The sequence below is a fragment of the Pinus tabuliformis genome, chromosome 3_1, assembly GCF_031772625.1.
Source record: "Pinus tabuliformis cultivar Carrire ecotype Pingquan chromosome 3_1, CPIR1, whole genome shotgun sequence".
Lineage (NCBI taxonomy): Eukaryota > Viridiplantae > Streptophyta > Pinopsida > Pinales > Pinaceae > Pinus > Pinus tabuliformis.
Genome location: NC_142301.1, coordinates 497,549,053 through 497,621,141, shown reverse-complemented (window position 1 = coordinate 497,621,141; position 72,089 = coordinate 497,549,053).

Sequence of the window (72,089 nt, the reverse complement as noted above, 5' to 3'; positions counted from 1 at the left end):
TGGGACAAAAATATCTAGTTCCTTATGCCATTTACTATACTAGTAAAAATTTGACTCCCATTGAATTGAACTATACTGTAATTGAAAAATAGTTCTTAGTTGTTGTTCATGCAATCAATAAGTTCAGACATTATATAACAGGCTATGAAACTTTTATTCATACTGATCATTCTGTGATTAGATATCTAATGAATAAACCTGTTACTAATGGCAGAGTTACAAGGTGGCTCTTACTTTTACAAGAATTCAATATTATTGTGTTGGATAGACCAGGGAACCAAAATACAGTAGCTGATTTCTTGTCTAGGATCCAGAATACTAAAGAAGATTCTGCTGTAGAGGATAAGTTTCCGGATGAATATTTATTTGCAGTAACTACTAAGACCCCTTGGTATGCAGATATTGCTAACTATTTGGTTATAAGGAAACTACCTCCACATCTATTTCCTAGTGAAAGAAGAAATATTATTCAGGAAAGTTCAAAATATTCATGGATTTCTAACGAATTGTTTAAAACAGGGCCAGATCTTGTCATCAGAAGATGTGTTAGGGAATATGAAATCACTGACATCCTCAAGGCATGTCATGTTGAACCATGTGGCGGACACTTTGCTGACAAAAGGACAACCTATACAATCCTCTCTTTAGGATATCATTGGCCTTCCCTCTTTAAAGATGCAAAATAATATGTCAAAAGGTGTGACAGCTGCCAAAGAGTAGGGAAACTGACCCTTTCAAATGAAATGCCATTGCAACCACAGGTACTCATCGAACCCTTTGAAAAATGGGCTTTAGATTTCATTGGACCTATTAATCCACCATCTAAACAAAAGAAGTATATATTAGTATGTACCGATTATGTCACTAAATGGGTAGAAGCCAAATCATTACTTTCTGCTACTGAAAATTCAGTTGTTAATTTTCTTTATGAGGATATTTTTACTCGCTTTGCTGTTCCAAGAGAAATTGTGACAGATCAGGGAAGTCAATTCACATCTAACCTGGTGGAGAAGCTAATGGAAGAATACAAAATCAAGCAAAGAAAATATACTCGCAGAAATGTTTCTTGAAGCCTTATGGGCCTACAGAACTACATGGAGGAATACAATAGGACATTCTCTTTATGAACTTGTTTATGGGAAAGAAGTCCTGCTCCCCATTGAGTTTCAAGTCAAAACTTTCAAGATGGCAGTTCAGTTGGGGATGGATCTATTCAGAAGCCCAAAAGCATAGAATGGAGCAGTTGAATGAGCTAGATGAGATCAGAAAAGAAGCAATCCTAAGAACTAATCTAGTTCAGTATCAAAGAGCTAAGTGGCATGATAAATACATCAAAGAGAAAAAGTGTCAAGAAGGAGACTGGGCATTGCTATTTGATTCCAAGTTTAAATACTTCAAAGGTAAATTTCGGACTCATTGGCTTCGGCCATATGACATTGACAAAGTCTTTAGCAATGGAGCGGTAAGAATCAAAACCATTGATGAATTTCAAACTCCTCTTATTGTGAATGGCCACAGATTAAAGGTTTATCATAAGCCACTCTTAAAAGAGGAATTTGTCAAAATGTTTCAAGATAGTTCTGCAATAAGATTGGTGAAGAAGAATCCTTCTTTTCCACTAGCCTAGCCTTTGTTCCTTTCTATTTCTGAAAAAATAAAAAAAATAAAATAATAAAAAATAAAATAAAATAAAATAATAAATAAATTAAAAAAAATTAATAATAATAATAATAATAAATTTTGTATAAGCCTGAAAACCGATCACAGATTGGCAGTGTTATACAAAAATACAGGGTGAAAATTAGAATCCTCTGACGCCCTATATTTTCCAAAAAAAATAAAAAAACTCTTTCCCATTTTCATTCCACTCCACTTCATTTTCATTTCACTCCACTTAATTTCATTCCACTCTATTTTGATTCACTTCATTTCATTCCACCAATAAAAGTTTTTATGACCATTCATTCAATCATCATTTATCCATCTTCATTCAGTCAAATGATTTTTGTGTCAGTTTCTCCAGCTGAAACCAATTTCCGCAGCCAGAAGCAATTTTCGCAGCTATCACTCTGTTTTTCAAAAATGACAGTTAGATGTTAGTTGAATAATCATGAAATCAAATGTAGGTATGACCGAGGACATATTATGAAGACATGGGGCATCTAAAGGCATCAATAAGGAGCAGCTGATCAAGGGTTAATGGACAAAAAATGGCAAAAATTCCAAGGTATGAATACAAATTTATTTGAAATAGCAATCAAAGCACATTTTTGCATAGTTATTAAACCATAAGCTCCACTATATGCAATGATTGGCATGATAGCCTCCATAACCATTCCACGAAATTCCTCCACGAACCATGCATTTATTTTCCAAACGGTCTTATGATTAGCCTTTGGATTTAATTTGTGTTGGTTGTATGTTAACACTCCACCTGTAATCATGAGGACGTAGTCGATTTGACTACGGCTCTTCTCAGCCGCACAAAATCTGCAGTCGTTTCATAAATATGTTCACGTCTACTCTGCAACCACTCAATTTAAAATTCTGTCGAATGCACTTTACTCCCCCTACTGTTCTATTGACATCACGGCTGCATTTCCACCTTGCTCACATAAGCCTTCACCCCATTTCACGAATTCACTTCCGCTACTTGTCCTCTGTTTTCCGCTCATAGTCACTGGTTTTCTCCATAAACTCTATTCACTCCCATAACCTAGCCGTCTCACTTCCGCTAAACCCTCCTCACGCAGAAAAATTTTAAGAACAGAAGGAAGGATGGGTCTGTTGTTGAGGGCAGAACTAGAAGGGTCCAAGTTTTTGGAAGGATACCCGTAAGTGAAAGACATACTGAAGAAGACAAGATGGCTACGGTTTATACAAAAATTCAAAGGCTACAATAAGGGGATTACAAAGACCTTTGTGAGGTCTTTTAACGGCCAGGAGGTGGAGATTGGGGACCTTAAGTTTACAATCACTGAGGCATCCATAGCAGTCGCTACAGAACTCCCGCAGGAGGGTGAACGCTGGTTCAAGAACAAGAGCTTCGACAAGAAGGCTTGGAGAGTCATACTACGCAATCCAGGTATGGATGTAACTATATTCAAACGGGGAATTCTTGTCCATGCTTTAAAAGAGGAGTGGGCCAATTTATTATTAATTATTCAAAAGTTCATTACCTGTGAAGGTCGTTTCGTGTCAATGTATATGTATCATACCTGGTTGTTGATGAAGTTTTTAGAAAACCAAACCCTCAATCTGCCCTACTTTTTATTGCTGAGCTTGAAAAAGATGTGCACAACAGTCCAAAAGAATATAGAAGACATAGAACCCCATTTGTATCATCATGGGCTTGTGAGAATTCTAATTGAAGACCAGTTGAAGAAAAAAAGGGACACTTGGGAATGGTTTTTAGTGAGAAATTACTTTCAAGAGCCACCCAAGGTACCTGAGAGTAGTACAGCAAGAAGGAGTAGGAGGAAGGAGAAAAGTGTAAGAATTCAAGACCCTCCTATTAGCAAAACCAAAGAAGTTAATCAATAAGAGAGGCTAGAAAGAAACAAGGATAGAAACCAAGGAAAATCAAAAGGGAAACGAGACATAGAAGTTGTATATCAAACTGCAGAGCCTTCTCAAAAAGAAGATCACCAAACACTGTCCAAAAGATTAGCTTATCTTCGAGAACAGGCGGCTGTAGCCAAGAAGAAACGAAAAGGAAAGTAGAGTATGGAGGAAGATACTAGTCCACAGCATGTAAAAAGAAGCTCTAGGCTTAAAGGGAAACTAAAGACAGTAAAAACCAAATGGCCCCACTTTATTGATTTGGGGGAGGAAACCCCATAAAAGCCTCTAGAAACCTCTCCTGACGGTAGCCCACACCATACTTCCATTTCACAGCCAGATGTTGACATGAGTCCCTCTCGGCAAAATTTTGAAATCATTCCTTCTCAACAGGGTTTTGCGGTCAGCCCAAGGAAAACTACACCCGAGATAGACTCGAATCAGTAGGAGATATATGAATATCTAGAATCCTTGGAAAAGGCAGCCACTGGCCCAAGCACTTCATCCACTCAGCCTCACACAGCACAAGAAGCTCTAGTCCAATCGTTGAAACAAGAAGTCTTTGAATTGGGAGGTTTTAAATAGACATATTAAAAATGAAAATGAAGCATTAGAGGAGCAACGCAGATTGGACAAGATCATTCATGACAACACTATGTTACATCTAGGACTGTGGCAGAAAAAAAAAAGGAAATTGAAGTAGAAATGCAAGAGGTTGAATACAACACTTATCAACCTCAAATTCAAATGCTTGATGAGGAAGCCTAGGATGGTGGTAGTACCAAGGAAGAGGAGAAGAGGATTGGATGTGCTGGAAGAGGTGTTAGAGCACATGGACTAAAGGGAGGATGATCAAAATTTTGGTTGCATGGGGACATGCAACACCTTCGTAGTGGGGGTATGTTGAGTCCCGAAACCACACTTTTCCTACACATTTTCTTAAACTTTTTCCTTCCACCTGGACCTCATAAGTTATCAACATCATTTCATATTGAGTTTAAAATAACACATAAAGTTGTTTTCTAGCTATGTTTTGTGTTTGCTATTTGAAGTAGATTTTTGCCCATAAGCTGTGGAATCTTGTCACTTTCCTCAGCCAGTCACACTTTCCACAACCTTTTTTTTAAACTCTATATTGCAGGTGTCTTCAGGAAAATCAAGCCACATGGGAAAGTTGGAAATGACGTGGATATGGACCGAGTCCTATTGGCTCAGTCGAATTCATCAAAGAAGGTCGTGGGCAAAGGTGGTCAAGCGGTGGTCAAATATAGGAGTCCTACAGCAACAGGACTTTGTTTACAACCACGTGAAGACTTGCATGGCCATTCCTAGATCTCTGGGGACATATCAACCCCTGTGGACTGCTCCATAAGCCGAATCCAATAGCCACCCTCAACAGATTTAATCATCACGGCAGAAATGGTGCTAGATCCATGGACATTGTCGTTCACATGTCCTCTATCAGTGCAGTTTTTAGGAAATTAGTTATGTAGCCTTCTGTTATAAATAATGTGTTCCCATATGCATAATAGTTAGTCTTTGTAATGTAATTTTGTTGTTAAGAAAGCCCACTGTGCCGTGACACTGTTTCGTTGTTATGATTGTGTTTTGAATATATGAGAAGATTCTGTTTATAAGCACAATTGGTGGTTGATAGCTGTTGCCCGAGGTTGTGCATAGGGCCCCTACACACGTCGAGGTTTTGTTTAATTCTGTATAGTTTCATGATGTGTTTCCTTACATTAATTAGTTATTCACGTGTATATATTGCATTTCTTATGGTATTAACGTTTTATTTCTGTCCATAATTTTACATGCTTTATACTGTTGTTAATGTTGATCAGTGTATTTGTTCCAGATTACAGTAGGCAACCCGAGCATTTGCATATAGTTTTCACAATGACTAATGACATGGAATCAGTCTCGTCCTTATGCTCATTTATTTTTCTTAGCTTTTAATTCCAGCATTGTTTTGTTTATTTCAAGATTGTTCATTAGTTTTATTAGTTAGATTAGATGTTAAATTTCTCATGTCATCATCAGTTACCTCCGAAAGCCATAGCGAGACTAATGGTGAGGGGTCAGAATATGAATTGATGTAATTTGATTATAGCTTTACTTTACTTGCACCTTTTTGGATTTCTTTGAGTACAATAGCTTAATTCATTTCTTTTGTATTTAGACAACAGCAGGGATAATGGTTTCATGATCAATAGTTCACTGTTTGTTTAATTAGAATAGTGGCACATTTTCATTTTCTTTTAGGAATTAATTTCATCATTGCACGTTCTAAGATCTTCTGAAGTTTGAAGTTTTGGAAATCATTTTAAAGGAAATATTTGCCTTAAATATTTATATCCATTTAGAATTTCCATTTCACAGTAGGAGATAAACTAAGATAAAAACCCCCAAAAACAAAATAAAAATCAAAAACGACAAAAAGTAAGAAATAGGTTATCTTGCACATATAGTGCGCCATACTTCAACAGTTTACGACTCCCGGATTGACAATTAATATAGCAATTTAGGACACTCTAAATTGACCAAACAGGTGGCATAACAGTGCATCCTAAAGATGAAAATTTGTAACTTGCTTCCCTTCTAGAAGTGTTCGGTATGTGTTGCTGAATTCAAGCTTGCTCTGGTAAAGATGCGACCACCTCGAAGTCTCGTGCCCATAAGAGTCAAGCACAGTGATCAACGCCATGACTAGTGGTCGGTTGAGGAAATCTGCAACATTATTGTTGTTTCCATTCTTGTACTTAACGTTCAAATGGAATTGTTGCAGGTATGTGTACCATTTCTAATGGAAATCATTCTGCAACTTCCCTTGTGTCTATTTGAAATTCAGGGATCAGTGGTCTGTGTGGATGACTATTCCCTTCCCCATAATGTAATGCTTCCATTGACGACAAGCCTACACAATGGAATTCATTTATTTGTCATAAGTGGGATAACTATAGACTGTGTATGAATGTTTCTCACTATGGTAAGCCACTGGATGGCCCCGCTGAGTAAGAAATTCAACAATAGCATAGTTAGAGGTGTTTTTCTCAATCTCAAATGGTTGTTTCAGGTCTGGTAATGTGAGAATTGATGCAGAGTGGAGGCAATTCTTCAACTCTAAAAATGCCTTCTATTGGATTTTGGACGAAAAAACTTTTCTTTCTCGTCGCTCTTGATTACTTGACTTAAAGGCCAACTGATATGAGAGAACCCCAAGTAGAAATTGGTAAGATCCAGAAATTTGTGGAGCTCTGCTAGAGTGGTTGGGACAAGCCAATCCAAAATGACTTGTATCTTGGTTGGGTCCACATGCACACACTTTTCATCAATGATGTACCCCATATATTGAACCTAGGTCATGCCAAAAGTGCATTTCTCCAAATTGGCACACAACTTGTGTTGTCACAAGGTTTGGAGGAACTATTGAATATGTTGGAGGTGCTCTTCCCAACTCTGGATGAAGATCAAGATGTCATATAAATACACCATGATGAATTCATTGGTGAATTGTTTTAATATGTCGTCCATCAATCTCATGAAGGTTGTGGGGGCATTCGTCAACCCGAAAGGCATGACCAACCATTTGAAAAGGCCCTCCTTGGATTTGAAGGTAGCCTTCCACACATTGGAGGATTCGATAGGTAGTTGGTGATAGTCGGACTTCAATTCAATCTTGCTAAATATTTGGTCCCCTTGAGTTGGTCTATAAGGTCATCAATCTGTGAGAATGGATACCTATTCCGAATAGTGATCTTGTTCATCGCTCGATAGTCAATAGAGAGTCTCTAGGTTCCATCCTTCTTCTAGACCAATACAATCAGACTCCCATAGGTTGATGAGCTTGGCCTGATGTTCCCTTTCTGTAACAACTCTTGAATCTGCCTGTTATTTTGTTGTACTTGAGATGTTCTTTTAATAAGTTTATGCTTCCTAAGCCACTATATAACCTAGTATGGGGGAGAGATTATAGTGGAATATATATATATATATATATATATATATATAGAGGTAAAGATTTGTATTGCTTACTAATAGAGATTTAAATTCTAAATATAGGAAATTTGTGTTGGTTGTCATTAGCAAAATAAGACCATATACACAACTTTAATTGTTCCAAAATTTAAAAATGAAGAAGAAAGTGTTTAACTGCAAAATACAAAATAATTGGGTAGTCTAGTTGGCCATAGCAACCTTTCATTAGCATGGTTCTAAAACCAAGGAACATAAAAGAAAATGAAAAGTAAAGACACAGATACACATGTATCTATCTTTTGGAATCTATGGCCTCAACATGTGTGGGCTCCTTGTTATTGCCATGAGAGTAGCTAGCATTAGAGAGAGGTTTAAAGTATTCTTCAATTCTCGTAAACAAGAACATAAAAAATTACAGATATAACCATAAATACAAAGATGTGGATCTAGCTAGAATATGTGGGTGGCCACCAATATCCACCTGGATCAGCCCTCCCCCCTTAGGAAGAAATGGTCCCCATTGCATGCAGAGCCTCCATGAGGTGAGGAAATTTCTGTTGAACCTCATCTCTACTGAACCATTTGCCCTAGTGAAGGAGTTGGCCTACTTTGACAACTCGATATCGTTGGATCCTTTTTTGGTGAGTGTTCTTGATCTGTTTGTCCATGAGTCGATTAGTTGTGGCATGTTCCATGCCGTCTGAGTTGAGCTCTATTGGAGTGAGTTGTTCTGCAATGTCGGATGTGTCCAACAATGGTGGAAAGTATGGTAAAATGCAGTCTACATTAAACACTAGGTGCAGGCCAAGGAATGGTGGGGTCTAACGAGGCGAAGCTACATTAAACACTAGGGTATACATTAAACACTATCCACCTTAGTGATAGTGTATGACCCATATTGGAGTGGGTGAAGCTTGCGTTGGGGCCTAGCGAGGCACTCCTTCTGTAAATGTAGCCAAACTTTGTCATCCACCTAGAACTTGTGCGACACTTGATGTTGATCATGGCACTACTTGTACTTAACATTGGATCTGTCCAATATATCACGGACCTGCTAATGGATGTGTTGAATGTGCTCAATGAATTTGTTAGCCTTGTCGTCTTCAAACTAGACGTGAGTCGAATCTACCTGAGTGGCTACAAATGGTTTGACCATGTCAATGGGACATAATGGATAAAATCCCAACCCTACATGAAAGGGGATGTGGTCTGTTGTAGCTATGATGGAAATATAAGAGACTTTCATACCATGTGCATGGATTCTTCGAATTTTACATGTGTAGAATGTGTACGATCATTCTATTGACAACCTCAATTTGACCATCAGTTTAGGGATGGAAAGTCGTGGACTTAGTAAGTTTTGTATCTTGCATTGACCAAAGGCTTGACCAAAACGCACTTAAGAATCTGTTGTCCCGATCTGAGACAATGGACTATGGGATCCCAAAGTGTATCCACCCATGCTTAGTACTGGCCTCTGTTGTGATACTCTTCTTTAGGCCACCATGATGGTCAACTTATAGAATTTGCCGACGACCACGAAAATTCATTCGTTATCGTGCTTAGTAGAAGGAAGGCCCGACATGTAATCCAAGGAGATGGATTCCCAAGGTCAAGTAGGAGTACGTAGAGGAGTATATAGGCCTTGTTTCTTGATGGTTGGTTTGGAAATGGCGCAGGTGGTGCAAGATCTAATGTACTTCCCAACATCCTGACGAAGTTTTGGCCAATAAAAATACTTTTATAATACCGCCACTATTTTCTCTATTCTGAAATGTCTAACCATACGACTATAGTGCACCTCCTAAATCATCTTGGCACGCTCACTTAGAGGAAAATGGATGTGTCCCAAGTGGAATAACAGTGCATCATGAAGGTGAAAATTTGTAACTTGCTTCCCTTCTAGAAGTGTTTGGTATGTGCTGCCGAATTCTGGCTCGCTCTGGTAAAGATGTGGCCACCTCGAAGTCTCGTGCCCACAAGAGTCGACCACAGTGATTAATGCCATGACTAGTGGTCGGTTGAGGTAGTTTGCAACATTATTGGTGTTTCCCTTCTTGTAATTAACATTCAAATGGAATTGTTGCAGGTATGTGGACCATTTCTAATGGCAATCATTCTGCAACTTCCCTTGTTTCTATATGAAATTTAGGGGTCGGTGGTCTGTGTGGATGACTATTTTCTTCCCCATAATGTAATTCTTCCATTGACGGCAAGCCTACAAAATGGAATACATTTGTTTGTCATAAGTGGGATAACTGCAGACTGTGTCTGAATGTGTCTCACTATGGTAAGCCACTAGATGCCCCTGCTGAGTAAGAACTTCACCAATAGCATAGTCAGAGGTGTCTATCTCAATCTCAAATGGTTGTTGCAGGTTTGGTAATGTGAACAATGGTGCATAGCGGAGGCAATGCTTCAACTCGGAAAACGCCTTCTATTGGATTTTGGAAAAAAAAATATTTTCTTTCTCGTCACTCTTGGTGACTTGAATTAAAGGCCAAGTGATATGAGAGAACCCCAACACGAACCTGCGGTAGAAATTGGTAAGACCTAGAAAGTTGCGGAGCAGTGCTAGAGTGGTTGGGACTGGCCAATCCTAAATGACTTGTATCTTGGTTGGGTCCACTTGCACACACTTCTCATCAATGATGTACCCCATATATTGAACCTGGGTCATGCCAAAAGTGCATTTCTCCAAATTGGCACACAACTTGTGTTGTCGCATGGTTTGGAGGACCTGTCGAATATGTTAGAGGTGCTCTTCCCAACTCTGGATGAAAATCAAGATGTCATCTGAATACACCACGAGGAATTCATTGGTGAAGTGTTTTAATATGCCGTCCATCAATCTCATGAAGGTTGTGGGGGCATTCATCAACCCGAAAGGCATGACCAACCATTCGAAAAGGCCCTTCTTGGATTTGAAGGCAGCTTTCCACACATCGAAGGATTCGATAGGCACTTGGTGATAGTCAGACTTCAAGTCAATCTTGCTGAATATTTGGCCCCCTTGAGTTGTTCCATAAGGTCATCAATCTATGGGAATGGGTACCTATTCCAGACAATGATCTTGTTCATCACTTGATAGTCAATAGAGAGTCTCTAGGTTCCATCCTTCCTCTATACCAATACAATTGAACTCCCACAGGGTGATGAGCTTGGTGTGATGTTCCCTTTCTGTAAAAGCTCCTGAATTTGCCTCTTGATCTCATCGTTCTCCATAACAAAGCATCGATAGATCAATCCATTGGGTAGCATCGCACCTGGGGTTAGATAGATGGAGTGCTTGACCTGAAAGTGTGGAGGTACCCTTGTAGGTGAGGAGAAAATGTTCGTGTACTCCTCCATGACCTTGTCCATTTGTTGTTGATGTGCGATGGAGCCTTGTCTTGAAGCCATGGCCACAACCTTTTTCTTTCCCTGAGGGTGTATCATAAGGAAAACAAATTTCCTAGTATGGGAAATAATCTTACTTAATTGATTTGCAATGATCAAATAGTTGGCGGTAGGCAGGGCTACCTCCGTTATCCTATACAACATATTGGCCAAAGTAATAATCATAAAGTGAGGTCTGGACTCATATACAACATGTCGCTTCCACAAGTATGGTTTTCCTAATAATACATCACAAAGATCAAGAAGAGCAACATCACACAGTACCTCATCTATGAAGGCCTTGATGTTGTAGGGAAGATGACATAGTTGGTTGACGTTGAGATCTCTTCCTTGGTGAATCCACCTGATGGTGTAAGGTTGTAGATGTTCTGTCATTAATAGGCCCAACCGCTTCATGACCTCTGTTGAAATGAGGTTCTTTTGTCTCCTGCTATCGACAATGAACTACATCGGAGAACCCTTCACCCACATCTTTGAGTGGAAGAGGTGTTCCCCCTCCTCTAGATCTTCAGGCTCATTCTTCTGGATCTTGGTGGTGGCCATGGTAGCACTGGGCTTTGTGTCAATGATATGCTTCCCTTTATCATTCCCATTTTTGGGTTCTAACTCAGAGTCAGAACCTGCGTCTGATTCAGAAAATTTCAACTCTGCCACTAGTGACTGCTTGTACCGACACTCACTTGTGTTGTGAGTGGAAATCTTATGGAAATCACACCATTTTCCCATGTCCTTCTTTAGATTCATGGTGAACAGTATGTACGGTGAGCCTTCTAGGGAATGCCAGTTGGAGGTTCATATCAAACCCATGATGATGGAGGATGAGCGACCACCCTTGGGGTCAGTCGTTCATGAGAAGTAGACAGATGTACAAACAACTAGCAAGGTAACGATATTCATTGACACTTGTCCTCAGGAGATGTTGGGGGATGACAAGACAATTTGGTAGGATATTGGTGGACTAGAGGAGCGTGGAGTTTCCTATCAGTCAAGGGATGTGGCAATGCATCCATCTTTAGGTCTACCCATTGATGAGGTGCAAATAGATGCAGTGGTAGCTAAGAAAGCTGCAACATATTCAGGCACCAACCCTCTCTAAGAGATCATAGACAGGGCTTGCAGCACAATTTACCCACTTTTTTCCATTAGAGGGAGAGAGGCGGGATTTATCGGACATGTTTTGATTGTCCAGGTAGAGCTTCAGGAGTTGAGCATGGACTAGTATCAGCATAGAAAATGTATTCCTTGCATGGGAATCCATGTATTGGATTGGCGAGAGATCATGAGCTGGTACCCTATTAATGGAGTATCATTTTTGGTCAGAGGCATTGTATTGCAAGAGCCGTTGGAGGTGAGGGATATTACATGCTTCAGTTGGAAGTAGCATGCAAGCTGGCCATTCCTTAGTATCTCAGCACAACATCAACATGATGAGATTGACCTTGGTCTACGCCAAGGGTTAGATTGAAGAGAGGTGATGAGTTGGTATGCGGTGGATGGAGCAGCATTCACAATTGGAGTTATAGAACAACAGGAGCCATGGAGCATTGGTGTTCCTTCTTGGTGGCATTGGGATCTAGCAGGATTTGTTGATGACAGGCTCTGTCAGAGATTGGTCTAGGATCTAGGCATCTATGAGTCTGTTCATGGTGGGTTGACACAAGAGCAGAGCATCACCCAATGGTTTGTATGGGATCCTGGCATTGGGTCTCAGTTGCATTGGGCCACCAAATTGATACATAGACTTGGATTTCTTGAGGGCAAGAAATATTGGGGTGGGAGGACTATCATGTCTCCATTTTTATTCTTATTCATAGTACATCTAAGGTCGATTTCTGGGGCAAGAGATGGCCAGGTGAGTGGAGCATGTTTATGTCATCAAGGGTCTCGATGGAGTTTTGAGGAGTTTTTACGGGATTTGATGGAATTCGATTGGCATATTTCATCATCCACACAATTTTCCTTTCGTTCTATCACATTCCAACAACTTTTAGAAATCAACATTATTATTGGGCATAACTTAATTAATTATGCTCAAGGTGGCATTCTGGAGAGATTAATTGATGGGACACCTTAGTGTAATAGATCATTGGAACCGTAACGAGAATATCTACAGGATGGGATGTTGAGAAGATAATTCCAATTACCAAAGAGAGTATGGTGTGCGATTTGCCATTTTCCTTAGTTAAAACTTACTTTAATTAGTCATTTAATTAAGGAAAAATAATTAATTGGAGAAAAATGGAAACTGAATTAAGTGAAATAAAATAAAATTAAAGGTCACTTAAGACAAATTCAATGGACGAGTTTCTAGAATAATAATAAAACAAGATGCTTCTAGAGGCTTGGAGATCTATCCATCGGATCTATAAAAGGGGAGGAGGAGATTATCTGGAGACATCTTGGTTTTGATATGGTTTCTTGTATGCAAGGTTGAGAACCTAGTTCTCTACTCCAGCAGTAGCCCCATGACGAAAACCCTTGGGTGATTTAGTGGGAGTGGGCAAGCACACATCTCTTCCCTTGGTGAATCCATTCAGGGTTCACAGGTTGGAGTGTATTGGTTTTTCAGTTAGTTTTGGAAGCTGATTGCGACATTATTGTAGATTTGTCTGAGGCCATTTATCTCGGCTATATGGGTTGTATTTGCATGTAAACCCCAATTATTATAATATAATAAAGCTGAGAATTTCCTATTCATTGTGTTCTGTGATTGCAGTGCTTTGTTTGCTTATTTTACATGGCAATCTTATGTTAAACGTATCTTAAATTTTGTGTGAAGAGCTTGTACCAATTTTTTTTGATTTGGAACATTACATCCTTATTTTCTCCTGTACCAAATTAGAGCATAAGCACTCCCAACTTGGTATTTTCTCTCTCCCATTCACCGAATCTTGATAGCTATTCTAGCTCTTAGCAAGGCCCATACAAGCTAGGGTTACCAAATCTTCTTCATGGACATTAACATTGACCTTGCCAAGTTCATCACGACATTGTTTAAACTTTCTCAAATACTACAAAATTGTGACATTCTTCTGTATCTTGATACTTCAAATTTTATCCTTAATTTCTAGCTTCCTATGGTCACTATTATTCTCTAAAAATTCTGTCATTTCTTTCCACATTGTGAACAAAGTATCTTTTCCATGGATATTTGAAACAATATGATCACGCACTCCCTCCGAGATTATTCTTCTCACCTTGGCTACATGTTTCTTCCACTCAGCAAGGTTTTGGGCATCAGATGCTTGTGGTTTTGCAACATCTGACTTGATGTATTCTAGCAACCCATTGTCATCCAATATTGCCTCCATGCAGTCCTCCCATTCAACAAAATTAGAGGTTCCTTCCATGGCATTCTCTAGCCTTAGTCCATTGAAGGCCATCTTCTTAGTTCTGAAGAAATCCTACTACATCAATCTTCAAATTTGAACCTCTGAGAAAAAACTTCAAATTTCCTATTCTAATGTGAATCCATCATTGATACCATGAATAAAGTAGTCTATAGATTTGAAACTTCTCATGAAGTTTTCATATAAAACACAAGACACAAACCTACACTACTAATTTGTATACATAAATTCACAATTTAGAACAAAAATATCAAACATGCAAGAAGAAATAACACACATGAAACAATTATTATTATCTGGGGAAAGTAAAATGCTAAAAACCCCAATGCTTGCTTTCATTAATCAAACGAATAGAGATTTATTACAATTATTTTGCTCAACTGAGCTCACCCTGCAAGTGCACAACGTATCTCTCTACTCACTAAAGGCTTCTAGTCTAAAAATGATGTTACACTACCTTGGAATCTCCACCTCAACTGGGTAACTCAAGTCCTCTGCATGCACTAGCTATTTTGAGTTAATTGATCAGTTAACTAGATGAACACTGAGTTTGACCGAAGTCCCACTACTTAACTGACCTTCCACCAGTTCCTCCAATAGTTGGAACTAGTTTAACTTAAAACATCCTGAAATGACTGACCTTGATTGCTACAAATTAGCAATCATGGAGGCAAAACTAAACTCTAATTCCTCCAACTTGAATTTACTGAGTAATTTGGATGACACAATTCATGTCACACAATTTAACATCATCCAAGTTGTTTGCTGATGTCGAAATTCGAATTTTCTCAATTTATTTAAGGCAAAATCAAATTGAAAATTTCTTGCTGCAACTTTAAACAATACAAAGAAGTATGGCTTGTGGGCTACTACAATGCACAAATAATCTATGTTTGCTCTATCTCCTATCCCTCTCAGTTATGGAACAAACGTACTCGAAATAATGTAATCCCTTTTCCTCATTGTGGCCTGGCTATAACACAATTTGATATTCTACCAGTGGTTAGGCTTGACTACCTCAACTCTTAACGAGAGTTATAATGTAGAATTTTCTAGAGTCTTCTTCATCATAATCATGTGGCTAACCCCTTTTCCATGAATACTAAGGGTTGATGTGGCACCATTTCGAACTATGATGGAGAAAATAGGAAGCACAACTTCTGAGAGATATAACTTTTACATACAGACTTCGATTGGTCTGATTCTTGTATTGTTGGAAAGACCGTTGTGTGTATAATAGAAAAAATCATGCTCATTATAATATTAGAAAAAATTAAAGAATAATTTTCAAGGATATTTAAAAATACCATATTATTATGACGATGAACCACGTTAGATGGTTCAAAAGGCATCTAGAAATTAATTTTGATGTGATCATCTCTTAAAAATTTCTTAGTAATCAAGAGATATATCACAATAGCATTATTATTAATATAAAATTTAATCAAATACTAAATAATATTAACAATAATTAATTCATCTATTTTACTCTAAATCCATAACTATATTCTATGAATTTAGGCAACTCATAATTATTCAAGAAAATTTTATTGCAAGATGACATTCATAAATATTTGGTTGATGCATTTCGAACCATGACCACAAATCTATGAATGTGACCCAACTCTAAAATTTTCTTGAATCATGACTATATTTTAGAATAGAACATCCAATTTTTAATTTAATTATAAGTAATTATTAGGTGGATGGTAGAGATTTAACCTCTGCTTAATATTCTTAATTGTGTCAAGAGACACTCTACAACCCAATATAGGGGATATGGTGTAATGTAAGAAAGTTTGTTAACATTTTTAGATGTCCTCTCAATATGTTGAATTTACATAATATGTTGAATTTATAACCCGTAAAGGATTTGTAAACATTTGTTTACATGTAGGCTTAATTAAATAAATAAAAAATGATAAAAGGTTTAAAGTAATGTAGAGTCCAACACTCTGAGAGAAAGTAATCAAAATAATAAATTTTAATTTATTATATTGTAGTTCTGATTTTATTAATAAAATTACGAATAATTTTTTTTATAAAAGAAAATTTTAGTATTGATGTCAAATTAAAATATATTATTTAGTAGCTATAACAATATTACCTTATAAATTAAAATAAATACTTACCATAAATTTGTAATATAACAATATTTGTAACCATAGATAGTCACCCCCACTTTACCATAGATATTATTAACTTGTAAAGAGGCTTTGTTACAATACCATGACTCATCAATACCACATGGTCAAAAACCATCTCTCATTTCACAATCGAAATATTTTATTGGAATTTAATTTTATAACATTTTTAAATTAAATCTAAAATCCAAAAGATTATAATTACTTTTGAGATATATCTAAACCTTCTATCACATTAAAATATATAAGATATAAATAGTAGTTATATATTAAGTTCCATTTTACCATATAAATTAAAATAATAATTTTGTAACCATATTTAAATTTCATTAATAAAATAACAATTAACCATGGATATTCACCCCAACTTTACCATGAATATTATTATTTTGTAAATAGACATTGGTATAATATCATGGGCCAATATTATGAGTCATCATTACCCAAAAACCATCTAATTTCATAATGGAAATATATATATATATATATATATATATTGTAAATATTTCATTTTACCGTAGTAAAAACAAAACTTGATATTATTATTATTATTTTGAATTAAGTGTTAATGTTGTTAATTATTAAAGAAAAAAAATGGTTTGAATATTAACATATCTTGTAAGTTCTCATAACAAGGAAGTTAGGGAAGGCAGTTGCTAGAAAACCCTAACTACCTCCCTGATTTTGAATGCTCCAAAGAGAGCCTGAGGAGGGGGCATGGAGTAGGGAGGAAGAACTGTGCTAAGAGGTCAAACAGAAGAATAGCTAAGTTTGGTGGTGACCAGATAGCAACAACACTTAGTGCAAAACTTGTAGAAGACATTAGTCTTTTGAGCAAGCTTGGGGGGAGACTTGGACCTGACGGCAAGTCTCATGGTTGAGAGGATCGAATTATGCAAGTAACAAAAGTGACATCTTTAGTTGAATTTCTCTTCTTCTATAGGGTTCAGGTAGGTAACAACCCTAGAGTAATCTGTTGACATAAGTTGTTGAATTTCAGTTTTGGTAACAATTATAACTAGATTTAGTATTGTACAGGAATAGTGTGTATCCTAAATTGGTATTGTATATAGTTTGTAACTTAAATTGATACTGTATAGGAATAGTTAATTACTAAAATTAAAATTGAACAAGAATATCTGAGACATGTAGGTAGTTAATCCTACATAGGAGAATAGGGCACCTAGATGCAGACTCGGAAAGATAATTATGATTATGTTCTTTTGCTAAAAGTAAAAAAAGAGAACTAAACAAGCACTACATGACAAATAATAGATCCGAATGTGTATAGCATAATGTAGATAAGCGTAAAGCTGCACAGTTCAGAATCTAATTGAAAGATGAGAAGAAAGATCGAGACCATAATCCTTGACAAACAACGGAAAGCAAACAAAGTAAAACTACATGAAAAGTACTATAGAAAAACATTAGGAAAAGAATGTTTTTAATTCCAATAAAGCTTCTCTGTAAGTTCCTACTCTTAACATTTACTGAGATTGGTATTTATAAATCAAATAATTAGAATAACGTTTGCATCATATAGCTTAAGCATGAAACACTTGAAATTATGTTACCATGCAACGAAAACTTGATGTATTATATAACAAGAGAACATGTGGTAAACAACCACAGAGACTTACAACCCAGGTCGATAAACTCCTCGAAAACAAAAGGATGCAAATAAAAAATGAGTGCTTCTCATATAATGAATATATTGTACAATGACCAAATTACAAAAAGAAACCCGTAACTCAAATGCTACACATTTGGTAGTTTAAAGCGGAACAAACATTTGGACCGGAGTCTTAACTTCTATACAATAACATTTTCGAACCTGCAATTTACCCGGCTCTACGAGAGCACCACTACCCCGAACTCGGGCAGGCAGAAATGGGTATATCCAAATTACAAACCAGAATTTCTTTAAACAACAAAACAAGAAGTGATTGGAGTAGCCGTAGACCATCTCTCTTGATTTTATCACAGGACTACCCAAATCCAAAAAGCTAAATGACTCAATAATGGTGGTAGTAGACAAATTAAGCAAATCGACTCATTTTATACCAGTACAATCCACCTTCAAGGTGGTACAGAATGCCAATATCTTTATGCAAAATATTTTTAGGCTACATGGGCTGCCAAAAACTATAATTTCTGATCGCGATGTAAAGTTTACATCAGATTTCTGGAGGACCCTGTTTGAAGGGTTAGGTACTCAATTAAACTTCAGTACTGCCTATCATCCTCAAACAGATGGGAAAACAAAATGGGTGAATTAGGTAGTGGAGGATATGCTAAGAACACATGTAATGCAACAACCATCCAAATGGGAAGACTACTTACGCCTGGTCGAATTTTCTTATAATAACGGCTACCATACCTCCTTACAAATGAGCCCATTTGAAGTTTTGTACAGATGTAAGTGTCGCACACCGTCCAGTTGGGGGGCACCAGAGAACAAGTTGATGTTGGGACCTGAGATGTTAAAGGAAATGCAAGAGATGGTTAAGAAGGTGTGTTCCAACTTAAAGGCTTCCCAAGATAGGCAAAAGAATTTCACTGATCGAAAAAGGAATTTCAAAGAATTCCAAGTAGGAGACGATATATATGTGAGAGTACAAACTAAAATGAGTACGTTACAATGGAGCAGGTGTGCTAAGTTAGCACCCCGATTTTGTGGTCCATTCCAAATTTTGGCAAGGGTCAGGCCAGTGGCATACCAACTCACCTTACCGAACCATATTAAGGTCCATGATGTTTTCCATGTCTCAGCGTTGAAAATATATGTTTATGATCCTAATCACATAATCAGTTGGCAAAATATACAGGTGAGAAAGCTTGTTAGGTAAGCCAAATATTTTTTTATGATAATGAAAAACTGGTTCAAATTACTATTTTGTTTCAGGTTGAACCAGAAGGAGAATTCTTGTTCAAGCCTCTGGTTATACTCGATCGTAGAGAAGTAATGCTGCGGAAACGAGCGATCACCCAGGTTAAAGTGCAATGGCAACACTTTGGGCCAAACGAGTCCACCTGGGAGGATGAACAACTAATGAAAGAAGCCTTTCCAGGGTTGTTTTTGGTTGGAAAACATTGGGACGATGTTTGATTTTAGGGAGGGGAGATGTAATGTCCCCAGAAAACTGTAAATATTTTATTTTACTGCAGTTAAAACAAAACTAGATATTATTATTATTATTTTGAATTAAGTGATAACGTTGTTAATTATTAAAGAAAGAAAATGGTTTCAATATTAACAAATCTTGTAACTTCTCATAACAAGGAAGTTAGGGAACGCAGTTTCCAGAAAACCCTAACTACCTACCTGATTATTATTGCCCCAAAGAAAGCCTGAGGAGGGGGCATGGAGTAGGGAGGAAGAACCATTCAGAGAGGTTAGGCAGAAGAATAGCTAAGTCTGGTGGTGACTAGATAGCAACAACACTTGGTGCAAAACTTGCAGAAGACATTAGTCTCGTGAGCAAGCTCGGGGCTAGACTTGGACCTAACAGCAAGTCTCATGGTTAGGAGGATCGAATTCTGCAAGTAACAGAAGTGACATCTTCAGTTGAATTTTTCTTCTTTTATAGGGTTCAGGTAGGTAACAACCCTGGAATAATCTATTGACATAAGTTGTTGTTGAATGTTAGTTTTGGTAACAATTATAACTGGATTTAGTATTGTACAGGAATAGTGTGTATCCTAAATTGGTACTATATATAGTTTGTAACTTAAATTGATATTGTATAGAAATAGTTAATTACTAAAATTAAGATTGAGCAAGAATATTTGAGACATGTAGGTAGTTAATCCTACATAGGAGAATGGGGCACCTAAATGCAGACTCAGAAATATATTTTTGATTATGTTCTTTTGCTAAAAGTAAAAAAAAGAGAACCAAAAGAGCATTTCATGACAAATAATAGATCCGAATCTGTATAGCATAATGTAGATAAGCATAAAGTTTCACAATTCAAAACCTAATTGAAAGATGAGAAGAAACATCGAGACCATAATCCTTCACAAATAGTGGAAAGGAAACAGATTAAAACTACATGAAAAGTACTGTAGAAAAGCATTAGGAAAAGACTGTTTTTAATTCCAATAAATCTTCTCTGTAATTTCCTACTTTTAGCATTTACTGATATTGATATTTATAAATCAAAGAATTAGAATATTGTTTGCATCATATAGTCGAAGCATGAAACTCTTGAAATTACGTTACCATGCAACGAAAACTTGATGTATATATAACAAGAGAACACGTGGTAAACAACCACAGAGACTTACAACCCAGGTTGATAAACTCCTGGAAAATGACAGGATGCAAATAAAAACGAGTGCTTCTCATATAATGAATATATTATACAACGACCAAATTTAAAAAAAGAAACCCGTAACTCCGAGAAACATGGCAGGCCTAAGACCTGCAACATTTCCTGAAACCAACCCTAAAGTATGGGTATAGTTAGGAGAACCTCGCAATACCAATCCTACGATATTGGAGACGGTGCATGAATTAAAGAATGAGATGGCATTACTACGGGCAAACAATGAAAGGATAATGCTGGAACAGGAAAAGATTGTGAAAAGCCTATCAGATAAGCAAAATCAGCGTCAACTGATTCCCAGCCCCGAACAAGGACATATGTTAGGAGAAAAAGAATACCGCACTAAGTATGTGGAAATAGAAGGGGGGGAAGAAAACCAAGAGGAGAAGTTAGATAATGCTTCTGAGCATAAAACACCGAAAAGGCAGAGGACATATTTGCAAGGGGAGTTTCAAAAAATAAAATTTCCACTCTTCAATGTGGAGCTGGAGGAGGCAGCTGAAGCTTGGCTTATTAACATGAATAAATATTTTCAACTATACGAATATGACCACAACTTAAAGGCCCGTTTGGCCATTTTCCAGCTACAAGGGAAGGCCACCTTATGGTGGGAGGAGGTAAAAACTGTACGAGGGGTAAATGAAGAAAATATAACCTAGGAAAATTTTCTGAGATTCTTTAAGGAAAGATATTTAACTGAGCAATTTTACAATGAGAAGGCAAAATAATTCCATGACCTGCTGCTTGGCTAGCAAACAAGGGATGAGTTTATTACCCGATTTACCTCCTTACTTCGATACGTACCTTACATATTAGAAGAAAAGGAAAAAGTACAACAATTTGTCAGTAGCTTACCCTTGTTTATGAAAGAGTCACTTTAGTTCGATAACCCAAAAATGATGGATGAGGTCATACGAAAGGCCAAGATATGCTATTAGCAAAGCAAGAAGAAAGGACAAGTTATGGGGAAGAAATGGACTGACAAGAAGGGCAGTAAGTTTGTTGTGGGCAATAAGGGAAATCATGGCAACATCAGCAAAGGACCTCCCAAGGGTCAGTTCAACAGAAATCTTCATAGAAATTAGTCCAGATTTAGACATTCCCATGAACCCAAACCCAGTGAGCAATCAGGCAGAACTGAGATCGAAGCGACAACCAGACCTCTAATGCAATGTTGGGGTTGTGGAGGGCCGCATTATATTAAGAATTTTCCTAACCAGAAAGGCACTGAACAGATTTCGCAGATTCACGAGGCATATACGATAGGAGACATAGCCCGGAGTATTCTAAAAATTAATGCTACGCTTGAAGATCATCAGGCAGAATACTAGCCGACTATGGTGGAATTTGAAGGTAAAATCTTTGATCATATTGTATCTGTTTTAATTGATACTAGAGCTATGTTAAGTTATGTTAGTCCTAAGATAGTTGAGCAATGTAAATTACAAATTGTCAAGTTTAAAAACCCCTGGCTAGTACAACTAGCAATAGGGGCAAAGAGACATATGTTCACCAAGATCACTAACTGTCCTTTGGAAATAGCAGGTCAACCTTTGGTGGCAGATCTAAACGTACTTCCCCTAGGATCGTATGACGTCTTGATAGGCATGGACTGGCTGGAAAAGGATTGGTCCATTATAAATTGTAAAACAAAAACTATATGTTACAAGAATGAGCAAGGAGACAAACAGGAGATGCAATGCATCCTGAGACCATTAAAATTACAACTAATAACTACCTCTCAACTAGCAAAGTGCATAAGGAAATAATGCCAGATTTATGATATTCAGGTTGGTTACGCCAATTCAAAGGACAAGTCTGTAACTCTGGAAAGTATCTCAATGATTCATAGTTTTACACATGTATTCCCTGAAGAAATACCAAGGTTGCCACCAAAGAGAGACATAGATTTCACCATTGAACTCGTGCTATGAGTAGCCCCGGTGTCCTGAGCTCCTTATCGATGAGCACACCAGAACTGACGGAACTAAAAATGCAATTACAGGAGCTGTTGGATAAAAACTACATCTGCCCCAGTGTGTCACCCTCGGGAGCCCCTGTGTTATTCATCAAAAAGAAGGATGGGACCCTACGTATGTGTATGGTCTATTGTCAACTGAATAAGTTGAATATTAAGATCAAGTACCCATTGCCTCACATAGATTAACTATTTGACCAAGTAAAAGGGGCAATGGTATTTTCAAAAATTGATTTACGATCCGAGTACCACCATATCAGAATCAAGGAAGAAGACATAGCTAAAACAACTTTTATGACCCTCTATGCACACTATGAGTTTGTAGTGTTACCCTTCAGGCTAACCAACGCCTCTGCGACCTTTATGTGTCTAATGAACAATATATTTCATCAATATTTAGATAAATATGTGTTAATATTTATTGATGATATATTGATCTATTCCCGGAATATTGAAGAACATAAGGAACACCTCAGAATAGTGTTGCAGACTCTCTGGGAACATCAACTGTATACTAAATTCAGCAAGTGTGATTTTTTCAAGGAACAGATTCAATACTTAAGCCACATTATTACCAAGGATGGAATTGTGGTAGACCCCGAGAAGATAAAGACCATAATGGAATGGCCAGTGCCAAAGGATGTAGCTGATATAAGATCTTTTATGGGATTGGCAAGATACTATAGACGGTTTGTGGAAGGATTATCTAAAGTGGCCTATCCTATTACCTCCCTATAGAAAAAGGGAAATTTTTTTAAATGGATAGCAGAATGTCAAAATAATTTTGAGCAGCTTAAGAATCTTCTCGCCACCGCGCCAATTTTAAGCATAGTAGATCCAAGCAAGGACTATGTGGTATGTATAGATGCCAGTAAGGAAGGGGTAGCTGGAGTATTAATGCAATATGGGAGTGTAATCGCCTATGAGCCCACAAAATTAAAGGAGCACGAGTAGAAATATTTCGCTTACGACTTAGAATTGATAGTTGTCATTCATGCTTTAAAGATGTGGCGTCACTATTTGATGGGTAAGACGTTTATGTTAATGAATAATCATCACAGCTTGAATAATTACTTCAAACAACCCACTTTAAATGTTAGGCAAGCTCAGTGGGTAGATTTTCTAAGTGAATTCGATTTTGAGATCAAACATCTAAAGGGAAAGGAGAACCGAGTAGCTGATGCTTTAAGTCAAAAGATACATTGTCTCTACGAAGTTGCTTGCAGCGAAGTGTGAACTACCTTCGACGAATTAATTAAAAAAGCAACACAGTAGGACCAGGAATATTAGCAATTAGGACAACAAGCTCAAAACACAAGCAATCATGAATATCAGCAAGGATATGTAATGGATTTCGCGGGTATGCTGAATTATAGGAAAAGACTATATGTGCCTAACCAAAATAATATTAAAAATTTGATTCTGGATGAATATCATAAGAGTCCCTATGCAGGACACCCAAGGTACCAAAAGCTAATTACAACACTTCGAAAGGAGTACTATTGGCCTGGTATGAAAAAGGATGTGGTAGAATATTTGACATGCTGCCTGGAATGTCTGGAAGTTAAAACAAAACATCAACACCTCACTAGGTTACTACATCCTCTACCAATCCCAGAAGGGAAGTGGGAGACCATCTCTCTTGATTTTATCACAGGACTACCCAAATCCAAATATCTAAATGACTCAATAATGGTGGTAGGAGACAAATTAAGCAAATCAGCTCATTTTATACCATTACATTCCACCTTCAAGGTGGTACAGAATGCCAATATCTTTATGCAAAATATTTTTAGGCTACATGGGCTGCCAAAAACTATAATTTCTGACCGTGATGTAAAGTTTACATCAGCTTTCTGGAGGACCCTGCTTGAAGGGTTAGGTACTCAATTAAACTTCAGTATTGCCTGTCATCCTCAAATAGACGGGCAAACAAAACAGGTGAATTAGGTAGTGGATGATATGCTAAGAACATATGTAATGCAAAAACCATCCAAATGGGAAGACTACTTGCGCTTGGTCGAATTTTCTTATAATAACGGCTACCATACCTCCTTACAAATGAGCCCATTTGAAGTTTTGTACAGACGTAAGTGCCACACATCATCCAGTTGGGGAAGGCCAGAGAACAAGTTGATGTTGGGACCTGAGATGTTAAAGGAAATGTAAGAGATGGTTAAGAAGGTGTGTTCCAACTTAAAGGCTTCCCAAGATAGGCAAAATAATTTCGCTGATCGAAAAAGGAATTTCAAAGAATTCCAAGTAGGAGACAATGTATATGTGAGAGTATGAACTAAGAAGAGTACGTTACAATGGAGTGGGTGTGCTAAGTTAGCACCCCGATTTTGTGGTCCATTCCAAATTTTGGCAAGGGCTGGGCCAGTGGCATACCAACTCACCTTACCGAACCATATTCAAGTCCACGATGTTTTCCATGTGTCAGCATTGAAAGGATATGTTTATGATCCTAAGCACATAATCAGTTGGCAAGATGTAGAGGTAAGAAAGCTTGTTAGGTAAGCCAAATAAATTTTTATGATAATGAAAAACTGGTTCAAATTACTATTTTGTTTTAGGTCGAACTAGAACGAGAATTCTTGGTCAAGCCTCTGGTTATGCTCAATCAGAGAGAAGTAATGCTGCGGAAACGAGTTATCACCCAGGTTAAAGTGCAATGGCGGCACTTTGGGCCAAACAAGTCCACCTGGGAGGATGAACAATTGATGAAAAAAGCCTTTCCAGGGCTGTTTGTGGTTGGAAAACATCGGGACGATGTTTGATTTTAGGGAGGGGAGATGTAATGTCCCCAGAAAACTATAAATATTTTATTTTACCATAGTTAAAACAAAACTAGATATTATTATTATTATTTTGAATTAAGTGTTAATGTTGTTAATTATTAAAGAAAGAAAATGGTTTGAATATTAACAAATCTTGTAACTTCTCATAACAAGGAAGTTAGGGAACACAGTTGCCAGAAAACCCTAACTACCTCCCTGATTATTATTGCTCCAAAGAAAGCCTGAGGAGGGGGTATGGAGTAGGGAGGAAGAATCGTTCTGAGAGGTCAGGCGCAAGAATAGCTAAGTCTGGTGGTGACCAGATAGCAACAACACTTGGTGAAAAACTTGCATAAGACATTAGTCTTGTGAGCAAGCTTGGGGGCAGACTTGGACTTGACGACAAGTCTCATGGTTGGGAGGATCGAATTTTGCAAGTAATAGAAGTGACATCTTCAGTTGAATTTTTTTTCTTTTATAGGGTTCAGGTAGGTAACAACCGTGGAATAATCTGTTGACATAAGTTGTTGTTGAATGTTAGTTTTGGTAACATTTATAACTGGATTTAGTATTGTACATGAATAGTGTGTATCCTAAATTGGTACTATATATAGTTTGTAACTTAAATTGATACTGTATAGGAATAGTTAATTACTGAAATTAAAATTGAACAAGAATATCTGAGACATGTAGGTAGTTAATCCTACATAGGAGAATAGGGCACCTAGATGCAGACTCAGAAATATAATTTTGATTATGTTCTTTTGCTAAAAGTAAAAAAAAGAGAACTTAAAAAGCATTGCATGACAAATAATAGATCTGAATGTGTATAGCATAATGTAGATAAGCATAAAGTTTCACAGTTCAGAACCTAATTGAAAGATGAGAAGAAAGATCAAGACCATAATCCTTCACAAATAGCAGAAAGGAAACAGATTAAAACTACATGAAAAGTATTGTAGAAAAACATTAGGAAAAGACAATTTTTAATTCCAATAAAGGTTCTCTGTAGTTTAAAGCGACATAAACATTTGGACCGAAGTCTTAACTTCTATAATAACATTTCCACACCTACAATTTACCCGGCTCTTCGAGAGCACCACTGCCTTGAACTCCGACAGGAAGAAATGGATATATCCAAATTACAAAACATTATTTATTTAAACAACAAAACAAGAAGTGATTGGAGTAGTCGTAGCTACCAGCCTCTCAAGACAGTTAACAGTACAGCTGGAGGTGCCCCAGGGAGAACTCAGGTCTTCTATCTGATTTTATAGGACTTGAATGAATAAACCCTAAAACATAGGCACAGGAAATGAACAAACAAACCCTAAAACACATGCAGAGGAATTGGACGAGTAAAACCCCAATACAAATAAGGTTGTCACTGAAAGAATGCAACCACATAAGTTCTGTATAAACTCATGAACTTCTCAGACAGAGTTGTTCTCCTGTCTACATATGAAACCCTATGATAGGTTTGAGACAAAAAACGCTCGCCCGGAATTTAATAAGCATTTAAAACTGGAAACCCTTGATAGCATACCCAACTGAGTGAGAATGCCAAGCACTAATCCAACCCTTGAATCTGCTACTCTGTCTACATTGAACAGGTCTAGTTAGAGAGAACTTACCTGAAATTCGTTTGACGATGAAATAGAGGTAAGGACCACAAAGCCCTCCGTGGAGAACTCTATGCATCTCATGCCCGCCTTTTCCATATCTGCAACCAGAAAGGGGCAACAAAATTAAACAAAAAAACATTAGACATTGAACCCTAAGCAAATCCAACAAAAAAAACAAATCCGTAGGGTCTTAGACCTTGTACTCAACTAGACCTTATTGCACCTAGAAAATGATACCATTTACACCCGTCATGGCATCCTCGGCCCTCAAGAAACCCTTGTGAGATGAAACCATGTTCGCAGAGCCGAGCTTACCACAAGCGGAACCATGGCGACAAAAACGAGCACCAAGGAACAAGGGTGTGTAATGAGACTCATCACCCGCGAGTAATGCGTTGAAGGTTTCTAGGACAAAGCACAGCCGTCAGATCAGGGACCAAGCCTCCACATCGTAGATGAAGCGAAAAGAACGAGGTAAGCAATACAGCTGGTGGGAAGCTAGATGAAAGGACAGAGCGTGCTCTTGCCACATCTCTATGGTAGAGCATTTCATTAATGCCAAATCAAAAGGGGAAATCCAAAACACAGTGCGACTAAACCATAAACGTTATAACAAATCACATGTGTAATTAATCTCTGACAGAACTTCAGTAAATTACGATTTATTGCTTACAGATTTGGGATAAGCCGTTGACGTGAGTGCGAAATCAATATATGACAATGACTGATGAAATTAAAATATAATCATGCTGTATTAGAATTTACAATTAGTGGTTAAAAAAAAAAAGTTTGATATCGTTATAATTATGCAAGTGTGACATTTATTTTATTATATTTTTGTGTAAAAATCGGTCAAATAGTATTATATATATATATATATATATATATATATATATATATATATATATATAAATTAAAATTTCCCACTTACACAAATTATATAAAAATAAAAATAAAATTTTAATTACTCAAATTACATAAAAATAAAAATAAAATTTTAAAAAATAATGAAATAAAATAATTTTTAAGAATTAAGATTTAAACGAGTCTATATCCATCTTAATTTTGGATATTCCTCAAGTTTTGCACTCAAAAAAGAAATTTGCACCTCGAGATATTTGATCCCTCTTGGAGCTTGATAGATTCGGAGTTAAAAATGTATCTAGGCTAGTAACATTCACCAATTAAAGACTGAAATTTATCTCCAAAGTAGTTATGCATATTTCCCCTTTTAATTAAATTGATTAATTAAAAAGTCGATATATGAACAAGTATTATATAAATTAAGTTATGGTTTTTTGACCTTGTGGTATTGATAAGTCATGGTATTATAACAAAACCTATTTTTAAATTAAGAAACTCCATGATAAAGTGGGTGAAAAACCATGGTGAAGAACAATAAACGTAAACATAAAATGATACGTAAACATAGAAATTTAACATGTAATGTTTAAACTTTAAAATTTTTAATCAAATGTCGGCCCTATTTAAAAATCAATCTAATTATTATTATGTATAAACACATTATAAATTTAAAATATAAGACATAGGTATGGTAAATAAATATATATATATTTTAATATTTACTCCATAATCCACTTTATATTTACGAACACTCAAAAAAGAAGTTTTATTTGGGTGAAGCCTATGGGCCAAATTATTATTAATATTATGCAAAAATACATATTAACCCTAATATTAATATTAATAAAAATAAATATGATCCCTGGTATTGAGAACCAATGGTATTGACCCATGGTATTCATGTGGAATGTAGCCTATTTAAAGTGAGAAATTAAACCAACATAGATCATCTTTACTCTGATTCTACTAAGCAGAGAGAGATCAAATATCTTGATATGCAAATTAGCATAGAGTGAAAAAAAAAAAATTGATCACTCTCAGCGGTTAGTAGATCCGGACTAAAAATGGATCTATGCTGGTTATTATTACTATTAACTTACAATTTAGTTAATTTTTATGATTTTTATTTTTTATTTTAGCAAAGTGTTCTATATCATAAAGTAAGTGTTTTGATGTTTATGATGGATTTATGGTTATAAGTGTTAATATTAACTATTTAATTTAAATTGACTTTTATTCCTATAACAGTCTTTTTAAATATATCCTAATAAAGAACCATATGGTGGGCTAACTTACCATTGATTTGAAGGATAAGCATTCACATATGGAGATAAGATGACTTTTAAGGGTTTGGAGAACATTCTTGGAAGGCAAAGCATGAGGACATGGGCATCTCCATGTGTGTGTGCGCATGCACCTTTTATGATCTAGGTTGATCTAGGTTGCTCCAAACACATGTAAAAGTCCAAGAGGATGCGCAAAAGGTCAAATTTCAAAGTGGTCAGATCGCTCCCAAACTAGCACCACATCATAGTGCTCGTCACCCCCTGATTCTAATAATGCAAACCACACTCAAATCCGAGGTTGTATGAGAATCTTATTTATTTGTTATCTATAATCTATATAAAAATGAGGCCTTATTTAAAAATAACAACTTCCCAAGAATAAGGTTTTTGTATATTTATTTTTACTCGAAATTTAAAGTCTTTTCGGTACACTCGAAGTTTTCGTATATTTATTTTCCTCCAAATTTTCGATGTACTACCGGTAGACCAGGTTAAAGAGACAGTAGAGACATTAGGCATCTGATTTCATCTAAATCCATGCCCACTCTCATTATCCTCTGGTTAGATCTCATTATCCTCTGGTTAGATAGAATCAACATTGATTCAGCGTTGATCTATGATTGAATCCAACATTGTCATCTACTGTCAGTGTGAAATAGGTAAAAGGGGTTATGCATTCAAAGCATTTGAAGGAGTGAAAGCACGTATGTATTTTCAGTTCTTTCATCAAAGCGCTTTACAGAGAGTGCAGGGTGGAGGACACTGTCGAGCTTTTCAATCAAATTGTACCTAAAGGGTGCTGCAAGGCAGGGAAAACTCGCGAGGCGTTGCGTTTGATATCTGTTAAGTTGCAGAAGGGCCATAAGCCTTACAATCACATGTATTACCTTCAGATTATGCAAACAAGATGAACTCCCATAGGCCAAAAAACCTACTTCGAAACGCACTTCTATGAAATGCCCACCAAAAAAAATCATCATCAGGGCAAGTATGTTGTTAGCCCTGAAGAATTTGCCTGGGCTTTAACTGCAATGTAATACACTGGAGTTGTGCCCGTTCTATCAATTTCTGATACAATAGTTTATTGGCCTCTTGGAGCTTACCTTCTTTCCATAGTCGGTCTATGAAGTGCTACATGTCATTGTGGGAGGCTCATGGCTATAACAGCCCTAAATTCGAACGCCTTGTGGGTTTTTCAGTGTCTTGCAGAGCCAACACAAAAGATTATGTAATAATATTTGGATTATGCAGTATATCCATGTGTTTCCATTCTGTCAAACACTTTGAATGCATAATCCATTTTACCTGTTTAACACAGTGACAGTTGATGAAAGTTTTCGAAGTTATTAGATTTGAAACAATGTCTATTTCAGTCTGTAAACAGACAAGGCTGATTCATTTTTATTCTGTGTGACTAGGCTCCTTACAAATGATTTAAGGTAATGGGAGTATGCATGGATTTAATGATGAAAGCATATACCTCAAGCTCTCCACTGCCTCTTGTAGGGCGTCAGACTGAATTTTTATAGGGGAATCTGCAGTGACATTCAAAATGTCGAAGAATGGCATATGCTACTGAATCTTTTGGGATATGGAAAGCTTTGTAGGCCACGGTTGTGTGTTCGCTCAAGAATAGTGAAATTGAGAGTACTTCATAATTTTTACTTTTTAATGTTTTGTGGGTTTAGTGTGAGTGGCTGGGAATATTTTTTGAACTTTTTTTAGAACTTCTGTATATAATTTTAAAACTTTATCTTCGATCATTTGTTGGTTCATCGATCCTCTTTCTTATTTAGGAGATTTTTTTTGTTTCATCCATATTTAAGGGACTACTATTTCTTGATATTTATTTGATCACAGTCAAGATCTCTGGTTTTTAAGAAATATATTTATATGAATTGACTGCCATGACTTCGTTTATTGTAAAATGTGGACAATTCAAGTGATCAGAATAGAGGGATGATTTAATATCCCAGTTTTTACATGAATTGCTAGCTCAATTTCAATTTCACTCTGCTAGAGACAATGCTTCCCATATGTTAAAAAATTCAGCCTATACCATCCCTCAGCAGACCTTACACGCTTTGAGTGCCCATATGTTAAAAAATTCAGCCTATACCATCCCTCAGCAGACATAAACGATCATTAAAACATCAGAACATCAGGTTTCAAAAGCCAGTGGAAACCTTCAAGCACCCGCTTTCATCTATTCTAACTCCATCCCCACATCACCTGCAATCTAAGCACATTGAATCGACATCATTTATCATAGTTTGTTTACAGACTTGTGAGTGACTCAGGAAGACATTGTTCCAAAGCTGACAACTCTGAACATACAATGAAGTTAAGTTCCAAGAGGCTAAGAAATTACTGTCCTAAACGTTCAAAGAAGGGAAAAAGTCAATGTTACATTTAGATGATCTGGTCCTTTCAAAGAGGGGAAATGGAGATTCCAATGAAATTCTAACAATAACATGTGCTTTAATGTTGTCAACTTGTTACGGTGCATTTATTCTTGATATCTCTAAAGAAATTGGAGGAAGTTAACAAACTCTCTTATGAAATTTCAAACAAATTTAGAATAAATGCACTGTATGTGACAACATTAGAGTTTTTTTCCCGGAACTTTCCAACCTAATCGACCCAAACGAGCCTTGGAGGGTATACGCAAAAATTATGGATATGCTGTTTCCTCTGTTTCGCAGAGTCCATCTTGCTCAACATGCAAAGCCGGAAGCCCTTTGATGCCAGTACCGAAGCCTGTGACACTTCCAGTTTTATAGTGACATTGATGTGAGTAAAGCAAACAAAGCAATGAGAGTGAATGAGAAGTGACCAGAAGGGAATGTTTATGAAGACCTAGGCAATATCTCTGGCTTGTTTATTTTAAGAAACTTTGTAATGTCGGTGTTCAGAATTCTATTCCTACACTTGTAAATTTTGGTTGCAGATATGTTATTATATTGAGAAATGTTGACATGTTTACTCGTGCAGGCTCTAATTGCTTCACTGGACAACGAGTTGTGCCATCTATACGAACTGAACTTGGATTAATAATAGGGTAACACAACTAGATAATTAACCAACTAAATAAGTAAAAAAAATATAACAATAATATAATATGTATTTCCCAATTCAAACTTTTATTGAGAAATGTTGACATGTTTACTCGTGCATACTCTGACAACGAGTTGTGTCATTTATACGAATATGGATTAATAATAGGGTACCATAATTAAATAATTCATGAATTAAATAACTAAAAAAATATAACAATAACATAATATGTATTTCCCAATTCAAACAAATTTATGTGGTTCAAAATAACAATTTGAAATTGTGGACCTCTATCATAAACAGAATATGGAATAGTATAAAATTAAAGTTGAGTTTCGTGAGTTATCTAGTTGTGTTCCCCTATTACTAATCTATGTTCGTGGAGACGAAGCAATTCGTTGTCTAAAGAAGGAATTAGAACATGCATAAGTAAACATGTCAACATTTCTCAATCATAAAAAAAAAAAACATAACTCTATAGCCAAAATTTATAAAACTAAAGTTGAGTTGTGAGTTATCTAGTTGTGTTCCCGTATTACTAACCCATGTTCATATAGACAAAACAATTCTTTGTCTAAAGAAGGAATTAGGACATGCATAAGTAAACATGTCAACATTTCTCAATCATCAAAAAAACATGACACTACAACCAAAATTTATAACAATGTATACTGGGTGGTAGGAATAGAATTATTGGCACTGACATTACAAAGGCTTATTGAGAAATGTTGACATGTTTACTCATGCAGGCTCTAATTGCTTTTCTGGACAACGAGTTGTGTCATTTATACGAACATGGATTAATAATAGGGTACCACAATTAAATAATTCACGAATTAAATAACTAAAAAAATATAACAATAATATAATATGTATTTCCCAATTCAAACAAATTTATATGGTTCAAAATAACAATTTGAAATTGTGGACCTCTATCATAAACAGAATATGGATAGTATAAAATTAAAGTTGAGTTTCGTGAGTTATCTAGTTGTGTTCCCCTATTACTAATCCATGTTCGTGGAGACGAAGCAATTCGTTGTCTAAAGAATGAATTAGAACATGCATAAATAAACATGTCAACATTCCTCAATCATAAAAAAAAACATAACTCTATAGCCAAAATTTATAAAACTAAAGTTGAGTTGTGAGTTATCTAGTTGCGTCCCGCATTACTAATCCATGTTCGTATAGACGAAACAATTAGTTGTCTAAAGAAGGAATTAGGACATGCATAAGTAAACATGTCAACATTTCTCAATCATAAAAAAAACATGACACTACAACCAAAATTTATAACAATGTATACTGGGTGGTAGGAATAGAATTATTGGCACTGATATTACAAAGGCTTATTGAGAAATGTTGACATGTTTACTCGTGCATGCTCTAATTGCTTCTCTGGACAACGAGTTGTGCCATCTATACCAACTGAACTTGGATTAATAATAGGGTAACACAACTAGATAACTAACCAACTAAATAAGTAAAAAAAATATAACAATAATATAATATGTATTTCCCAATTCAAACTTTTATTGAGAAATGTTGACATGTTTACTCGTGCAGACTCTAATTGCTTCTCTGGACAACGAGTTGTCATTTATACGAACATGGATTAATAATAGGGTACCACAATTAAATAATTCACGAATTAAATAACTAAAAATATACAACAATAACATAATATGTATTTCCCAATTCAAACAAATTTATATGGTTCAAAATAACAATTTGAAATTGTGGACCTCTATCATAAACAAAATATGGAATAGTATAAAATTAAAGTTGAGTTTCGTGAGTTATCTAGTTGTGTTCCCCTATTACTAATCCATGTTCGTTGAGACGAAGCAATTCGTTGTCTAAAGAAGGAATTAGAACATGCATAAGTAAACATGTCAACATTTCTCAATCATAAAAAAAAAACATAACTCTATAGCCAAAATTTATAAAACTAAAGTTGAGTTGTGAGTTATCTAGTTGTGTTCCTGTATTACTAACCCATGTTCGTATAGACGAAACAATTCGTTGTCTAAAGAAGGAATTAGGACATGCATAAGTAAACATGTCAACATTTCTCAATCATCAAAAAAACATGACACTACAACCAAAATTTATAACAATGTATACTGGGTGGTAGGAATAGAATTATTGGCACTGACATTACAAAGGCTTCTTTGTTTTCAACCTTTTTATCCTTGATTTCAGATTGTACTCCAGATTCTCAAAATGTTTCTCGTGCCTTCAAAATAAAGAAAAATAAATAAGCCACAGATATTACACAGGAATGCCTAGGCCTTCACAAACATTCCCTTCTCGTTTGTTCTCCTTTATTTATTTCAAGTTGTTTTTCTTGTTTTACTCACATCCTTCCTATGTGCAGTTCATAACTCTTTTGAATACTGCAATGCCACACAACAAAACCAAGAATCACAAACGCAATCATGAATTCAAATGTGATTCAACTGATAATTGTTTTGCATAGCTTGTTACAAACCCTAAAAAACTTTAAAAAAACCACCTAAGCATTTTATGGATTTTCAAGTGGTTTGTGTCTTGTTGAGGAGAAGCGAGAAGCCAATGGTGGACAGGGGCATTATGCATGCATTAGACAAAAATCCATGCCATACAAAGTCAGCCTCTCGGGTATTCATGTAACACTTTGCGCCACATGTCGAAAATTCAAAATTTAAATTTCAAATGGGAGGGACTACATTTGGTAGTTGATCCATGCTTTGAGCGTGAGGTCCAAGTAGGATAGCATGGTATGGGAAGGATGGTGGCAACATAGTCCCTTTGTTGATGGTGGTGATGGATCGTATCGGGGCATGTTTCAGCTGTCATCAAAAATTTGGACAAAGTCACCGACAATCTCTGATACATGCTATGGCATGTATGTATCACCATAAATAGCGATGTCACATCAACTCCAAAAAAGTCACACATATAGACTACCCATTTGGAATATTGTATGCTTCAACTAATAAGTCTATTAATTCTGTGTGACTAGGGTACCTAGCAAATGTTTGCAGGAGCTAAGGGAAGACATGGATTTAACATAAAATTCGATGCTTGAAGGTTTCCACTGCCTCTTGAAGCCTTCTGCTCTAAATTTTTAATGTAGGTGTCTCATGTGGTATTCAAAATTTAGCAACCTTTTAAATTGGTATGGACGATTATGTTCTTAGTTTTCTTGTTAACACATTAATATAGGTTCCTTGTGAGGTGTAGAATATTTGGTTTGATTGGAGTTTAGTGTCTACTAACTTTCAGTTTTAAATCTTATGGAGAGAAGTTGAATATGGAAGTTATTTTAAGGGAATTAAACAATTGAGGGAAACATCATTTTGAAATTATTATCTTTATTTAGCACATAAGTTAATATGTAATATTTGATTATGTGATAAAATTATAATTGTTGTTGTGTGGAGAAGTGTTGTCCAACTCACTATGGAAGAGATGTTGTAATGTCTAGTTATGTTATGTTATCTAATCATTTTGACCTGGTCAAATTACATAAAAAAATATAATTATAATTATAAATATAAATTATTAATTATAATTATAATTATAATTATAATTATAATTATAATTATAATTATTAATTATTAATTATTAATTATTAAATTAGCTAGATTCATCTTAATTCTAGATCTATCAAGTGCCAAGAACAATCAAATCTCTCAAGGTGCAAACCTTTCCTTCCAATTTATATGTTAATGAACAATTTATAATCATGTATTTAATCTTAATAATTGCACCAAGAGGCACTCTCCAACTAGTATCAAAGAGACATTGTAAGGTTATGTTATGTTATGTTATGTAAACATTTTGACTTAATTAAACTACATAAAATTAAAAAGAAAATAAAATGAGTAATTATAATTATTAATAATTAAATAAGCCTAGATCCATTTACCTTTGCATCTATTAAGTGCCTAGAGGGATCAAATCTCTCGAGGTGCAAACCTTTCCACAAGTTTTGTACTCAAATGAGATGTTTGCACCTTGAAAGATTTGATCCCTCTCAGGGCTTGATAAATCTGCAGTTAAGATGAATCTAGGTTAGTTGTATATTTGGTGATGTTATGAAGAAGAAATTTGCTTTTTGTTTAAATAATTTCTTTTAAGTATTAGGAAATTATTAAATTTAATTGGATGTGATATGTGTTATTTTTGTGTACTTGAGATGTTCTTTTAATAAGTTTATCCTTCCTAAGCCACTATATAACCTAGTATGGGGGAGAGATTATAGTGGTATATATATATATTGAGGTAAATATTAGTATTTCTTGCTAATAGAGAATTAAATTCTAAATATAGGAAATTTATGTTGGTTGTCATTAGCAAAATGAGACCATATACACAGCTTTAATTGTTCCAAAATTTCAAAAGGAAGAAGAAAGTGTTTAACTCCAAAATACAAAATAATTGGGTATTCTAGTTGGCCATAGTGACCTTTCTTTAGCATGGTTCTAAAACCAAGGAACATAAAAGAAAATGAAAAGTAAAGACGCAGATACACATGTATCTATCTTTTGGAATCTATGGCCTCAACATGTGTGGGCTCCTTGTTATTTCCATGAGAGTAGCTAGCATTAGAGAGAGGTTTAAAGTATTCTTCAGTTCTCGTAAAACCTATGGTCCATTGATTCAAACTTAAACAGGAACACAACAAATTACATATATAACCATAAATACAAAGATGTGGGTCTAAGTGGAATATGTGGGTAGCCACCAATATCCACCTGGATCAGCCCTCCCCCCTAGGAAGAAATGGTTCCCATTGCATGCAGAGCCTCCATGAGGTGAGAAATTTTTTTGTTGAACCTCATCTCTACTGAACCATTTTCCCTGGTGAAGGAGTTGGCCTACTTTGACAACTCAATATCGTTGGATCCTTTTTTAGTGAGTGTTCTTAATCTACGTGTCCATGAGTCGATTAGTTGTGGCATGTTCCATGCAGTTTGAATTGATCTCTGTTGGTGTGAGTTGTTCTACAATTTCGGATGTGTACAACAATGGTGGAAAGTATGGTCAAATGCATTCTACAATAAACACTAGGTGCAAACCAAGGAATGGTGGGGTCTAGCAAGGCGAAGCTACATTCAACACTAGGGTATACATTAAACACTATCCACCTTGGTGATAGTGTATGACCCATATCAGAGTGGGGGAAGCTTGCGTTGGGGTCCAGTGAGGCACCGTCTACAAATGTAGCCAAACTTTGTCACCCACCTAGAACTTGTGAAACACTTGATGTTGATCATGGAACTGCTTGTACTTAACATTGGATCTATCCAATATATCATGGACCTGCTGGTGGATGTGTTGAATGTGCTCAATGAAGTTGTTAGCCTTGTCGTCTTCAGACTAGACATGAGTCGAATCTCCCTGAGTGGCTACAAATGGTATGGCCATGTCAATGGGACATAATGGCTAAAATCCCAACCGTACATGAAAGGGGATGTGGTCTATTGTAGCTCTTATGGACATAGAGGATACTTTCATCCCATGTGCGTGGATTCTTCGAATTTTACATGTGTAGTATGTGTATGATCATCCTGTTGAGAACCTCTGTTTGACCATCAGTTTAGGGATGGAAAGTCATGGACTTAGTAAGTTTTGTATCTTGCATCGACTAAAGACTTGACCAAAACGCACTCAAGAATCTGCTGTCCTGATCTAAGACAATGGACTATGGGATCCCAAAGTGTACCCACACTCGCTTAGTACTGGCCTCCTTTGTGATACTCTTCTTCAGGCCATCATGATGGTCATCTTAGAGAATTTTCCGACGACCATGAAAATGCATTCGTTGTCATGCTTAGTAGAAGGAAGGCCCGACATGTAATCCATGGAGATAGATTCCCAAGGTCGAGTAGGAGTAGCTAGAGGAGTATATAGGCCTTGTTTCTTGATGTTTGGTTTGGCAATTGTGCAGGCGGTGCAGGATCTAATGTACTTCCCAACATCCTGACGAAGTTTCGGCCAATAAAAATATTTTTGCAATACTGCCACTATTTTCTCTACTTTGAAATGTCTAGCCATCCGACTATAGTGTACCTCCTAAATCATCTTGGCACGCTTGCTTAAAGGAACACGGATGTGTCACAGGTGGTGTTGAACCCCGAAACCACACTTTCCTTACACATTTTCTTAAACTTTTTCCATCCACCTGGACCTCATAAGTATCAACATCATTGCATATTGAGTTTAAAAGAGCACATAAAGTGGTTTTCTAACTATGTTTTGTGTTTGCTATTTGAACTAGACTTTTGCCCATAAGCTGCGGAATCTTGTCACTTTCTGCAGCTAGTCCAACTTTCTGCAGCCTTTTTGTTAAACTCTATATTGCAGGTGTCTTCAGGAAAATCGAGCCACATGGGCAAGTTGGAAATGACGTGGACATGGACCAAGTCCTATTGGCTCAGTCGAATTCATCAAAGAAGGTCGTGGTCAAGCGGTGGTCAAATATAGGAGTCCTACAACAATAGGACTCTGTTTCCAACCACGTGAAGACTTGCGTGGCCATTCCTAGATCTCTGGGGACATATCAACACCTCTGGACTGCTCCATAAGCCGAATCCAACATCCACCCTCAATAGATTCAATCATCACGACAACCATGATGCTAGATCCATGGACATTGTCGTTCACGTGTCCTCTATCAGTGCAGTTTTTAGGAAATTAGTTATGTAACCCTCTGTTATAAATAATGCGTTCCCATTCACATAATAGTTAGTCTTTGTAATGTAATTTTGCTATTAAGAAAGCCCACTGTGCCGTGACATTGTTTTGTTGTTATGATTGCGTTTTGAATATATGAGAAGACTCTGTTTATAAGAACAATTCATGGGCGATAACTGTTGCTTGAGGTTGTGCAGAGGGCCCCTGCACACGCCGAGGTTTTGTTTATTGCTGTATAGTTTCATGTTGTGTTTCCTTACGTTCGTTATGCCTTAGCTATTCACGTGTATATATTGCATTTCTTATGGTATTAACGTTTTATTTCTATCCATAATTTTACATGCTTTATACTGTTATTAACACTGATTAGTGTATTTGTTCCAGATTACAGTAGGCAGCCTGAGCATTTGCATATAATTTTCACAATGACTAATGACATGGAATCATTCTTGTCTTTCTGTTGATTTATTTTTCTTAGCTTTTAATTCCAGCACTGTTTTGTTTATTTCAAGATTGTTCATTGGCTTTATTAGTTAAATTAGATGTTAAATTGCTCATGTCATCATCAGTTACTTCCGAAAGCCATAGCGAGACTAATGTTGAGGGATTGAAGTATGAGTGTGTAATTTGATATTAGTTTTATTTTCCTGCAAATTAGATATCAGATTTCTCAAGTTGTTTATGATTACCTCGAAAGCCATAGCGAGACTAATGGTGAGGGGTCAGAATATGAATTGATGTAATTTGATTTTAGCTTTACTTTACTTGCACCTTTTTGGATTTCTTTGAGTACAGTAGCTTAATTCATTTCTTTTGTATTTAGACAGCAGCAGGGATAATGGTTTCATGATCAATAGTTCACTGTTTGTTTAATTAGAATAGTGGCACATTTTCATTTTCTTTTAGGAATTAATTTCATCATTGCATGTTCTAAGATCTTCTGAAGTTTGAAGTTTTGGAAATCATTTTAAAGGACATAATTGCCTTGAATATTTATATCCATTTAGAATTTCCATTTCACAGTAGGAGATAAACTAAGATAAAAACCCCCAAAAACAAAATAAAAATAAAAACGACAAAAAGTAAGAAATAGGTTATCTTGCACATATAGTGTGCCACACTTCAACAATTTACGACTCCCGGATTGACAATTAATATAGAAATTTAGGACACTCTAAATTGACCAAACATTTTGGCACCGTTGCCGATGAAGTGTAACTAGGTAGCCAATTTCTTAAAAAAAAAAAGAGAAAAAATTTAAAGAAGGGAAAAATTGATAACTTCTCAAAGTATGCTCTCCTCTTGCACCTAGTGTGATCTGGAGGATCAGAAAAGAGAGTTATTGGTTCAATAATTTCTTGAGTATGCTCTCTTCTTGCACCTAGAGCGATCTAGAAGATTAGAAAAAGAATTATTAGCCCGACCTGAAGATAAAAAATAAAAAATGGCATGCATAGAGCAAGAGATTCTAGGGGAAGGTTTATAGCTAGGGCTAAGAGTTTGATTTTTACAACTCCATCTACTTCAAGGCATAGACAAGATAAACCTCCATCATCTCCAACTCACACTCCCAGCCTTAGGATTCCTGGAATTCAAGGGGCAGCAGCTGAATTAGGAGACTCTCCCACATTATCCACCAATCCTGACTTAGGAAAAGAACCTTTCTTCATTTTTACAGGGGAACATATTTTAATCAAAGAAGTAGAATCACCTGAAGAAGAAGAGGGAGAAATTCCTCCTCGTTCGCCATTAGTAGAAGAACCCGAGGACTCTGAAAACTCTGGGGAAACTATCATGACAGAGGAAGTAGTAAACGGATTAGGAGGAGGAGGTAGAGGTAGAGGAGGAGGGAACAATGGAGGAGGTAGAGGTAACAATGGGGGAAATAGGGATGGAGATAACTCGTTTGGATTTCCTATAGTTGATGAGGAATCTCGTACAACAATGAAAAACATCTCACCATATGTCCTCCCAAACTTTATGGGTTGTGCAGTGAGGATCCTAAAACATTTCTATTTGAGTTTGAAGTCATGTGCCGAACTTATGACTATATGGAAGACTCTCAAAAACTCAAATTGTTTCCTTCAACATTGAAGGGAGCTGCTTTGAAATGGTTCATGGGATTAGTCACTCAATCTATTAGGACTTGGAATGATATGAAACAAACTTTTTTGGATAGATACCTGGACTATTGCATGCCCACCAACCATAAGGAGGTATTCAAAATGGTGCAAAAAGAAGATGAAAACTTGGAGGATTTACTTGAAAGATTTCAATACAACCTGAAAAGAGCAAAAATGAGTAACTTAGATGAGGAGACCTTGAAAGCCCTTCTATTAAAAGCCATTAGAGATGAATGGATAAATATTTTAAACATGATGGGAAAGGGAGATATTTCTCAACTTCCACTTCATGACATAGCAGAACTATGTGTCCATCTCTCAAGGGAAAAATCTAAAACTGGAAAAGGGCCTAAAGATCCGTCTCTTATTAGAGCAAACAAATCTGCAACTGGATCAGTAAGTAGGGCAGAGATTGGCAATATGCTTGATGAGTTTAAAACTGATATCCTAGGGAGCTTTAGTGAACAACTAGACACCCTTAAAACACAAAACAAGCAGAAGGCGGACGCTGAAGCCTTGGCCATATTTTGTCCAAAATGTAGGAAGAAACATGCTCTAAGGGAATGCCCCTTGGATGCAAAAGTTATAGAAAAATGTATGATTTTCTCGGAAAGCCATGAGACCAAGGATTGTCCTTCAATTCCTGGGCTCAAAGCTATCTTTCAAGAAGATCCAAATTCAGTAGAATCTTTCTGTTTTGTTTCAAGGAGACCTTGGCAGGGGCAACAAAATCAAGGGTTTAATAACCCTATGAACTTTCAACCCCCACCAAATTGGAATCCTTGGCAACAACCTTGGTCCAAACCTCAAAATCCATATCAATCATGGGTACAAGGTATGCAAAATCCTTATGGGAGATTTGCTCAATTTTATCAATATCCTCCATCTTTTCAAAATCAACAAGCCCCACAACTTACAAATCAAAATCCACAACTTTCATTGCCATTTCCAAAACAACAACCTTCTCAACAAAATACAAATTCTCAACTCTTGCTTCCATTCCAACAAAAGACAAATCAACTACCATCCCAACCATTGCCAAATCCCAATAATAAAAATCCTCAGAATGCTTACATGGTAGAAGGACAACAATTTCCTACCTATATGATTGTTCCTCTTAATGATGTACAACTCAGATCTGGTAGAGTTTTAGAAAAACCTTCTATAGATGCGCAAAAGCAAAGTATTTCTGAGGAAGATTCTCTTAAAGCCAATAAAGGTTTTGAAGCATCCCTTCAAAACCAAAACACTCAAAAAGAAAAAGAAAAAGAGTCAACCTCCACAACTCCTATAGGTCAGCAACCTACATCTTCATCCACACCACCTTTCCCTGAAAGATTACAAATTGACAAAGGGGTGGAAAAAGAAATCTTGTTGCCCGACTATGATTTCCTAGATGAATTAAAGAATGTTTGTATCAAGATTCCCTTGCTACAAGCCATTAGATAGATTCCTATTCTAGCAAAAACAATAAAGGAGTTTAGTCTCAAAAGACCAGTAAGGAAACCAAGAGATACAAGAAGAATCCACCTGGTAGGAAAAATTGCAGATATCATGATGGGAAAAATTACCATGCAGAAATATGTAGATCCCAGTAGTCCAATTGTCAAGACACATATAAATGGGGTAGAAATTCCAAATACTTTGATTGACTTAGGGGCTGCTATCAACATTATGAGTAGACAGACTATGGAACAGATAAAACTTCCTAATCTTGTTTTATACCTACCCTACTGCAACTTGCAGATAGATCAATAATCAAACCAGATGGTGTATTAGAAGATATTTCAGTCTCCTTATATTCTTGGGAATATCCAATAGATTTCATGATTTTGACTCCCAAGAGTAATTTAGGAGGGAACCCACTCATCTTAGGAAGACCTTGGCTAGCCACAGTTGGTGCTTTCATTAGTTGTAGATCTGGAGATATGTACATTTCTGATGGTAATTCGACAAAGAAGTTCAATTTGTATCCTCCATCAAAAGAAATTACGAAAGTAGGAGATAATGAATGGGTCGATGATGAGGACACTATACAACCTGTCTTTACCATTTCTGAAATTAGTGAAGATAGTCAAATTCTAAACACAATAGAAAATTTTGACACATCTTCAGAATATGGCCACACACAATTTCAGTTAGATTCTCACATTGAGTATCTATCATCAAGACAGATGTCTCTTTACTCTATGGAAGAGTTTGGTAGTTCTACCATTGAGATTTTTCCAGGTAAAACATTGAATATCAACAAAAACTTAGAAATATCACAACAAGAAGAGCTAACCAAAATCTTGCAAAGACATTTTACTGCGTTTGCATGGGAGTATACTGATATGAAAGGTATTGACCCTAAGACTTGCATTCATCACATCTACATTGAGGAAAACAATAGACCAATCAGACAACCTCAGATAAGGATGAATCCAAACCTTAGGGAGATAGTGAAAGAAGAGCTCCAAACTACTCAATGTAAACTTCATTTATCCAATTTCAGATAGCCGATGGGTTTCTCCTTTGGTCATAGTACCTAAAAAGAATGGTAAATGGAGGGTATGCATTGATTACAGGGAATTGAATAAAGAAACTTTGAAGGATCACTTTCCTTTTCCCTTTATCAATCAAGTATTAGATGCATTAGCAGGCAAAAAGTATTTTTCATTTCTAGATGGTTTTAGTGGCTATAATCAAATTCAGGCAGCACCTGAAGATCGCGATAAGACCACATTTACCTGTCCATGGGGAACTTTTGCTTATCGAGTACTTCCTTTTGGATTATGTAATGCACTTGAAACATTCCAAAGAGCAGTACTAGGAATATTCTCTGATCTAATCCATGATTGTGTAGAGGTTTATATGGATGATTCTACAGTTTATGGTAATTCGTTTGAAGAGGCATTAGAGAATTTGGAAAAAGTCCTTATAAGATGTAAAGAAACAAACCTTTCATTAAGTCATGAAAAATGATTTATGATGTTTACTGAAGGTATTGTTTTGGGACATCACATTTTAGGGGATGGGATTAAAGTCGATAGATCAAAAGTTGAAGTCATCTCCAAGTTGCCTATTCCAAATTGTCAGAAAGATGTTAGAAGTTTTCTAGGATTTACTGGGTATTATAGAAGATTTATAGAGAACTTCATTAAAATAGCTTCTCCACTCTTCAAATTGCTTAAAAAAGATTGTGAATTCAAATGGGATCCTAATTGCCAATCAACATTTGAAACTTTGAAGACAAGAATATCTGAAGCACCTATCTTGAGAGGACCAAATTGTAAACTTCCTTTCCATATTTATACAGATGCTTTAGATACAACTCTAGGAGTTGTGTTGGGACAAAAAGATCTAGTTTCTTATGCCATTTACTATACCAGTAAAAATTTGACTCCCATTGAATTGAACTATACTGTAATTGAAAAATAGTTCTTACCTGTTGTTCATGCAATCAATAAATTCAGACATTATATAACAGGCTATGAAAATTTTATTCATATTGATCATTCTGTGATTAGATATCTAATGAATAAACCTGTTACTAATGGCAGAGTTACAAGGTGGCTCTTACTTTTACAAGAATTCAATATTATTGTGTTGGATAGACCAGGGAAACAAAATACAGTAGCTGATTTCTTGTCTAGGATCCAAAATACTAAAGAAGACTCTGCTGTAGAGGATAAGTTTCTGGATGAATATTTATTTGCAGTAACTACTAAGACCCCTTGGTATGCAGATATTGCTAACTATTTGGGTATAAGGAAACTACCTCCACATCTATTTCCTAGTGAAAGAAGAAATATTATTCAGGAAAGTTCAAAATATTCATGGATTTCTAACGAATTGTTTAAAACAGGGCCAGATCTTGTGATCAGAAGATGTGTTAGGGAATATGAAATCACTGACATCCTCAAGGCATGTCATGATGAACCATGCGGCAGACACTTTGCTGACAAAAGGACAGCCTATAAAATCATCTCTTTAGGATATCATTGGCCTTCCCTCTTTAAAGATGCAAAATAATATGTCAAAAGGTGTGACAGCTGCCAAAGAGTAGGGAAACTGACCCTTTCAAATGAAATGCCATTGCAACCATAGGTACTCATCGAACCCTTTGAAAAATGGGCTTTAGATTTCATTGGACCTATTAATCCACCATCTAAACAAAAGAAGTATATATTGGTATGTACCGATTATGTCACTAAATGGGTAGAAGCCAAAGCATTACTTTCTGCTACTGAAAATTCAGTTGTTAATTTTCTTTATGAGGATATTTTTACTCGCTTTGGTGTTCCAAGAGAAATTGTGACAGATCAGGGAAGTCAATTCACATCTAACCTGGTGGAGAAGTTGATGGAAGAATACAAAATCAAGCACAGAAAATCTACTCGCAGAAAGGCTTCCTAAAGCCTTATGGGCCTACAGAACTATATGGAGGAATATAATAGGACATTCTCCTTATGAACTTGTTTATGGGAAAGAAGTCCTACTCCCCATTTAGTTTCAAGTCAAAACTTTCAAGATGGCAGTTCAGTTGGGGATGGATCTATCAGAAGCCCAAAAGCATAGAATGGAGCAGTTGAATGAGCTAGATGAGATCAGAAAAGAAGCAATCCTAAGAACTGATCTAGTTCAATATCAAAGAGCTAAGTCGCATGTTAAATACATCAAAGATAAAAAGTTTCAAGAAGGAGACTGGGCATTGCTATTTGATTCCAAGTTTAAAGACTTCAAATGTAATTTTGGACTCATTGGCTTGGGCCATATGAGATTGACAAAGTCTTTAGCAATGGAGCAGTAAGAATCAAAACCATTGATGAATTTCAAAATCCTCTTATTGTGAATGGCCACAGATTAAAGGTTTATCATAAGCCACTCTTAAAAGAGGAATTTGTCAAAATGTTTCAAGATAGTTCTACAATAAGGCTGGTGAAGAAGAATCCTTCTTCTCCACTAGCCTAGCCTTTGTTCCTTTTTATTTCTGAAAAAAATAAGAAAATAAATAAATAAATAAATAAAATTAATTAATTAATTAATTAATTAAAATAATAATAATAATAATAAATTTTGTATAAGCCTGAAAACCGATCACAGATTGGTAGTGTTATACAAAAATACAGGGTGAAAATTAGAATCCTCTGACGCCCTATATTTTCCAAACAAAAATAAAAAAATTCTTTCCCATTTTCATTCCACTCCACTTCATTTTCATTTCACTCCATTTCATTTTCATTCCACTCCACTTAATTTCATTCACTTCATTTCATTCCACCAATAAAAGTTTTTATGACCATTCATTCAATCATCATTTATCCATCTTCATTCAGTCAAATGATTGTTGTGTCAGTTTTTGCAGCTGAAACCAGTTTCCGCAGCCAGAAGCAGTTTTTGCAGCTGAAACCAGTTTCCGCAGCCAGAAGCAGTTTTCGCATCTATCACTCTTTTTTTCAAAAATGACAGTTAGATGTTAGTTGAATAATCATGAAATCAAATGTAGGTATGACCGAGGACATATTATGAAGACATGGGGCACCTAAAGGAATCAATAAGGAGCAGCTGATCAAGGGTTAATGGACAAAAAATGGCAAAAATTCCAAGGTATGAGTACAAATTTATTTCAAATAGCAATCAAAGCACATTTTTGCATATTTATGAAACCATAAGCTCCACTATATGCAATGATTGGCATGATAGCCTCCATAACCATTCCACGACATTCCTCCACGAACCAGGCATTTATTTTCCAAACGGTCTTATGATTAGCCTTTGGATTTAATTTGTGTTGGTTGTATGTTAACACTCCACCTGTAATCATGAGGACATAGTCGATTTGACTACGGCTCTTCTCAGCCGCACAAAATCTACAACCGTTTCATAAATATGTTCACGTCTACTCTGCAACCACTCAATTTAAAATTCTGTCGGATGCACTTTACTCCCCCTACTGTTCTATTGACATCACGGCTGCATTTCCACCTTGCTCACATAAGCCTTCACCCCATTTCACGAATTCACTTCCGCTACTTGTCCTCTGTTTTCCACTCATAATCACTGGTTTTCTCCATAAACTCTGTTCACTCCCATAACCTAGCTGTCTCACTTCCGCTAAACCCTCCTCACGCAGAAAAATTTTAAGAACAGAAGGAAGGATGGGTCTGTTGTTGAGGGCAGAACTAGAAGGGCCCAAGTTTTTGGAAGGATACCCGCAAGTGAAAGACATACTGAAGAAGACAAGATGGCTACGGTTTATAAAAAAATTCAAAGGCTACAATAAGGAGATTACAAAGACCTTTGTGAGGTCTTTTAACGGCTAGGAGGTGGAGATTGGGGACCTTAAGTTTACAATCACTGAGGCATCCATAGCAGTTGCTACAGAACTCCCACAGTAGGGTGAACGCTGGTTCAAGAACAAGAGCTTTGACGAGAAGGATTGGAGAGTCATACTACGCAATCCAGGTATGGATGTAACTATATTCAAACAGGGAATTCCTGTCCATGCTTTAAAAGAGGAGTGGGCCAGTTTATTATTAATTATTCAAAAGTTCATTACCTGTGAAGGTCATTTCGTGTCAATGTATATGTATCATACTCAGTTGTTGATGAAGTTTTTAGAAAACCAAACCCTCAATCTGCCCTACTTTTTATTGTTGAGCTTGAAAAAGATGTGCACAACAATCCAAAAGAATATAGAAGACATAGAACCCCATTTGTATCATCTTTTTTTTCTCGATTAAGACTAATTCTATTAAGCAGTAAAATATTGTACAAGTGGATACATTCCAGAGAAGCAAGATACCGGCCACCGGAAATGATAGGACTATCAACCTCGGTTCCGGGGAATGAGATGAGCAAGCAAGGAGCTACAACTAGTCACTGTAAGCTTAAAGAAGCATAGAATGCTACCCGGAAAGAGTAGAGGCTTCAACACGAAGCTTTTTCCCTTTCCTTTTTTTAACTTCAACCCAGCCATTTTGGGGTGGATGGGCGATTACAACTTGAAGATTGGGGTCCTCCACAGGGGAGCCCTCCTTTTCTGAGTCCGAGGAGGAGGACAGATGGACACGTTTCTGTGCAATGGCTGAATCAGAGGAAGGCGCCTGGCCATCGGTGGAAGGGGCCACAAAAGGAGGGGCTTGATTCAAATCTTCATCGCTATCTTCATCTTCAGAGCTGGAGGAATCAGACTCTGCTACTGGAGGAGGAGAGCAGGGAGTCCATCGTTTGGACTTGGGCTTGGAGTCGTTGGCCTTGTTCTTTTTTGCCGGACGAGATGGGCAAGTATTCTGCAAATGCCCAGATTGGTGGCAATGGCGGCACCGAAAAGCAGTGTTCTCGTAATCCAGTGTCTGGGTCCAGACAAAGTCATTTATCTTGAGATTGATTTGTTCTGGAAGGCCTTTGCTCAGGTCCAACTCCGCACATAATCTTGCATATGAGTAGAGACCTTTGGACTCCCGCCAAAAATCTCCTCTGATGAAGCTGCCCAAGGTGTCTCCTATAGCTCTGAAGACACGAGTACTCCATAGGTGGGCAGGAAAATTTGGAAGCCGAATCCATACCGGTGTCTTGGTGATGACTGTCGTGGCTGGATCAAAATCTGGGAACCAGGGAGTCAGGAATAGCCCTGCCGTTCCCAAGAACCAAGGGCCTTCTTCTAAGGCCTTTTCATAGTGCTTAATGTTATCAAATAGAACAATGAAATAACCTTTCGAACAAAAAAAGATCTTACAGTGATGTGTCCAGTTTGCATGGATCCATGCATAGAGATCCTGAGATCGCGGCCACAATCCATTAAATCTGCAAATGATGGCTCTTTCTGCAAAATCTTGAAGCTGGGAGGCCAGATCATCATGCATGAGTTCAACAGAGGGAACTTCTTCAATTTTGTCAACCAAGAAGGCCTTAGATTTAAGGGCTTCCGGGTGTTTGGGGTTCTCGGAGTGAACTGCGTCCTTATATGAGAAAGGCCGAGTAGAGGAAGATTGTCCCGCTGCTCCTCCTCTCAAACGAAGGGTTACCACCACCGTGTTGTTCCTGGAAATGCTGTAAGCAGAGAGGGAAAGAGGGTTTTCAAGTTGTTTACCTTGAAAGAGAAGTCGCAGAAGGCTGGATGGGATCCCCAATCTGCGCTCTAGATTTAGTTTAAGATCCTGTACCAGATCTGAAGGGCGAACCCATTGCATGATGGTTCTGCCTGAAGGCGGAGAAATCTGGATCTGAAAGGAGTCAGATAAGGGCTTTGACCCCATGCAGATCTCTAGATCTGGCCAGAGCACGGGCTTTTCTGCCTTCTGGATGACCAGATCTGGCAGATCTTTGTCAGATCTGAAGCTGAGACTACATTTCGGAGAGCAAGTGGTTGCCTCAGATCCATACCAAGACCATGCGGATGATGCATTTTCCTGCTCTTTCTTGCTGGTTTCCAAGGTCGGCCCGGAAGGAAGCAAAGCCAGAGCCGTAGCTTTGAGATCTTTCAGCCCCTGCTGCTGAGGGTGCAGCGTTCGAATCCACCGGGGGATGCGCGTCCAAGCAAGCGCATCAGAGGCCCTGTCCTCTGTGGCGAGAGCGAAATAGGTCTTCCTTTTTACGCTGCGCAGGACCCTGGCGGTTTCAGCGTAAGCACGAGCTTCGATCCCTCCGCTCGCTCTTCGATCAGTCTTCAATATAGCATGTTCCGCTGCGTCTTTTACAGCGGGGTATTTCCGCCTTGCTTCGGTAGACAGGGTCCGCAAATCGGCTTCGAGCACAGCCATGAACGCCATCTCTCCAGGGGCTATTATGGAAACAATCGTATTGTCAACCCCATTTGTATCATCATGGGCTTGTGAAAATTATAATTGAAGACCAGTTGAAGAAAAAAAGGGACACTTGCGAATGGTTTTTGGTGAGAAACTACTTTCAAGAGCCACCCAAGGTACCTGAGAGCAGTACAACAAGAAGGAGTAGGAGGAAGGAGAAAAGTGTAAGAATTCAAGACCCTCCTATTAGCAAAACCAAAGAATTTAATCAATAAGAGAGGCTAGAAAGAAACAAGGATAGAAACCAAGGAAAATCAAAAGGGAAACGAGACATAGAAGCTGTATATCAAACTGCAGAGCCTTCTCAAAAAGAAGATCACCAAACACTGTCCAAAAGATTAGCTTATCTTCGAGAAAAAGCGGTTGTAGCCAAGAAGAAACGAAAAGGAAAGCAGAGTATGGAGGAAGATACTAGTCCACAACATGTAAGAAGAAGCTCTAGGCTTAAAGGGAATTAAAGACAGTAAAAACCAAATGGCCCCACTTTATTGATTTGGGGGAGGAAACCCCAGAAAAGCCTCTAGCAACCTCTCCTGACGGTAGCGCACACCATACTTCCATTTCACAGCCAGATGTTGACATGAGTTGCTCTCAGAAAAATTTTGAAATCAGTCCTTCTCAACAGGATTTTGGGGTCAGCCCAAGGAAAACTACACCCGAGATAGACTCGAATCAGTAGGAGATATATGAATATCTAGGATCCTTGGAAAAGGCAGCCACAAGCCCAAGCACTTCATCCACTCAGCCTCACACAGCACAAGAAGCTCTAGTCCAATCGTTGAAACAAGAAGCCTTTGAATTGGAGGTTTTAAATAGACATATTAAAAATGAAAATGAAGCATTAGAGGAGCAACGCAGATTGGACAATATCATTCATGAAAACACTATGTTACATTTGGGACTGTGGCAGAAAAAAATAGGAAATTGAAGAAGAAATGCAAAAGGTTGAATACAGCACTTATCAACCTCAAATTCAGATGCTTGATGAGGAAGCCTAGGATGGTGGTAGTACCAAGGAAGAGGAGAAGAGGATTGGATGTGCTGGAAGAGGTGTTAGAGCACATGGACTAAAGGGAGGATGATCAAAATTTTGGTTGCATGGCGACATGCAACACCTTCTTATTGGGGGTATGTTGAGCCCCGAAACCACACTTTTCCTACACATTTTCCTAAACTTTTTCCATCCACCTGGACCTCATAAGCTATCAACATCATTTCATACTAAGTTTAAAATAACACAAAAAATGGTTTTCTAGCTATGTTTTGTGTTTGCTATTCGAACTAGATTTTTGCCCATAAGCTGTGGAATCTTGTCACTTTCCTCAGCCAGTCCAACTTTCCGCAGCCTTTTTGTTAAACTCTATATTGCAGGTGTCTTCAGGAAAATCAAGCCACATGGGAAAGTTAGAAATGACGTGGACATGGACCGAGTCCTATTGGCTCAGTCGAATTCATCAAAGAAGGTCGTGGTCAAAGGTGGTCAAGCGGTGGTCAAATATAGGAGTCCTACAGCAACAGGACTCCGTTTCCAACCACGTGAAGACTTGCATGGCCGTTCCTAGATCTTTTGGGACATATCAACCCCTGTGCACTGCTCCATAAGCCGAATCCAATAGCCACCCTCAACAAATTTAATCATCACGGCAGCAATGATGCTAGATCCATGGACATTGTCGTTCACATGTCCTCTATCAGTGTATTTTTTAGGAAATTAGTTATGTAGCCTTCTGTTATAAATAATGTGTTCCCATACGCATAATAGTTAGTATTTGTAATGTAATTTTGTTGTTAAGAAAGCCCACTGTGCCGTGACACTGTTTCGTTGTTATGACTGCGTTTTGAATATATGAGAAGATTTTGTTTATAAGCACAATTTGAGGTTGATAGCTGTTGCCCGAGGTTGTGCAGAGGGCCCCTACACATGCAGAGGTTTTGTTTAATTATGTATAGTTTCATGATGTGTTTCCTTACGTTCATTATTCCATAGTTATTCACGTGTATATATTGCATTTCTTATGGTATTAACGTTTTATTTCTGCCCATAATTTTACATGCTTTATACTGTTGTTAATGTTGATCAGTGTATTTGTTCCAGATTACAGTAGGCAGCCCGGGCATTTGCATATAGTTTTCACAATGACTAATGACATGGAATCAGTCTCGTCCTTCTGTTGATTTATTTTTCTTAGCTTTTAATTCCAGCACTGTTTTGTTTATTTCAAGATTGTTCATTGGCTTTATTAGTTAGCTTAGATGTTAAATTTCTCATGTCATCATCAGTTACCTCTGAAAGCCATAGCGATACTAATGGTGAGGGGTCAGAATATGAATTGATGTAATTTGATTTTAGCTTTACTTTACTTGCACCTTTTTGGATTTCTTTGAGTACAGTAGCTTAATTCATTTCTTTTGTATTTAGACAGCAGCAGGGATAATGGTTTCATGATCAATAGTTCATTGTTTCTTTAATTATAATAGTGGCACATTTTCACATTCTCTTAGGAATTAATTTCATCATTGCATGTTCTAAGATCTTCTGAAGTTTGAAGTTTTGGAAATCATTTTAAAGGAAATAATTGCCTTAAATATTTATATCCATTTATAATTTCCATTTCACAGTAGGAGATAAACTAAGATAAAAACCCCCAAAAACAAAATAAAAATAAAAAACGACAAAAAGTAGGAAATAGGTTATCTTGCACATATAGTGCGCCATACTTCAATAGTTTACGACTCCCGGATTGACAATTAATATAGCAATTTAGGACACTCTAAATTGACCAAACAGGTGGTATAACAGTGCATCCCAAAGATGAAAATTTGTAACTTGCTTCCCTTCTAGAAGTGTTCGGTATGTGCTACTGAATTCAAGCTCGCTCTGGTAAAGATGCGGCCACCTGGAAGTCTCGTGCCCATAAGAGTCAAGCACAGTGATTAACGCCATGACTAGTGGTCGGTTGAGGCAATCTGCAACATTATTGTTGTTTCCCTTCTTGTACTTAACATTCAAATGGAATTGTTGCAGGTATGTGTACCATTTCTAATGGCAATTATTCTGCAACTTCCCTTGTGTCTATTTGAAATTCAGGGATCAGTGGTCTGTGTGGATGACTATTCCCTTCCCCATAATGTAATGCTTCCATTGACGGCAAGCCTACACAATGGAATACATTTCTTTGTCATAAGTGGGATAACTGTAGACTGTGTCTGAATGTGTCTCACTATGGTAAGCCACTGGATGGCCCTGCTGAGTAAGAAATTCAACAATAGCATAGTTAGAGGTGTTTGACTCAATCTCAAATGGTTGTTTCAGGTCTGGTAATGTGAGCATTGATGCAGAGTGGAGGCAATTCTTCAACTCGGAAAACGCCTTCTCTTGGATTTTGGACGAAAAAACTTTTCTTTCTCGTCGCTCTTGATTACTTGACTTAAAGGCCAACTGATATGAGAGAACCCCAACACGAACCTGTAGTAGAAATTGGTAAGACCCAGAAAGTTGCGGAGCTCTGCTAGAGAGGTTGGGACAAGCCAATCCTAAATGACTTTTATCTTGGTTGGGTCCACATGCACACACTTTTCATCAATGATGTACCCCATATATTGAACCTAGGTCATGCCAAAAGTTCATTTCTCCAAATTGGCACACAACTTGTGTTGTCACAAGGTTTGGAGGACCTGTCGAATATGTTGGAGGTGCTCTTCCCAAATCTGGATGAAGATCAAGATGTCATCTAAATACACCATGATGAATTCACTGGTGAATTGTTTTAATATGTCGTCCATCAATCTCATGAAGGTTGTGCGGGCATTCGTCAACCCGAAAGGCATGACCAACCATTTGAAAAGGCCCTCCTTGGATTTGAAGGCAGCCTTCCACACGTTGGAGGATTCGATAGGTAGTTGGTGATAGTCGGACTTCAATTCAATCTTGCTGAATATTTGGCCCCCTTGAGTTGGTCTATAACGTCATCAATCTGTGGGAATGGATACCTATTCCAAACAGTGATCTTGTTCATCGCTCGATAGTCAATAGAGAGTCTCTAGGTTCCATCCTTCTTCTAGACCAATACAATCAGACTCCCATAGGGTGATGAGCTTGGCCTGATGTTCCCTTTCTGTAACAACTCTTGAATCTGCCTGTTATTTTGTTGTACTTGAGATGTTCTCTTAATAAGTTTATTCTTCCTAAGCCACTATATAACCTAGTATGGGGGAGAGATTATAGTGGAATATATATGAGGTAAAGATTTGTATTGCTTACTAATAGAGATTTAAATTCTAAATATAGGAAATTTGTGTTGGTTGTCGTTAGCAAAATAAGACCATATACACAACTTTAATTGTTCCAAAATTTAAAAATGAAGAAGAAATTGTTTAACTCCAAAATACAAAATAATTGGGTAGTCTCGTTGGCCATAGCAACCTTTCTTTAGCATGGTTCTAAAACCAAGGAACATAAAAGAAAATGAAAAGTAAAGACGCAGATACACATGTATCTATCTTTTGGAATCTATGGCCTCAACATGTGTGGGATCCTTGTTATTTCCATGAGAGTAGCTAGCATTAGAGAGAGGTTTAAAGTATTCTTCAATTCTCGTAAAACCTATGGTCCATTGAGCCGAACTTAAACAGGAACATAACAAATTACAGATATAACCATAAATACAAAGATGTGGGTCTAGCTAGAATATGTGGGTGGCCACCAATATCCACCTGGATCAGCCCTCCCCCCTTAGGAAGAAATGGTCCCCATTGCATGCAGAGCCTCCATGAGGTGAGGAAATTTCTGTTGAAACTCATCTCTACTGAACCATTTTCCCTGGTGAAGGAGTTGGCCTACTTTGACAACTCGATATCGTTGGATCCTTTTTTGGTGAATGTTCTTGATCTATTTGTCCATGAGTCGATTAGTTGTGGCATGTTCCATGCAGTCTGAGTTGAGCTCTATTGGTGTGAGTTGTTCTGCAATGTCGGATGTGTCCAACAATGGTGGAAAGTATGGTAAAATGCAGTCTACATTTAACACTAGGTGCAGACCAAGGAATGGCGGGGTCTAACGAGGCGAAGCTACATTAAACACTAGGGTATACATTAAACACTATCCACCTTGGTGATAGTGTATGACCCATATTGGAGTGGGTGAAGCTTGTGTTGGGGTCTAGCGAGGCACTCCTTCTGTAAATGTAGCCAAACTTTGTCACCCACCTAGAACTTGTGCGACACTTGATGTTGATCATGGCACTACTTGTACTTAACATTGGATCTGTCCAATATATCACGGACCTGCTGATGGATGTGTTGAATGTGCTCAATGAAGTTGTTAGCCTTGTCGTCTTCAAACTAGACGTGAGTCGAATCTACCTGAGTGGCTACAAATGGTATTGCCATGTCAATGGGACATAATGGATAAAATCCCAACCCTACATGAAAGGGGATGTGTTCTATTGTAGTTGTGATGGAAATATAAGAGACTTTCATCCCATGTGCATGGATTCTTCGAATTTTACATGTGTAGAATGTGTACGATCATCCTATTGACAACCTCAATTTGACCATCAGTTTAGGGATGGAAATTCGTGGACTTAGTAAGTTTTGTATCTTGCATTGACCAAAGGCTTGACCAAAACGCACTTAAGAATCTGTTGTCCCGATCTGAGACAATGGACTATGGGATCCCAAAGTGTATCCACCCATGCTTAGTACTAGCCTCTGTTGTGATACTCTTCTTTAGGCCACCATGATGGTCAACTTATAGAATTTGCCGACGACCACGAAAATTCATTCGTTATCGTGCTTAGTAGAAGGAAGGCCCGACATGTAATTCAAGGAGATGGATTCCCAAGGTCAAGTAAGAGTAGGTAGAGGAGTATATAGGCCTTGTTTCTTGATGGTTGGTTTGGAAATGGCGCAGGCGATGCAAGATCTAATTTACTTCCCAACATCCTGACGAAGTTTTGGCCAATAAAAATACTTTTACAATACTTCCACTATTTTCTCTATTCTGAAATTCTAACCATACGACTGTAGTGCACCTCCTAAATCATCTTGGCACGCTCGCTTAAAGGAAAATGGATGTGTCCCAAGTGGCATAACAGTGCATCATGAAGGTGAAAATTTGTAACTTGCTTCCCTTCTAGAAGTGTTTGGTATGTGCTACCGAATTCTAGCTCGCTCTGGTAAAGATGTGGCCACCTCGAAGTCTCGTACCCACAAGAGTCGACCACAGTGATCAATGCCATGACTAGTGGTCGGTTGAGGTAGTTTGCAACATTATTGGTGTTTCCCTTCTTGTAATTAACGTTCAAATGGAATTTTTGCAGGTATGTGGACCATTTCTAATGGCAATCATTCTGCAATTTCCCTTGTGTCTATATAAAATTCAGGGGTCGATGGTCTATGTGGATGACTATTTTCTTCCCCATAATGTAATGCTTCCATTGACGACAAGCCTACACAATGGAATACATTTCTTTGTCGTAAGTGGGATAATTGCAGACTGTGTCGGAATGTGTCTCACTATGGTAAGCCACTAGATGCCCCTGCTGAGTAAGAACTTCACCAATAGCATAGTCAGAGGTGTCTATCTCAATCTCAAATGGTTGTTGCAAGTTTGGTAATGTGAACAATGGTGCAGAGCGGAGGCAATGCTTCAACTTGGAAAACGCCTTCTATTGGATTTTGAACAAAAAAATATTTTATTTCTCGTCGCTCTTGGTGACTTGACTTAAATGCCAAGTGATATGAGAGAACCCCAACACGGACCTGTGGTAGAAATTGGTAAGACCTAGAAAGTTGTGGAGCAGTGCTAGAGTGGTTGGGACTGGCCAATCCTGAATGACTTGTATCTTGGTTGGGTCCACTTGCACACACTTCTCATCAATGATGTACCCCATATATTGAACCTGGGTCATGCCAAAAGTGCATTTCTCCAAATTGGCACACAACTTGTGTTGTCGCAGGGTTTGGAGGACCTGTCGAATATGTTAGAGGTGCTCTTCCCAACTCTGGATGAAAATCAAGATGTCATCTAAATACACCACGAGGAATTCATTGGTGAAGTGTTTTAATATGTCGTCCATCAATCTCATGAAGGTTGTGGGGGAATTCATCAACCCGAAAGGCATGACCAACCATTCGACAAGGCCCTTCTTGGATTTGAAGGCAGCTTTCCACACATCGAAGGATTCGATAGGCACTTGGTGATAGTCAGACTTCAAGTCAATCTTGCTGAATATTTGGCCCCCTTGAGTTGTTCCATAAGGCCATCAATCTGTGGGAATGGGTACCTATTCCGGACAATGATCTTGTTCATCACTCGATAGTCAATAGAGAGTCTCTAGGTTCCATCCTTCTTCTATACCAATACAATTGAACTCCCATAGGGTGATGAGCTTGATGTGATGTTCCCTTTCTGTAAAAGCTCCTGAATTTGCATCTTGATCTCATCATTCTCCATAACAAAGCATCGATAGATCGATCCATTGGGTAGCATCGTACCTGGGGTTAGATAGATGGAGTGCTTGACCTGATAGTGTGGAGGTATCCCTGTAGGTGAGGAGAAAATGTTCGTGTACTCCTCCACGACCTTGTCCATTTGCTGCTGATGTGCGATGGAGCCTTGTCTTGAAGCCGTGGCCACAAACTTTTTCTTTCCCTGAGGGTGTATCATAAGGAAAACAAATTTCCTAGTATGGGAAATAATCTTACTTAATTGATTTGCAATGATCAAATAGTTGGCGGTAGGCAGGGCTACCTCTGTTATCCTATACAACATATTGTCCAATGTAATAATCATAAAGCGAGGTCTAGACTCATATACAACATGTCGCTTCCACAAGTATGGTTTTCCTAATAATACATCACAAACCTCAAGAAGAGCAACATCACACAGTACCTCATCTATGAAGGGCTTTATGTTGTAGGGAAGATGACATAGTTGGTTGACGTTGAGATCTCGTCCTTGGTGAATCCACCTGATGGTGTAAGGTTGCGGATGTGTTGTCATCAGTAGGCCCAACCACTTCATGACCTCTATTGAATTGAGGTTCTTTTGTCTCCTGCTATCGACAATGAACTACATCGGAGAACCCTTAACCCACATCTTTGAGTGCAAGAGGTGTTCCCCATCCTCTAGATCTTCAGGTTCATTCTTCTAGATCTTGGTCGTGGCCATGGTAGCACTGGGCTTTGCATCAATGATATGCTTCCCTTTATCATTCCCCTTTTCAGGTTCTAACTCAAAGTCAGAACCTGCGTTTGATTCAGAAACCTTCAACTCCGCCACTAGTGACTGCTTGTACCGACACTCACTTGTGTTGTGAGTGGAAATCTTATGGAAATTACACCATTTTCCCATGTCCTTCTTTGGATTCATGGGGAACAGTATGTACGGTGAGCCTTCTAGGGAATGCCAGTTGGAGGTTCATATCAAACCCATGATGATGGAGGATGAGCGACCATCCTTGGGGTCAGTCGTTCATGAGAAGTAGACAAATGTACAAACAACTAGCAAGGTAACGGTATTCATTGACACTTGTCCTCAGGAGATGTTGGGGGATGACAGGACAATTTGGTAGGATATTGGTGGACTAGAGGAGCGTGGAGTTTCCTATTAGTCGAGGGATGTGGCAATGCATCCATCTTTAGGTCTACCCATTGATGAGGTGCAAATAGATGCAGTGGTAGCTAAGAAAGTTGCAACATATTCAGGCACCAACCCTCTCCAAGAGATCATAGACAGGGCTTGCAGCACAATTTACCCACTTTTTGCCATTAGAGGGAGAGAGGCGGGATTTATCGGACATGTTTTGATTGTCCAGGTAGAGCTTCAGGAGTTGAGCATGGACTAGTATCAGCATAGCAGATGTATTCCTTGCATGGGAATCCATGTATTGGATTGGCGAGAGATCATGAGCTGGTACCCTACTAATGGAGTATCATTTTTAGTCAGAGGCATTTTATTGCAAGATCCGTTGGAAGTGAGGGATATTACATGCTTCAGCTGGCAGTAGCATGCAAGCTGGCCATTCCTCAGTATCTCAGAACAACATCAACATGATGAGATTGACCTTGGTCTATGCCAAGGGTTAGATTGAAGAGAGGTGATGAGTTGGTACGTGGTGGATGGAGCAGCATTCACAATTGGAGTTATAGAACAACAGGAGCCATGGAGCATTGGTGTTCCTTCTTGGTGGCATTGGGATCTAGCAGGATTTGTTGATGATAGGCTCCGTCGGAGATTGGTCTAGGATCTAGGCATCTATGAGTCTGTTCATGTTGGGTTGACACAAGAGCAGAGCATCACCCAATGGTTTGTATGGGATCCTGGCATTGGGTCTCAGTTGCATTGGGCCACCAGATTGATCCATAGGCTTGGATTTCTTGAGGGCAATAAATATTGGGTGGGAGGACTATCATGTCTCCATTTTTATTCTTATTCATAGTACATCTAAGTTCGATTTCTGGGGCAAGAGATGGCCAGGTGAGTGGAGCATGTTTATGTCATCAAGGGTCTTGATGGAGTTTTTAGGAGTTTTTATGGGATTTGATGGAATTTGATTGGCATATTTCATCATCCACACAATTTTCCTTTCGTTCTATCACATTCCAACAACTTTTAGAAATCAACATTATTATTGGGCATAACTTAATTAATTATGCTCAAGGTGGCATTCTGGAGAGATTGATTGATGGGACACCTTAGTGTAATAGATCATTGGAACCGTAACGAGAATATCTACAGGATGTGATGTTGAGAAGAGAATTCCAGTTACCAAAGAGAGTATGGTGTGCTATTTTCCATTTTCCTTAGTTAAAACTTACTTTAATTAGTCATTTAATTAAGGAAAAATAATTAATTGGAGAAAAAGGGAAACTGACTTAAGTGAAATAAAATAAAATTAAAGGTCACTTAAGACAAATTCAATGGACGAGTTTCTAGAATAATAATAAAATAAGATGCTTCTAGAGGCTTGGAGATATATCCATCATACCTATAAAAGGGGAGGAGGAGATCATCTGGAGACATCTTGGTTTTGATATTGTTTCTTGTATGCAAGGTTGAGAACCTAGTTCTCTACTCCAGCAGTAGCCCCATGACGAAAACCCTTGGGTGATTTAGTGGGAGTGGGCAAGCACACATCTCTTCCCTTGGTGAATCCATTCAGGGTTCACAGGTTGGAGTGTATTGGTTTTGCAGTTTGTTTTTGAGGTCGATTGCGACATTATTGCAGATCTGTCTGAGGCAATTTATCTCAGCTATATGGGTTGTATTTGCATGTAAACCCCAATTATTATAATATAATAAAGCTGAGAATTTCCTGTTCATTGTATTCTGTGATTGCAGTGCTTTGTTTGCTTATTTTACATGGAAATCTTATGTTAAATGTATCTTAAATTTTGTGTGAAGAGCTTGTACCATTTTTTTTTTTGATTTGGAACATTACATCCTTATTTTCTCATGTACCAAATTAGAGCATAAGCACTCCCAACTCGGTATTTTCTCTCTCCCATTCACCGAATCTTGATAGCTATTCTAGCTCTTAGCAAGGCCCATACAAGCTAGAGTTACCAAATCTTCTTCATGGGCATTAACATTGACCCTGCCAAGTTCATCACGACATTGTTTAAACTTTCTCAAATACTACAAAATTGTGACATTCTTCTGTATCTTGATACTTCAAATTTTATCCTTGATTTCTAGCTTCCTATGGTCACTATTATTCTCGAAAAATTCTGTCATTTCTTTCCACATTGTGAAATTTTTTTCTTTTCAATGGATATTTGAAACAATATGATCACGTACTCCCTCCAATATTATTCTCCTCACCTTGGCTACATGTTTCTTCCACTGAGCAAGGTTTTGGGCATCAGATGGTTGTGGTTTTACAACATCTGACTTGATGTATTCTAGCAACCCATTGTCATCCAATATTTCCTCCATGCAGTCCTTCCATTCAACAAAATTAGAGGTTCCTTCCAAGGCATTGTTAGAAAATTATATATTACGGAGCAATGGAACACATAAAATATTGCAGAAATATAAACATATAAAATGCACAAAACAAGAGAGACACAGATATACATGGTTCACCCAGTTTGGGCTACGTCCACTCCAAACAGCCAGTCCTTCCTTTCTATTATCCAACAAAATGAAGAGACACAACCTACAACAAATCCGTTGTAATATCCTATGTTTTCTCTCATAGTCTCACCTCTCTGTTTCTCGCTCACATAATACACATCTATTTTCACAACCTCAAATACAATACCCTCATACAAAGAGAGGGGTTGCCTTCTAGGGCAAAAAACCCTAAACTAAACATAAGTTCTACCATCAGATCATCCGCCTAATGAATGGCCCAGATTGACTAGAAATTACTATACATCCGGCTGAAACAAAGACCTTTGAACAATCATGCTCCACACACAACACACATTCTCTAGCCTTAGTCCATTGAAGGCCATCTTCTTAGTTCTGAAGAAATCATGCTACATTAATCTTCAAATTTGAACCTCTAAGAGAAAACTTTAAATTTCCTACTCTAATGTGAATCCATCTCTGATACCATGAAGAAAGTAGGCTATAGATTTGAAACTTCTCATGAAGTTTTAATATAAAATGCAAGACACAAACCTACACTACTACTTTGTATACATAAATTCACAATTTAGAACAAAATATCATACATGCAAGAAGAAAAAGCACACATGAACCAATTATTTTTATCTGGGGAAAGTAATATGCTAAAAACCCCAATGCTTGCTTTCATTAATCAAACAAATAGAGATTTATTACAATTGTTTTGCTCAACTGAGCTCACCCTGCAAGTGCACAACGTATCTCTCTACTCACTAAAGGCTTCTGACCTAGACATTGTCAAATGTTTCCTCAGCTTGAGCTCTTATTTCTTTGCATTGTTCCTTGGGTAATTGTCCCCTATTATTTAGGAAATTCCTCTAATTGAATTGCACAATTCCTTAGGTTGATCATCTGATTGCATGCAACACTGGTACACTCAAGACTAGTCTAAAATTGATGTTACACTACCTTGGAATCTCCACCTCAACTGGGTAACTCAAGTTCTCCGCATGCACTAGCTATTTTGGGTTAATTGATCAGTTAAATAGATGAACACTGAGTTTGACCGAAGTCCCACTACTTAACTGACCTTCCACCAGTTCCTCAATAAGTTGGAACTATTTTAACTGAAAACAACCTGAAATAACTAACCTTGATTGCTTTAAATTAGAAATCACAGAGGCAAAACTAAACTCTAATTCCTCCTACTTGAATTTATTGAGTAAGTTGGGTGACACAATTCATGTCACACAATTTAACATCATCCAAGTTGTTTGCTGATGTCGAAATTCAAATTTTCTCAATTTATTCAAGGAAAAATCAAATTGAAAATTTCTTGCTGCAACTTTAAACAATACAAAGAAGTATGGCTTGTGGGCTACTACAATGCACAAATCATCTATGTTTGCTCTATCTCCTATCCCTCTCAGTTATGGAACAAATGTACTCGAAATAATGTAATCCCTTTTCCTCATAGTGGCTTGGCTATAACACAATTTGATATTCTACTAGTGGTTAGGCTTGACTACCTCAACTCTTAACGAGAGTTATAATGTAGAATTTTTTAGAGTCTTCTTCATCACAATCATGTGGATAACCCCTTTTCCATGAATACTAAGGGTTGATATGGCATCATTTCGAACTATGATGGAGAAAATAGGAAGCACAACTTCTGAGAGACATAACTTTTACATATAGACTTCGATTGGTCTGATTCTTGTATTGTTGGAAAGACCATTATGTGTATAATAGAAAAAAACATGCTCATTATAATATTAGAAAAAAAAAAAAAAAAAAAAACTTTTCGAGGATGTTTAAAAATACCATCTTATTATGCCGATGAACCACGTTAGATGGTTCAAAAGGCATTCACAAATTAATTTTGATGTGATCATCTCTTAAAAATTTCTTAGTAATCAAGAGATAGATGACAATAACATTATTATTAATATAAAATTTAATCAAATACTAAATAATATTAACAATAATTAATTCATCTATTTTACTCTAAATTCATAACTATATTCTATGAATTTAGGCAACTCATAATAATTCAAGAAAAGTTTATCGTAAGATCACATTCAAAAATCTTTGGTTGATGCATTTCGAACCATGACCACAAATTTATGAATGTGACCTAACTCTAAAATTTTCTTGAATCATAACTATATTTTAGAATAGGACATCCAATTTTTAATTTAATTATAAGTAATTATTAGGTGGATGGTAGAGATTTAACCTCTTCTGAATATTCTTAATTGTGTCAAGAAACGCTCTACAACCCAATATAGGGGAGATGGTGTAATGTAAGAAAGTTTGTTAACATTTTTAGATGTCCTCTCAATATGTTGAATTTACATAATATTTTCAATTTATAACCCGTAAAGGATTTGTAAACATTTATTTACATGTAGGCTTAATTAAATAAATAAAAAATGATAAAAGGTTTAAAGTAATGTAGAGTCCAACACTCTGAGAAAAAGTAATCAAAATGATAAATTTTAATTTATTATATTGTAGTTTTGATTTTATTAATAAAATTACGAATAATTTTTTTGATAAAAGAAAATTGTAATATAGATGTCAAATTAAAATATATTAGTCAGTAGTTATAACAATATTACCTTATAAATTCAAATACATACTTACGATAACTTTGTAATATAACAATATTTGTAACCATTGATACTCACCCCCACTTTACCATAGATATCATTAACTTGTAAATAGGCTTTGTTACAATACCATGACTCATCAATACCACATGGTCATAAACCATCTCTCATTTCACAATCAAAATATTTTATAAATATTTTATTGGAATTTAATTTATAACAATTTTTCAATTAAATCTAAGATCTAAAAGATTATAATTACTTTTGAGATATATCTAAACCTTCTATCACATTAAAATATATAAGATATAAAGAGTAGTTATATATTAAGTTCCATTTTACCATATAAATTAAAATAATAATTTTGTAACCATATTTAAATTTCATTAATAAAATAACAATTAACCATGGATATTCACCCCAACTTTACCATGAATATTATTATTTTGTAAATACACTTTGGTATAATTCACGGGCCAATATTATGAGTCATCATTACCCAAAAACCATCTCATTTCATAACGGGAATATATATATATATATATATATATATATATATATTGTAATGTCCCTAGAAGATTGTAAATATTTTATTTTACCGTAGTAAAAACAAAACTGGATATTATTATTATTATTATTATTTTGAATTAAGTGTTAATGTTGTTAATTATTAAAGAAAGAAAATGGTTTGAATATTAACATATCTTATAACTTCTCATAACAAGGAAGTTAGGGAAGGCAGTTGCCAGAAAACCCTAACTACCTCCCTAACTACCTCCCTGTTATGAATGCTCCAAAGAAAGCCCGAGGAGGGAGCATGGAGTAGGGAGGAAGAACGGTGCTGAGAGGTCACGTGGAAGAATAACTAAGTCTGGTGGTGACCAGATAGCAACAACACTTAGTGAAAAACTTGTAGAAGACATTAGTCTTGTGAGCAAGCTTGGTGGGAGACTTGGACCTGACGGCAAGTCTCATGGTTGGGAGGATCGAATTATGCAAGTAACAAAAGTTACATCTTCAGTTGAATTTTTCTTCTTTTATAGGGTTCAAGTAGGTAAAAACCCCGAAGTAATCTGTTGACGTAAGTTGTTGTAGAATTTCAGTTTTGGTAACAATTATAACTAGATTTAGTATTGTACAGGAATAGTGTGTATCCTAAATTGGTATTGTATATAGTTTGTAACTTAAATTGATACTGTATAGGAATAGTTAATTACTGAAATTAAAATTGAACAAGAATATCTGAGACATGTAGATTGTTAATCCTACATAGGATAATAAGGCACCTAGATGCAGAGTAGGAAAGATAATTCTGAGCATGTTCTTTTGCTAAAAGTAAAAAAAGAGAACTAAACAAGCACTGCATGACAAATAATAGATCCAAATGTGTATAGCATAATTTAGATAAGCATAAAGCTGCACAGTTCAGAATCTAATTAGAAGATGAGAAGAAAGATCGAGACCATAATCCTTCACAAATAGTGGAAAGGAAACAAAATAAAACTACATGAAAAGTACTGTAGAAAAACATTAGGAAAAGAATGTTTTTAATTCCAATAAAGCTTCTCTATAATTTCCTACTCTTAGCATTTACTAAGATTGGTATTTATAAATAAAATAATTAGAATAACATTTGCATCATATAGGTGAAGCATGAAACTCTTGTAATTATGTTACAATGCAACGAAAACTTGATGTATTATATAACAAGAGAACACGCGGTAAACAACCACAGAGACTTACAACCCAAGTCGATAAAATCCTCGAAAACGAAAGGATGCAATTAAAAAACGAGTGCTTCTCATATAATGATTATATTGTACAACGACCAAATTTAAAAAAAGAAACCCATAACTCAAATGCTACGCATTTGGTAGTTTAAAGCGAAACAAACATTTGGACCGGAGTCTTAACTTCTATACAATAACATTTTCGAGCCTACAATCTACCCAGCTCTATGAGAGCACCACTGCCCCGAACTCGGGCAGGCGGAAATGGGTATATCCAAATTACAAAACAGAGTTTCTTTAAACAACAAAACAAGAAGTGATTGGAGTAGCCGTAGCTACCAGCCTCTCAAGACAGTTAACAGTACACCTAGAGGTGCCTCAGGGAGAACTCAAGTCTTCTATCGGACTTTCCAGGACTTGAATGAATAAACCATGAAACATAGGCACAGGAAATGAACGAACAAACCCTGAAACACATGCAGAGGAATTGAACGAGTAAAACCCCAATACAAATAAGGTTGTCACCGAAAGAATGTAACGACATAAGTTCTATATAAACTCATGAACTTCTTAGACAGAGGTGTTCTCCTATCTACATATGAAACCTACGATAGGCTTGAGACAAAAACCTTCGCCCAGAATTTAATAAGCATTTTAAACTAGAAACCATTGATAGTAAAACTATGGTTTATTGCTTACGGATTTGGGATAAGTTGTTGATCTGAGTACGAAATCAATATATGACAATGACTAATGAAATTAAAATATAATCATGTTGTATTCGAATTTACAATTAGTGGTAAAAAAAATTTAAGTTTGATATGGTTATGATTATGGAGGTGTGGCAAGTGGTATCAGAGCCAAGGTTACCAAACTGAGGCCTTTGGAGTTGAACTGGTAAGTAAATATAATTATTGTTAACTGACAATATTGTGCATGTTCAGAGACAGAGCAAAAGAAGAACATGAGAAGGATGGACAACGTTCCTCCCAGAAACATGGCAAGCCTAGCACCTGCAACATTTCTTGAAACCAACCCTGAAGTATGGGTACAATTATGAGAAGAACCTCGCAATACCAATCCTACGATATTGGAGACAGTGCATGAATTAAAGAACGAGATGGCATTACTATGGGCAGACAATGAAAGGATAATGTTGGAACAGGAAAAGATTGTGAAAAGCCTATCAAATAAGCAAAATCAACGTCAACCGATTCCCAGCCCCGAACAAGGACATATATCAGGAGAACAAGAATACCTCACTAAGTATGTGGAAACAAAAGGGGGGGAAGAAAACCAAGAGGAGAAATCAGATATTGCTTCCAAGCATAAAACATCGAAGAGGCAGAGGACATAATTGCAAGGGGAGTTTCAAAAAATAAAAAAACCACTCTTCAACGGGGAGCTGGAGGAGGTAAGTGAAGCTTGGCTTATTAATATGAATAAATATTTTCAACTATACAAATATGACCACAACCTAAAGGTTCGTTTGGCCATTTTCCAGCTATAAGGGAAGGCCACCTTATGGTGGGAGGAGGTCAAAATTGTATGAGGGGTAAATGAAGAAAATATAACCTAGGAAAATTTTCTGAGATTCTTTAAGGAAAGATATTTAACTGAGCGATTTTACAATGAGAAGGAAAAATAATTCCATGACCTGCTGCCTAGCTAGCAAACAATGGATGAGTTTATTACCTGATTTACCTCCTTACTTTGATATGTACCTTACATACGAGAAGAAAAGGAAAAAGTACAACGATTTGTCAGTAATTTACCCTTGTTTATGAAAGAGCGAATTAAGTTCGATAACCCAAAAAAAATGGATGAGGTCATACGAAAGGCCAAGATATGCTATCAACAAAGCAAGAAGAAAGGAGAAGTTATGGGGAAGAAATGGACTGACAAGAAGGGTAGTAAGTTTGTTGTGGGCAATATGGAAAATCGTGGAAATATCAGCAAAGGACCTCCCAAGGGTCAGATCAACATAAATCCTCATAGAAATCAGTCCAGATTTAGACCTCCCATTGTTATGCTCTTAACCTACAAGACGATACCAGAATACCAAATATGCAAAGAAATATACCCATAACATAGAACAATCATAAATAACATCAAGTATTTTATTATTCAGAAAGTAATGTTCACTAGCCTCTTCGAGGGGGCAACCTCCAATAGAGCAGAGCTCAATACAAAATAAGACACGATGCTCCTCAAGGGGAGTCTCTATCCTTTATATAGGATTCATATATGCAATACCATGGTCTCTTATTAATACCATCTATCTAATACCATGGCCCATTTGCAACTAACTGTGGTCCCTTCATTAAATGCACATTAACCACTTACAATTATTAATATGGGCTTTATTGACTCTTTACTTAACTATAACTATGACTCAATCCTATTACATAAATAAGTGGGTTAAGGTGGGACCCTAACATTCCCTCCCCAATAAGAATAGGCTTGTCCTCAAGGCTGAAGCTGCGGAAACTACTGAAGAATAGTGGTTGTTTCCCAAGTTGCATCTTCTAGACAGGTGTCTTTCCACTTGACGAGGACTTCCTTGATCATGCGTCCACGTAGGTGCCATTCGCGTGTGTCAAGAACATGTTCAGGTTGGAGCCAGATTGACCCTTCTTCATCCAGTTCCAGTAGACTGGTTTGAATTCTGCAATTGTTCCCAATCACTTTCTGGAGGCATGAGACATGGAAGATTGGATGGATTTTTGCAGGGGGTGGCAAAGATAGCTTGTAGGCAACTTCTCAAATGCACTAAAGTACTTGATACAGTCCGTAGAATTTTGGAGATAGTTTCTGACAACCCTTGGCTTTGAGTGATTTTTGTTTATATGGTTGCAGCCTCAAAAATACCTGATCCCCTTCTTGAAATTGGCATTCTAAGCAATGTTGATCTACCTGTTGCTTCATGCGGTTTTGAGCTTGCTGAAGATTCTCTCTAAGGTGGGCCAACATGGTTGTGCAGTTCTGTAGGAGTTGATCCACTACTTGTACCCTTGAGCATCCCTTGATATAAGAAGTAGGGGAAGGAGGGAGCTGACCATAAACTGCTTCATATGGAGTCATTTTGGTGGTGGCATGATAGTTGGTGTTATACCACCATTCAGCTAGAGGTAACCACTGTACCCAGAGATGTTGTTTTTCTGAAGTGAAACACCTAAGGTAGGTTTCCAGACATTTGTTGACTACTTCAGTTTGACCATCAGTTTGTGGATGATAGGAAGTATTGATTTGTAGTTGGGTACCTTGTAGCCTGAAGAGTTCCTGCCAAAAGTTACTGGTGAAGACCGAGTCACGATCAAACACAATGGAAGTGGGCATGCCATGCAATTTGAAGATCTGATCCATGAAAGGTTGAGCAACCAAAGTCGGTGTAAAAGGGTGGGGTAGGGCGCAAAAATAAGTATACTTAGAAATTCTGTCCATAACCACTATGATGACTGACTTTTTTCCTTACTTTGGAAGACCCGTAATGAAATCCATAGAAACCTCCATCCAAATTGAGGCCAGGATGGGCAATGGATGTAATGTTCCTAGGGATTTGACTATTTCTCCTTTATGGTGCTGACAGACGTCGCATTCAGCTACAAAAGTAAGAATTTCTTTTTTCATGCCTGTCCAAAAAAATGATCTTCAAGTAAGCATATGTCTTCTAAAAGCTTGAATGTCCTACAGTGGGAGATAAGTGCAACTCCACCAAAATGCAACTTTTGGGGGTGGATTTTGGTGATATTATGACTTTGTCCTTATAGCGAAGAATCTCATCCTGCCACAAGTAGCCCGCTGTGAAATTTGGATCCACCCGCAATTGATTAATGAGTTGGGAGAGCCAAGGATGTGAAAACTATTCCTTGCGAGCCTCTTCAATCCATTCTGGAATGGGAAGGGAAATTGCGAGCAGGGTACTTTCCTCCTCAAATTGGCAGGATAATGCATCTGCTACAATATTTCCGCGCCCTTTCTTGTAAATGATCTCATAATCATATCCCAAAATTTTGGCGAGCCATTTATTCTGTTGTGGTGAGGATAGGCACTGCTCCAAAAAATATTTAAGGCTTTGATGGTCTGTGCGGATTTGGAAACGTTGCCCCAATAAGTATGGTCGCCAGGTATCTAGTGCATGTAAGATGGCCATCATCTCCTTCTCATAGGTAGATTGTCGAAGATTCTTCCCACTTAGTTGTTGGCTTGTGAAGGCCAAGGGTCGACCTTTCTACATTAAGACTGCCCCAATACCCGTACCTGCAACATCACATTCAATCACAAAAGATTTGGTGAAGTCAGATAGTGCTAAGACTGGAGTGGAACACATGGCATGTTTGAGAGTTGTAAAGGTTTGTTGTGCTTCATCATTCCCGAGGAATGAATTTTTCCTGAGGAGTTGAGTGAGGGGCCTAGCAATGCGACCATAATTGCTGAAAAATTTGCGATAGTAACCTGTGAGACCCAAAAATCCTCTCATGCTCTTCAAGGTCTTAGGTTGAGGCCAATCCTGCATTGCCTGGATCTTTTTGGGGTCCACCCTGACACCTTCACGCCCCACAATGTGGCCCAAATACTCATCTTCTTCCATGCCAAAAGAAAACTTGGACATATTGACAAATAATTTATGCTTTTGGAGCAGTTGCAAGAGCAGATCTACATGCTGAAGATGTGCAACCCAGGTGCGACTGTAGATGAGGATGTAATCAAAGAAAATAAGGAAAATTTTTCTAAGATATGGTTTGAGCAGGTGGTTCATAAGGCTCTGAAAAGTGGATGGGGCATTGCAAATACCGAATCACATGACCAAGAAGTCATAATGGCCTTCATGATTTTGGAAAGCAGTGTTTGGAATGTCGACTTCTTTCATGCGAATTTGGTGGCAGCTTGAGCGAAGGTCGAGCTATGAGCCCCATTTAGTTCATCCAGCAAATCATCGACAACCAGGATGGAAAATTTATCTTTGACTATCAACTTATTAAGGGCCTTGAAGTCTGGACACATACGCCATTCCCCATCTTTCTTGAGCACCATGACCACCAACGATGAATAATGAAGAATGCTGGGACGAATGACGCCTGCTTCCAAGAGTCCCTTAATTATTTTTTTCTATTTCATTCTTTTGGGCAAACAAATATCTATATTGGCGCACATATGGTGGTAGGGCCCCTGGGACCAAGTAATGCTATGATCACGTTCCCCTCTTGAGGGTGGAAGCTCATGAGGCTTGTCAAAGACTGGCAGATGGTTGTTTAAGATGTATTGCATTTCAAGATGAATATGAAGAGAATTGGGTTCGAAGGCCTGGATGACTTCTAAGGAAGGCCAGTTGGAGGTTCATATCAAACCCATGATGATGGAGGATGAGAGACCACACTTGGGGTCAGTCTTTCATGAGAAGTAGACAGATGTATAGACAACTAGCAAGGTAACGGTATTCACTGACACTTGTCCTTAGGAGATGTTGGAGGATGACAGGACAATTTGGTAGGATATTGGTGGACTAGAGGAGCGTGGAGTTTCCTATCAGTCGAGGGATGTGGAAGTGCATCCATCTTTAGGTCTACCCATTGATGAGGTGCAAATAGATGCAGTGGTAGCTAACAAAGCTGCAACATATTCAGGCACCAACCCTCTCCAAGATTTCATAGACAAGGCTTGCAGCATAGTTTACCCACTTTTCCCATTAGATGGAGAAATGCAGGATTTATTGGACATGTTTTGATTGTCCAGGTAGAGCTTCAGGAGTTGAGCATGGACTAGTATCAGCATAATAGATGTATTCCTTGCACAGGAATCCATGTATTAGATTGGCGAGAGATCATGAGATGCTACCCTACTAATGGAGCATCAGTTTTAGTCAGAGGCATTGTATTGCAAGAGCCGTTGGAGGTGAGGGATATTACATGCTTCAGTTGGCAGTAGCATGCAAGCTAGCCACTCCTCAGTATCTCAGCACAACATCAACATGATGAGATTGACCTTGGTCTATGCCAAGGGTTAGATTGAAGAGAGGTGATGAGTTGGTACGTGGTGGATGGAGCAGCATTCACAACTGGAGTTATAGAACAACAGGAGCCATGGAGCATTGGTGTTCCTTCTTGGTGGCATTGGGATATAGGAGGATTTTTTGATGGTAGGCTCCTTCAAAGATTCGTCTAGGATCTAGGCATCTATGAGTCTGTTCATGGTGGGTTGACACAAGAGAAGAGAATCACCCAGTGGTTCGTATGGGATCCTAGCATTGGGTCTTAGTTGCATTGGGCCACCAGATTGATCCACAGATTTGGATTGCTTTAGGGCAAGAAATATCGGTGTGGGAGGACTATCATGTCCCCCTTTTTATTCTTATTCATAGTACAACTAGGGTGGATTTCTGGGGAGAAAGATGGCCACGTGAGTGGAGCAGGTTTATGTCATCAAGGGTCTTGATGGAGTTATGAGGAGTTTTTATGGGATTTGATGGCATTCGTTTGGTATATTTCATCAGTCGCACAGTTTTCCTTTCGTTCTGTCACATTCCAACAACTTTTAGAAATCAACGTTATTATTGGGCATAACTTAATTAATTATGCTCAAGGTGGCATTCCAGAGAGGTTAATTGATGGGACACCTCAATGTAATAGCTCATTGGAACCGTAACGAGAAGATCTATAGGATGGGATGTTGAGAAGAGAATTCCAGTTACCAAAGAGAGTATGGTGTGCGA